This window comes from Gasterosteus aculeatus, chromosome 15 (assembly GCF_964276395.1).
Source record: "Gasterosteus aculeatus chromosome 15, fGasAcu3.hap1.1, whole genome shotgun sequence".
NCBI classification, from domain to species: domain Eukaryota; kingdom Metazoa; phylum Chordata; class Actinopteri; order Perciformes; family Gasterosteidae; genus Gasterosteus; species Gasterosteus aculeatus.
Genome location: NC_135703.1, coordinates 7270044 through 7340105, shown reverse-complemented (window position 1 = coordinate 7340105; position 70062 = coordinate 7270044). Strand labels below are relative to the sequence as shown.

Sequence of the window (70062 nt, the reverse complement as noted above, 5' to 3'; positions counted from 1 at the left end):
TGAAAGAGAAAAAAAAGAAGATAAATCAAAAGAACAATCAACTAAGGGTTATTTTACCCTCTTATTGTTGGACTTCAACAGCAGGAGATGCAAACTTAAAATAATAAAACACACTGCACCGGATTTCACAAAAGACAACAAGGTGCCACCCGTTCAGTCCTCTTTCTATTTGAATACTCCCAAAATGCAGTCTGGCTTTCTCGAGGTAATTTCTGATCAGCTCAGGCTCTGTGCAGAGGAGCACGCCGACATCCCTCCACTCACATGCATTAGCCTCAGTTTGAGCCCGTTTCACTTCGTCTCTCCGGGTGAAAGGAGCAGGAGGGTGTTGAGGGCTGGGAAATATAAACCTGATCAGTGGTTACATCAAGGAGAAAGTGACTGCAGGAAGTATCCCAAACGTGGGCCAATGGCCATGCATCGTCATGGACTCAATGGCAAACGCAACACCAAGCCATGGCACTCACCTATGGCCGGAGCTCTACTACAAACTTCCACCATCTGCTGCAGTTCCAACGACAATGGAAAGGAGCCAAGGCAAAGAGTGATGGACAGGTCATTCGCAGTTTGGACGTGGCGCAGTGAGGGTGAGGCCCTTATGGATTATGAATCCTTTATGAATCTGAGCTCTCACCTTCGAGGCGAAGCCCAGTAGACCATAAATACTGTGTCAAAATACCAAATAGGGCATTGTGTGCTACTGGGGCGCCATAAAAAGCAGTTATTGGAGCCTGATCATTTGGTTTCAAAGCTGACGTCTTTCTCCGTAACGTCAAAGATTCATATTTATGCACAACAATCGAGGTCACGTTGTTGAAAGAGAAATCCTTGGATGTTATATCTATCTCTCTCTTTAACACTCAAACGCTAATTTAATAAGTACAAGGGATTTTCATGAGCAACCGATTCAACTTTACCACATTATGATAAGTTTAAAGCCCTGACTGACAAAAAAAATGTTTTCAAGGCCATTTAATAAAAAATAGAAAAGGGATTGTAAAAGCCAGTTGTATAACAGCTCGTAGTTAATATTCTTGATTTTCTCCATTGTCAAAATATTTTTCAGTAAATCCTTATTTTGATGATGTTGTTAATTGAATCCTATATACTTTCCCACCGAGCAGCATTGTTGCTGAATGCACATTTTCTAGCACCTCTTTTAACATCCACAAATGATGCAGCGATCTAGACATAGATTCAGCAAAGAGGCAAATGCCTTCAGGCGAACAATAAACCGCCATTCTTTCCGCTCCCTCGCGTATTGAACATGACAGTGTGTTTAAACAAAAAGCCTCGTGGGGCAGCATTAGTTTGGTTAGTGTTGCAGCAAGGCACAGGCTCATACAAAGGCTTGAGAGAAGAGCAACTCACGCTTGGAGGGCGGTAGAAGATTTTGGTGTTATCTTCATACTGCTCGTCGAGTCGCTTGTCCTGCGGAGGAAACACACAAAAAGAAAGGACAGGATGATCAGCTTTTAAAAAAGCAATCTAGGTATTTACTGTAAAGATGAGATCTAACGTCAAATGGAACCCCAAAACGGAGCCGTCAAGCAAAACGGTAACTTGTGTAGATAGACTCTTACCACACAGTGAACTAAGATGCTGAGAGGAATCCAGAAGATGAGTGAAAACACCACAACGGAGCCCACGATGTTATCGGCCAGGAACTTCCCTGAAGGACGGGGTAGAACAAAAATGTTAAGGTAAGCAGAGGGACAAGAATACTGCAAACAAGACTGACTTTCAAATACTCAAACGGGTGATGTCGATGCGGCTTACTTATACCAACTTACCAAATGTGTTAATGTCCAGCTTGTCGATAAAATCCCACAGCCTCTCGATCACGTCCTGCACCTGCTTCATGCACTTTCCCTGTTTTAACGAGAGAGTTGACACTACATATCCAAAGAGCCGAATGAGGCGCCATCAAACTCAATGTGCACCTTTCAGAGCTGGACTGTGATAGAGAATCCAACACAAAACCAAAGCAAGGTGGAAACATGGTCGGGTCAGAGTGAAGGGATATAGAAGATGGATGACTCACGCTTCCGTCACAGAAACCCACAGTGCAGGGTTTCCCTTTGCGCAGAAAAATAAAGCTGCCGTTGAGCTGGCCGAATGGAGAGCAGGCGCCGCCTTTTCCCCTGCAGCATACTTTACAGGAGTCCTCCGTCTCTGCAGAGGGACGAGGGGATCAACATGCTTGCAAAATAATCGTATTAGCAAAACATTTATTCAAACAGGTGAGAAATGTCCTGTTTTATTGAGCCGCTGGCACTTTGATAGGATGATAGTCTAGCATGTTCAAAAATGTCCTACAACACCATGTCATAAATATATCATGAAAGACAGCAGTGACAGTGTAAAATGTTATTGAGTCCCTAAAGATGTTAACAACTAGTATGCCAAATGTTACTGTACAATAGAAAATGTAATAGTAAAGCAGTCATGGTTGAGTGAGTGAGTATTAGAGTATGTCATAGAATGATAATGGTATGCAATAAAAATCTGCCCATCATAAAAATGTTATAACATACATGAGTTTAGTATGTCATAACAAGTATAGTGGGCCATAAATAGTATCCCATACATAGTCCCATACAGTTCTTCATAAATAGGCCAATACATAGGTTATTGTATAGTATGCCATAAAGCGTCTGTGGTACACTCTTTTGTAATCCGCTGTTCTGATTAGTGGGATGCAAAGTCAATCCGCCTGAAATGCGGCGTGTTTTTTTCGCCGATCTTGTGAGAAATGAGCCGCTCCTCACCATTGCAGGCACAGGACTGCAGGTTCTGCATGGCCTCACAGAAAGGGTTGCAGTCCCCATTGAGACACCGGCCGTTGTCAACGCACACAGTGTTGTCGTTGGCGTTTTCGGGAGGCGGACAGTGACTGCTGTTGCCTAACATGTGAGGGAGGGAGGCGGAAGAGAAAATGGTATTTCAAAATATTTGTCATTTTGACAAATTTCTCAAAAATGACAGAAAATATTAAAACAGTGTTCCAGTGATCACTGCAGATCCTGCATTAGACCAGCAGGAGGCGCCCACCTGTGCAAGAAGATATGCCTTTACAGGTGGCGCTGATGGGTTCCTGGCACCTTATTCCTGCCTGCTCAAACATGCACTTCTTACAACAAGGGCTGTTTCTGTCACTGTGGAGAGAACAGACGCACGTCAACGGACGTGCATTTCAAACCAACACCAGTCGGATTTGCAGCCATCTTCAAATGCCTTGCGCCTCGTACCTGCACTGTGCGCCACTTTTGAATTTGCAGTCGGCTGAGCAGCAGGGGTCGTCGTTCAGGTGGAGGAGGCCCGGGTCGCAGTCCTCGTCAGTCTCAACTCGGGAGTTCCCACATACCCTACTGTTCCTCTCCTTGAAGCACATCGGAGCCTTGGAACGCAACGTCTTCCCTACGGAGATCTTGCTGCAGTTGGAGAAGCGCTTCCGGAGAAAGTAGAAACAGACGAGGGTTAGATGTCTAAGAATGGAGGCTTCATGCTCAAATGTGAAACATAGAAAGAGCCAAAACACTAGAATCAAAAATGTAAAATATGTAAATATCCTGATTAAAAAAAAGAAATAATTAAAAGCTATTTCCATAAATAAATATTTGCATACAAATAACGTACAAAGTCAACAATGTTGATTCCTAAGTGTAGTTTGAACTCAAACTGTAACTAATGCATACTTTTCTGTACGCACGTTTGGGTTTTAGGCCTCACAGATATCTTAAGAGGGTCTAGTTTCAAGTCGCAACAAATACAAAGCAGATATTTTCACAGTAGCACTTTTCCCTCGTTCCCTATTTGCGAGGGTACCTTGTTGTTGACATGGTCTCCGCTCACAGCGATGGGGTACATGACGAACTTCCCCCCGTGGTCGTCACTGGGAGCGCAGTAAGGGACGTTGTCGGGATCGTGCTCCGCTCCAAAGTTGTGGCCGAGCTCGTGAGTGGTCACCAAGTCTGCCTCCTGACGTGGGCACAGACAAGCTTTTTGTTGTATGCATATCATTTATTGTAGTTTCAAATCAAGAATTAAAAAAACACAACCAGTGATTTGTCGTCTCTAGGCTGATTATTGACAGCGAGGGGAACCAGACCTTTGTTAGGATGGTTTTGCCGTAGTTCTTGGTGCTGGTCAGACCTGTGTTCAGGTAACTGGCCTTCTTCACAGAGTGAGATGGGAAGTACGCTACGAAAAAAAAAGGAAAAGCAACGCAAGGTGTCAGCTTGGCTTTTCAAAAGCTCAGTGGGGTAAAAACCAAGCTATTTGGCCACTCGGCGATGGGTCCTTACGTTTTGGGCAGAGGCCGCCCAGGGCTTGAGGTTTGGAAGGGGCCACGTAGGCGAGCCCCAGTGTGCCCTCATCGAAATCCTGGTAGGTGAACAGGTGTGCCAGACACACGGTGGACGCGTTGTCAGCCAAGTCTGAGCTAAATTGCTGAGGGAGAAGAGAAGTGTCAAAATTTGAATTCGTCAAAGTTAGTTTCCCCCCCCTTTCCTTCTAAAGGACGTCTCACCGAGATTGACCCAGACTTTTAACTCTTTAAGACGAGGACATTAACAATCAGATATGCAACCATCACAAGTCACATCTAAAACATTTATTACTTCTTCCTTTTCCAAGTATTTTGAGCAAGGTTTCTAGTGAGCAGGACATTTATATGTACTTATTCATTATTTTTTACCCAAATGACCTAGATAGATCTGTGACATTCTTAAACTAGCATTTCTTGCTACTTATCCACTTAAGTTAGTTAAGCTTCTGGAGCCGCTTTGTACATTTTACACATTTGTCAATTACATTTAATCTTCCCAAAACGTATCCAGTGGCAGTCCTGTGGTTCTGCCTTGAAAGGGACCCATAGTATTTCCCAAACGACATGTACACCCTTCTCTTGGTCCTGCGTTCCTACCTCCAGAAGCCTCTTCACGTCCCAGACCTCTCTTCCTTTCACGGGGCTGTTCTCCATGTTGTAGTGGACCCACCCTCCAATGCCAACGGGGGGCTTTGTAGGCTCTTTGTTGATGATGATCTGAGACAGGCAAATCAAAAGAAACAATTCAACACACCTATTTATGTACTGGCTCACAATTAATGTGTGAAACACGGTACAGTCCAGATTTTAGGATGTAGACCATACTTAAGATTTATTTTCCCCCCTCACTTTACGTTCACCTGCACCATAGCCTGTCAGGAATGGCCTTGACAGTGGGAACATGTAACTGTCAGTCACACAGCATCTTATAGGGCAGGGGTGGTCAAACTACGGTCCGCGGGCCAGACCCGGCACGTTGGGCGTTTTGATCCGGCCTGCCGAGTATTATGAATTATAACGACCGCTGTCGTTATATTGTCAATTATAACAATTGTCCTGAGAATTGGCAGAACAAAGCTGACATATCATGCACTGGCAAGATAAAGCAAGGGGGACCTACCACACTGTTCCCACTGAAATGCAATGTAAAAATGTAAGTTCACTTTACTTTTTAGTTATTGGCTTTTACTTATAATTTATATTGGTTGACAAGTCAATGTCGCCCCTGAGCCAAAAAGTTTTCCCGCCCCTGTTATAGGGGTTCAAATTCAAGCCATTTTTCTTTCCTAAAATAGGTGTTGGGATTCACAGAGCGTTACAAGTTCTTCTTGACATGTGTGGAGGAGAAAATTGGACAATGACCCAGAGCAGCTAAATGAGTGCATATCTTTTCAGTGAGAAAAACCGGGAGTACACAGTACCTCCATTCATTCGCAGAGCCCGTGGAACAAATTAAATTACCCCACGGGGAAAACACAAAAGCTCTCAGTTCCTGCTCAAAATGCATTTCTAAAACACACTGAGAGACAGTGTTATTCTCAGCTCGTGTCTTGATGTAGATTAAAGCAATCATGCCGCTGGGAACAGGGACGTCTGCCTGCTTAAACACCATCAATTGTTTCATACCTGATGGATCTGGACCCCGTAGCCTTTGAATTCATCGTCCCAGGTTGTGTTCCTATAAATATCATCTACTCGATCGATCAGCTCGATCTGAGCGCAGGAAAAAACAATAAACCAGAAAACAAGAATGGTTTCAATGCGATACACTTTGGATGCACGTTAAATGTTCATACGGTGGATTCTTTCTAGCATGATAAAAGACGGACCAGGTAGTTGAGAGTGACGCTCTCTTGTCCGCGGCCCATGTGTTTGAAGAAACGGTAATCTGCCACCAGCAAGAGGGGGCAGGTATTCTTCTTATGATCATGAGTCTGTCTCTTCTCTCTGCGGTGGTGCCCTGTGAGGAAGAAACAGCAGGAGCAGACGGAGAGAGAGAGAGAGAGAGAGAGAGACAGTATAGATAAAGAAAAATGGTCGCACAAAGAGAAGAAAAGAATACGTTGTAACAATCTTTTTTAAAGCATTACCTTATTTAAACAGACATGGGTGAACTTAAAGAGAGATGCATGAAGAGATAAACAATGACGCCATGCTTCAATATCCAATTGTTAATATCCCTCATTTTCAAATTTAGCAGCAGGTCTTTTTTTTCCTTTTCTGTTTGCCTGCGAACATTAAGTGTGAATGGGGTCTGCAGTTTATACAAGCATAGAAAACTAGGCTGCCCATTTATAAAGCTACAGCCGAAACCTTCACATCCAGCCGCCTCCCCATCCCCCTTTAATGCCCTTCAGCGTTTTCCAGTGGCAATTGAGGGGTCTTAAATTGCTAATAGAGATATTTAGAAATACATTTAGCAGTAAATCCTAAAAGTAAAGAGCTGTTTAATCTGACTGCCACAGAAAAGAAAAGCAGCTCGGAAGACGTCCCATTTGAGCATTACATCATACACGTGGCTTTCTATGTGTGGGTGCGTTCCACAACAAGCAGTGGGAGACCAGTGACGACTCAAGAGTCCGCTCATTGAACAGCAGAGGCCCCATGAATTATAATGCCTCCTCCATGAGAACCTTCACCTCAACTTATATCCCCAGTGAGTGTTTTTGCCAGTGAGAGGTGTTCAAAACATCTCTTGCACAGTATCTCTGCCATAGGATTTGCATTCCCAGCACAACGTAATCAAAGGGCATTTGGATTTTACGTAATCCCCCCTCCCCCCGTGTCAACAGTGTTTACTGAATGTGTGTAGCTTTGGCCTGGTGTAATTGATGCTCTCGTACACCATCCTCTTCCTACACATTTCCAGTACAAATGTGAACACACACACACACACACACACACACACACACACACACACACACACACACACACACACACACACACACACACACACACACACACACACACACACACACACACACACACACACACACACACACACACACACACACACACACACACGAGGCCCTCCACTCCTCGTGAGAAAAACAGACAGCAGAAATCACCCCCTTCCTGGACCTCCTCCTCTTCCTCGTGCCCGTTCCGGGGCAGCAAGTCTGAAGCCTCCGCGTGAAGGTAACCGCACACTTTCGGGGAGAGGATGCGGCTCAGGTTCTTGATGTCGTCGGAGCGGTAAACCAGCAGTCTGCCATCAGCTGGGGAATCTGTAAACCTCCACAGGGGCTAGATGGCCAAAAACAAGAGGAGCAATAAGAGAGGGTCGCGTGGAGAAGAGAGAATGGGGTAAAAAGAGGTTGAAGAATATATCAAAGATACTATCAATGAATGACAGCGAGACCAAACGAACCGCTTCTTACCTCTACGTTGTACTCAGCTTGATCAGTTAGGATGTGAGCAGAAAACTCATCCCCTTCTATATGTGCCTGCACACGGGAATTCTGCTCTCCTGCAAAAACAAATAAGGTGACTTGTATTAAAAGAATGACATATGTTGTGTTTGTCAATATATTCAGAATTATCTTACACAATTGGCATCAGCCCGACAAACAGGTATCAAATCAGATGTGTCTTATTCAAAAACTACAGAAAAGGACAACCTCATTCTAGAACAACACTTACCAACAACATGTCCAGTGAAGTAGTTCTGAAGATTAACATTGTAGTTATCCTCCTTCCCGTGTTGATCAACAAACACAGCTTTGAAGTTGTCAGTGAAAAGGTCCGTGTTGGTGGTCAAGTAAAGCTTGAACTGTCTGAAAAAAGAAAATACGACAAACCACATCTACATTAACTTAAAACATCATCACATAGCTGCTTTTAGTGGCAATTTAGTAACAAAAGAATCGTGGGAAACCATGAATCTTATTGTTCAAATGATCTGTTATGGTCCGATCATTGATTGTTTTGCTGTAATTGTAAGTGTTTTTTTGTTTTGGTTTCAATTGACATAGTTTCTTGCTAAGTTTAAGTGGAAAGGGAGTAACAAAGAGGGAATATCATCTGTCTTGTGGAGTACAAAAGTGCTGCTTATGTTTCAAAACAGACTATTTAGCTGGCAAAGTATCGATGCTCCGCTGGTTTAAGCAGCACAGCCACAGCAACGGTGGAAACGCATTTCCTCTTGATATTTACGACACGCATTTCACAACAACACCGTGTGTGAGTGGATACAAGCTGTGGTAGCTAGACCCACTCTAAATGAATCTGAGAGCAACGTAACATTTGCAAACCATGGTATGACCTCCTTTTTTTTGTCTTCACACAAACATTTAAACGGTTAACTGTTTATATCTAGTGTAGCACATTTACCCTCAAACCAAAAGTGTGATGCGAGTTGGGCTTCATATTGGAAGATCCGCTCCGAAGAGATCTCTCGACAGCCAGTGTGAAAGTAAATATGCAAACACATCCTGCCCTTTCACTCCAAAAGATCAAAAACAGCTGTCCTCGGTTGTGCAGGAGTGTTGCTGCAGCATCACCTGTGCAGGGCTCTGAAGCTCACGAGGCGCTCCAGGTGGGACCGCGCCTGCACGTCCCTCTTGCGCACAGAGTGCAGCTGGAGGCCGGACCAGGGCAGCACCTCGAAATCTGACAGGATGGAGCTCAGAGCATCTGGAATAAACGGAAAAAATCATTGAGGGGAGAGAAACAATGGTCGAACCCAAAGACGCAGAATGAACAGTTAACCGTTGTGTTGAGGTTAATTTGAATCCGCTTTAAAGCGCTCAAATGCAACAGTATAGAGCGGACTATTCGCGTTTTAGCCTGATATTGTTTTATTTAAACGTCAGCAAATGACCAGGCCTCGGTGATTCAACAGGACAAATGGCAGTACTGATAATCACACTAAATAACCAACACGTATGGCTCGAAGTAACGGTAATAATAGTTAACAAAACAGTTAACATTAAGTTCACTAACTTAACGTTAGCAATAACATTTAGCGTCAAGCTAACGCTAGCAGGCGTTAGCTTGCTCAACTCACTCACCGGATTCCGGGTTTTCTTCGTGCTTCTCTTCCGCAACAACTCTCGATTTAATAGCACAATTGACCCAACAAGGAGCCAGAAAGGCGACTATCAGCACAACCCTCATTTTCAGTCTCCTATTCTAGTGCCGTCATTGTCACAATTCATTCGGTCAGTGCGGACGGCTAACAGCTAACAGCTAGCGGTGACAACCGGAAGTGCACGACATCCGCTCACATGGGAGTTTGGAGGGTGTGTGAGACAAGGAAGCTACAGCCCGGATCCCAAAGTCACCCAATACGCCTCGGACCCGGGGGGGGGGGGGGTTCTTCTTCCTTCATTGATGTATTGGCTGACTGCAGACCAACATTTAAGGTGCATTTACCAGAGGAAGAATTTGGAGGACGTTTTGAGCCTGGAAATGACATTCAAACATTGGTACGTGGATGTAATTGAGAGACGGCGGATGGGTTTGATGCTACAGCATCCTGGTACCCACCCATGGGACTAAAGGGTTGTTAACTAACGCCAGGGTCAAGTAAAAGCAGCAATAAACACTAGGTAAATTTGTCCTGATATTGTCTACAGCTATTACAACTACAGTGGTTTCCTCTGTAATGGATTAATAAGATTGTGTAGCATTTTATATATATATGAATATTCACAAACAAAAGCCATTCCAAAGGCATGTATTTTTTTTTTGCCATCGACTAAGGAAAGTCACTAGGGAATTCAGAAAATTTCAAATATCCCCTCAGAATTGTATCAACACGCTGGCACGTCAACAGAAAAATTCAATGAAAATTGTCAAATTGTGTGAATTTACTTACAATATAAGCAACATGTATTTGTAAAATCTCCTGCCAGGCCCAAGATTTCAGTCGAACAAATAAAGAAAAAGGCCCACTAGATTCAGGGAATTCACAAGCTTCCACAGTGCATTATTGCTCAAATAAAATAAAGAAATACTTGGTTTATAAAATGTTTTATTCATGTTAACATAGCTGATACATAGGGATTCAAAACAGTTCCACAAGGCTTTTGGGGACAACAATTGAATGAATAGCAAAACAATAGTGGTCCAAATCTCTAATGACAAAATCACTGGACAGACTAACAAATCACCCATTTGTAGGATGTGTACAAACCTGCATTTAAAAATCACCAAACTTGACACTTGAACTTATGTGTTTACAGCATTAGTTCCAATTCCAGTGTAATATCTCAAGAGACATGCATGACAGAATTGTCTTCTTCCCATTGAAAAGGTCCCTGCATCTGAGCAGACACGCCCCGCCATCCCAAGCCCCTCCAAACAACAGGCATGCTTCAGTGAAAGAGTGGCATCATAATCAGGGCAGAAAGTGAAGGTTTAACAAATTGGCACTACTTGGCTGTATTGTAGTATGTCGCCAGCATGTAAAGTGCACTAGCTTTCCCTGCAATATGAAAATGTTATCCGTTTGAAGTTGGACTTCAGCTGCTGTAACCGTACCACGTTAACTGTGTAGAGACAGACGCTTTTAAAAAAAAAAAGAAAAAAAGAAAAAGAAAAAAAGAAATGTATTGAGTGGGTTTCTACTTGTGGTAATTAAAATGTATTACTGAAAAAATATGCAAATGGTCTCAGGAAGGTGGGATTTGAGTTTCCATTTAACCAATAGTGGGATGCATGTTTACTTTACTGGGCGGTCTGATACCACGTCAAGCTATCAATCACTTTTCTACAGCTGAAACTGCACAAATGGGGAAGTCTAGAAAAAACCTAAACCAAACCAATCCAATGAGGGTTTGGACAGTTGTCCAAATCAACTATGTGAAAATAATATATTTTTTAGTTTTCTTAATATTTATTTTCTTGCATTACTCTTTTCAGCAATGGGTTTCATTGGTAGAATGTTTGAGTGGAGCAATAAAAGGAATGAAGGATGTGTAAAAAGTTTTTTTTTTTATTCCTTTTGTTGTTTTTTGGAGAGGACCCCAACAGAGGACTTGTGTTTCTTTTGTTTTGTTTTAGTTCTCATTCTCCACTTGCTCTCCGCCTTCTCCCCCCTCACCCTCTTCAGCGGTGGTGTCCGATGTCCATAACTGAAGATAGAAACAGAAACAAACATTTGTTAAAAACAGATATTTAAAAATAAATAAATAAAAAAGGCACAGGCACATATTCAAACTCCTTCAACATTCTGAATCTTGTTGAATTATCGTTCAAATTGACTTGTCATTCGACAGTAAATACCTTTTTATTACCGCATTAACCAGGATGAAGGCCTCAAAGGAAAGAGCGTCCAGAGGTTTGTGCCATTTTACCCATTTGTCTCAACCCTTACAAAACGGCACGCCTTTTTGTCATTGCCGTCAAATGAGGCAACTAATTAGTTTGTCTTTTGATCAAAATACGCTTCTAAACTGAAAACTAAACCCCCATTTCTTACACAGTGAAGCTCGTTTTAGTGCATTATGATAAATAAAAGAGCACTCACTGTCAGGTTGTCTCTGAGGAGCTGCATGATAAGAGTGCTGTCTTTATAGGACTCCTCATTTAGCTGGTCGAGCTCTGCAATGGCATCATCGAATGCCTGCATGTTGAGAAAGAGAAAAGAATATTAAAAAGGTTACAACATGGTTCAACGTCAGACATGGAAAGGTGACAGATTTAGGAAAGAAAGTCTGCAAACCGCTTTAGCCAAGTCACAGGCTTTATGTGGAGAGTTAAGGATCTCGTAGTAGAAGACGGAGAAGTTAAGCGCCAGGCCCAAGCGGATGGGATGTGTGGAGTCCATCTCAGTCTTGCTGATGTCAAATGCTTCCTGGTATGCTTGCTGTGATGTTACAATAGTCTCTGGGGACGGAGGAAGGAATCAGACCGGTCAGTATACGCATGTCAAAGTCTACTCAAAGCAAATATGTTTTTTCCTTCATTATTAGCAAAAATGATGGCATTTCAGTAGCAACATGTTTTTTTTCGTAAATGACAGTTTCTCTTCTCCCAGCTTCACACTGGATGAAACATGACTATAAAGCAATAGTTCAACTGTACAGTCCCAACGTTTGCGGGCAGTTGTGTGTCACCCTTTTGCACAGACTTGAATCATTTTAAAAGCGCATGCTAAACGTCTGCCAGCCCACAGAATTCTTTAATTGGATTCAAGCACCCAAGGCGAATAAGAGAATAGCCCTACATTACTTAACTTCCAGCACCAACTTCCTGCATGAATAAAGTGCAACTGGGAACTCACCATCTTTCTTTTCTCCAGTGGCCACTTCAGCGAGGTATCTATAGTAGTCCCCCTTCATCTTTAGGTAGAAGACTTTGCTCTCAGGAGCTTTGGAGTTTGCAATCAAATGATCATCCAGCAGTTTCTGTGAAGACGTGTGTTGAATTAGTTGCACTAAAAAAAATATCGAACGGTTGAATATGGACAATATTAACAAAAGGACCCCCTGAAACAGCTGGCATGCTATATGTAGATATAATTGTAACAAACTAACAAATCAGGGACAAATAAATTTGCAAGTACAAACACCCTGTTAGGTACAAAAACTCAAGAGGTGGGGGCTCATCCACTGTCAGTGTCATATTAACCTCCATTTACCAGAGAGCAGCACTTCAATGACTAATGAGTCCATCTCAGAGTTATTAGGGGCAAAGTACAAAATGCCCAAGCGGTGTCATTTAGAAGGAACATTCACCAACTCAACTACGGCCGCTGCCGGCTCCTTTCCTGTTGGATCACCAATACATGCCACACAATATATAGCAAGGGATATCAAATATTCAAAAATAAATAATTGTGCGTTCCCAGTGAAAAAGCTACAGGGTTTAAACAGACTTCTAGCAAAACAGCCAAAATATAAAACCAAACCACATCCTGCGATTATATTCTAGTCCAAAATCAGTTTCAGGTCAGACGTGGGAAGATTACCGGGGCTAATCATTGCCTGAACAGTGAGTAATACTGAAACTAAGTAACTAAGTAAAAGATAAACCGCTGAAAAATGCGTAACACTTTAACCCCAACAGTCCTCACTGAGAGACAGCACAGCGTTTATAAATGGATAAACATCCATCTTATTAATAAGTAGCATAAAAGATCCCTTTCCAAAACGCTGGGGAGAAAGAAGCTGCCCTCGTCTGGGGCGAACCCGCCCCAGCAGCCTCCGCCCGGTCATTTACTGACAAAGATTGGCAAGAGCCGAAAACACACGCATACTCAAGTACTAAGCATTCCTTTTTCTGCACAATAGACAAGAAGAGGGGCAGCGCTGCTTTCAGTGCTTTCACACAAAGCTCTGATTTCAGTCACCAGCAGAGACAAGAAGGCCCAGTGTCGCTGGACTAAAGCCGGACTGGTTATGTGTGCAAGTGCCTTTGCATGTTTTTAAGAAGATATATTTCCTGGACTAAATCCTTCATAAAGAGATTAAAAAATAGCAACACTATGCTGGGCTTCTAGTCTGTGCCTTTAAAAAAAAAGGATTATTGAAACAAATGTGCATTACGTCTCACCGGATGGGAAAACAAAATGGTGATTGGGCCTAAAGCCCACTGATGACAGCACCTGCCCACGGTGATTTGGTGACATTCCTGGGAAAGGAGACACTAAGGAGCGCCTAACAAAACGTTCTAATCTTCCAATGTGATTGATGACTCAACAAGGACACAAGACACACGTCTCGCCTTCAGGATGCAATAACGGCTCAACAGTGAAACGGCCGTCAAACCCCTCGCTGGCGATCCGAAACCCGATGCACACCGTTTCTAAGCTTCAAATGTCAACGTGCAGCCTGGAGTGTCATGTGTCTGAGCGGCCTGAATTTACGCAGCTGGCACCCAGTCTGGTCTACAAGCCCGACATTTACAGCCTGTGTGGAAACTGGAGACAAAAACATCCACGAGGCCCGCAGCTTCCTCCAAGGCCTGCTTTTAGCTCAGACCGTGTCACAGTCCGCAGTGCAGGAAACGTAGCCAGAGAGAAGACGAGCAGCTCACTGGTCTGTTGCGGTCTCTGCTCTCCTGTGTGTGTGTCACAAACCCGTCAGGTGTCTGCAGACAAGTCAAGGCGTGACGGCTGACACGCCCTCCTCTGCTGACAGACCCTTAGACACCCTTCAATACCAGAGATACTGAGAGCTGAGTCATAGCTGTTCAGGAGGTGCATATTCCTGAGGGAATCATTCGGAAAGCCGGTTGATCTTACAGCTAAGCTTCCCCTTTGGTTCAACGGCGGCGATCTCCTTTAATCCATTATCCTGGCGGGCTTGAAATAATGCAAAGCACCGATCTGTGCTGGTGCATCTGAAGAGGTGAAAGTATTACTCCACCACCCCCACCTTGTGTTCCTGTAAATCTTTTTGGATGCAGAGGGCAATGTCTGAGAATGCATTTGGCTTAACACTTGATCACAGCCTCGTTGGTTTCCAAAAAAGTGCCGGTGTACGCAGAATGATCCGCACTAACTGGGCTTTAGAGAAGCGGGCGAGTCATCTAGGCATGTCAATTCTTGCACTTAGCCAACCGCATTAAGCATCTATCCGCCAGATGGGACGACGTGGACGCCGAACCTCGCACAGCTTTACAGGACACGAAAGGAGACCGCTTATCTCCCCGGTGTGTGTGTGTGTGTCCAGAGTCCCAACCTCCACCCATTCAGACACACCTTGATGGTGTAGTCACTGTGACCTTTTGTCAGGTCTCGCCCTCACGGGCTTCCAGCCCCATTGTTCTAAATTCAGGAACAGAGGGAAGATTAAATAATACTTCCTTGTCCTCTCCGGCCATAACTAAGCCAAAAAAGATGGGAGCACACAGGAAAGGGGGGCGGCACATGCAATTTGTCACACAATATTTGACTAAAATCAATCACGTGTCACTACAGATGTGCCAATATTATAAGATTTTTTTTTTTTTAAAATACTGATTTTTATTGCTAAAAACACTTTCAACCACTTGCATCATGAGCAGGGGTGAAGAAAGAAACGGGATCCTTTTACCAGGACGTTGTCGCAGATCTCTTGGAGCTCCTTCTCCACCGTCTCCCGGTACTCTTTGACCATCTGCTGCTTCTTCTCGCACCCCTCGGCCTTCACCCCGATGCTGGACAACACCCTCCACGCGGAGCGCCGCGCCCCGACCACGTTTTTGTAGGCGACGGACAGCAGGTTCCTCTCCTCGTTCGACAGCCCGTCTCCCTTCTCCGTCACCTCCTTCATGGTCTTCGCCATGTCGTCGTAGCGCTCGGCCTGCTCCGCCAGCTTGGCCCGCTGAATAAGATCCGATTTATCCATAGTTTGTGTTATCGGGGACTTGGTGGATCGGGAAATTCCGGGAGCGAAATCGACGACGAGGACGAGGAGGACTGTGGAGCGGAAGAATGGGCGTAGCAAGAAGGGGATCGACGACGGTGGTTTCCCCCCCTGGTAACGTTAAGAGCTGCGAGGGGGGAGGGAAAAAAAAGAGTAACGTTAGTGGGTCGATTCGAATGAAATACCAGCCGAAAACGTAAGTGTCACCCCCAGCACGACATTAGGGCGATACGTGCATCCGCTGGAAAGTGAAACCATTCAAGTAACAGCGGGGTTTCAAACGCTTCAGGGCGGAAAAAACCTTCAGTCATATTAGAACCCGCTTTCACCACAATGGGCGTACATACTTCTGATAAATTGCAGTTTTAGAAAGCAACAAAAGAAACTCGTTGTAAATGGGTTTCCGACCGGGACCGGGTTTGCGAGCGCCGGGAGCGTGACGTCTGGTCTGCCGTTACGGGCGCAACCTGTTCTGCGGAGCGACCCGCCACAAAGCGGTCTGCGGCAGCTAGCTGCGAGTTAGCAAATCGGCCACTCCTTTCAACAAAAAACAGTGTCACGTTAGCGATACTCATACTAAACGCGATTCAGACTACCGTCTTCGGTTTGGCAATCGACCAGCGACCGTGTAGCTTATTTAACGGAGAGACAAATGTAAAAGTACTCATCGTTCCTGACCTTTGGAGGGTTCAAATTTACTCCAGAAATTGATCAGATTTGAGAGGATGGTCAGAAAGGCAAAGATCAGCTATTGCAGCGAAAATTAAACTGAACTTGCTAAACTAGGGCGGTTCATATGACTTTCAACTGGCCAATCATGAATCGTAATTGCATTTGATTGACAGGCTGATTGGACAGTGGAAACCAGTAGTTGTTTAGCGCGGTGAAATGGGCGGTCCTTCGTGGATAGTTTGACAGACCGGAACACTGCAGCGGCTGAGGCCACGGGTTTCCTCCAATCAGAGCAAGGGATGAAGACGTCACCGCATTGCCATGGTGATGCTCATCCAATCACTCCCTGCTTTCACACGCTGTTGGCACTGTGGGCGGGTGTGGCACTCACTTCACGAGACATCTATCTTTCTTTAAGGGTTATTCAGGCATTATCTGCTAATATTTTATATTTTTCATATTAATCTTGTCAAAAAAAGTCCACGAAACCACTAATGAATGTATTTGTTTCATATTGAATGTAGGAATGTTTGGATTAATTGCCATAGACCACTCATACTGTCCAACAACTGTTAAACAAAACATGAACATGATCTCTGTGATCCCTGTCAATCAAGTCCTCTTCTGGAATGACACCGGTCTGATTTTCAGACAAAAGTACAGTCCATCTTGACTCTTTTTTATATTTTGTAAGCCATTTCTCATGTTCTTTTTCTGTCCACAATATATACATATATTTCAGGCTAAGTCATGTACAATCATGTGATTTGATCAGAAGTCACACAATGGACTTTAAGATGAGATTGTTGTATCAATTACAGTTCCCATGTGTAATGTATAAAGTACCATGTCACCTTGCCATGTGGCTCTGGCTACATTGATAATATACCTCCTCACTGACCTTTGTGCTACTTGATCCCCACCTTTGCTTCACCTCTCAGTCACAAAGGAAGCCAGAGAGAAAAGCTGCCGAGGTCGGGAGAAGAAGGGGCACAATTTCCCCAAAAAGGTGGTTGTGATCTGACTCCTGACAGACAACAATAATGTTAACCGGAGCTTTTCAATGAAAGCCTCGACTGAAAGAGACCAGGGCAGATGGAATTAAATACTAATAAAACAAGCTACATGTATTTTTATTGTGTTAATGGTTAGATCTATTTCTAAATGATCACAGCAGTCTCTGCCCGCCTACAGGCGCATTCATAATTATTGTTAAGGAGACATTTTTTTAAACGCTGTTCTATTTGCTTAATACTTTTTGACTCCTTTCTTCTTCATGGTCGGCTGCAGGCCTGCTCTTGCACTGACTCCCCAATGGTGAAGCCAGCTGTCTAAGGCAGTCTGGTGACTTGCTGGCAGCGCGGAGTCACATGTTATTCAAGGAAATGTTCAAAATGAGTCACAGGGTAATCTGGGTCACTTTTGGCCTTGTAAAAGAATCAACTATCGGTGCACATATTACTTTTTCATATTTGTTATTATTTTGAAAGTTTAGAAAGTGTGAATTCTTTCTTTTTCATATTGTAATGTTTTGTACTTAACTTTTTGTACTCATATTGTACTTAAATGATAAAACATGTTATTAAAAAAGATTTAATTCCAGTGCTGAAAAATATTTTCAATTTTTCCACTAGATCATAGACAATACAAAGCTCAGTGTTGTAAATCTGAATAATATAGTTCTACATGAGAAGAAATGCTGTGCTTGTGTATTCTCGGTTACCATGGATCTGTGACCATAATACTGCACACAATGGTGAGGTGCTACAGCATTTGATGCCAACACGTGGTTCATGAGTTGTGAATTCATGTGTGACTTTGGATTCAAGAAGGGAAATTTGTGTTTATAGTCTTATTATCTTTGCAAAAGTCACCCCATTTATAGTTTCCATAAATATTAAAAAAGCAACTGCATCAAGGGGAGAACAACTATCCAAAACTAGGTATAAATGCACCACCTCCCTGTGGATGTGCCTTCTGAATATAGTGCTTTTTTCCAATTCAATATTCTTAGTGAAAAATGAATTTTGACTGTGAAGAATTTATATAAATTATCATGTACACGACAGACTAAGAACTAAGACATCTATTTCTGTCATTAGACCTGGTGCGATTTGATGAAGAGTATCATGGCCGCAGTAGGCCAGATGGCTATTAATAGTAATGGATAATAGGTTGGTAAATCCCATGGCATCAGCTCCAGTTTTGAGCTGCTCGTGTGAATATCAGCCAGAGCAGCATGGCAGCTTCTATTACTCCAGTTCTCTTTGACTCCTTGGATATGTGGAGCATCCAAAATATGTGTTCAAACCCAATAGTTGACAATATTCTGTTAATCTGTTGGCCATTCTGTTAATACCGCGGTATCTTTCCCATGAGTAATACATGGGTGCTTTGTGCCTTTGTGTGATAGATTGCAAATCAGTGAACAGAAGGCGCATCTATGTAAAGAATTTTACAAAAATGTTTACCTTTATTTGAAATTGAATATTGTCACATTCAGTCTAAAACAGACAAGATTTTATTCTTCACAAGTTCTATAGTTTACAAAAACCTCACCAGACCATAATGTAGATTGATAGTGTAAAGTACCACATGCTGCGATGACGAATTATAACCATTTCCCCCACTTAAAATTGTGTAAATGTTTAAATTAAAAGCAGTCTATGACAATTCTACGCAATGCGTTCTGGGGGGGAAAAGCAAACGGTTTTGCTACTTTTCAGTTGCAGTACTCTAACCGTTGAAAAAATGGGCATGGCCCTAAAGGACAAACAAAGCTGTTGATGGCCACAGATAAAAACTGATTGTGACTTCTTTGCAACTTCTCTCTCTGCCGGTGCTGCCAGCTTTTCAGCAGCAGTCAGCATTTTTTTAAACTGGTGCATGGAGAGTGGCAGTGAAGCGACCAGTGAGGGAGGCTCCAATACCGGTGGCGATGTTCTCCAAAGCTGTAGTCCAGGCACATCGGCCTGACGCGTCACTCTGCAGAGCTCGCCCCTGAAACTACCAAATTATATTCCATGAAAGGCCATCCACTTGAATACTATCATTAAAATTGCATGTCATTTGTGCAGTAACACAACCACTGTTGTGCTCATGCAGACACAGAGCACTTTAATACTTCCTCTCATTTGTCAAACTATTGTGAGTGTGTGTGTGTGTGTGGCTGCTGATGGAGGTAGAGATAGAAGTTGAATAATAGATGAGAGATGAAGCTATTTTCTGAACCATATTGTGTTCGTACCTGTGTTAACAAGCATCTACCCTCCCTTTAATAATCAGTTTCTTTTCAAGAATTTGCTCATTTCATTCTGAAATACAAAAACTGATTAGAAGTTTAGATGATTTCAGGTGTGATTGTGTGTGTGTGTGTGTGTGTGTGTGTGTGTGTGTGTGTGTGTGTGTGTGTGTGTGCGTGTGTGTGTGTTTTTATGAAACATATTTTAACTCTATATTATTTTGTCAACCTCACGTTTTATTTCTCAACTTCTTGACTGCCAAATGCCGAGTGTAGGAGTAGAAGGTGGTCTCCTATCCGCGCCGCGCATGGCAATTAGGCTTCTGTGCTTCATTTTACAACCAATCTCTGTGCTCTAATTAGAGGTAATTAAAACACTTTCTTTCATTCTCTGTCTCCATCACAGACACATACGTGCACAACTGCAAACACACACTCGGATTTCAATAGGTTCTAGGCATTAATTAAATCCAACAGAGAACGTCACTGAATTATCATGTAAGACTTAGAATCAAGTTAATGTGCGTTTCATCCTAGCAGCTGATTTCAGTGCTACTGAGCTTCCTCTCGCTCATCCGTCTTCACACTCAAAACCAGCTTCTGCACATTTGCATCCACTGCTTTTAAACAGAGGGGATGTGCTGTGGCCTATACAGTATATGCAGAAAATGTAGGCTAATGCATAGACTGCTGTGTGTGTGTGTGTGTATTGGATAGCTTGGTATGCAGGCTGGATTCCCTCCCTCAGTCTGACTATACTTTAATGAATAATACATCACCTGTGCTAACTAAAGTGCACATCGCTGTAGAGATTCACAACACCAAAGCTGTAGTGTATATATATATATATATGGCTGTGTGCTTATACGTAAAAGCTTCTCTGTCAACTAGAAGGTGCTTACTGCCCGACCTTCGTCAAAGTCAGCGGAATTATCCTTCCTTCTTTAAAATAGAACACAAAGCCTTTACAGCTAGTCTGCACAGTACTATTGCAATAAAAAAGGTTGCAAATGCAACTTGCATGGTGGCAAATTGAGAAGGGTGAGTAATCATTGGATGCCCAGAGGTTCAGGAGGACCTTCATGTTTTTCAGAAGCGAATGTTTTTCTCGACACATTAAATTTGCACATGTTACATTAGTTCTGGTGGCGTGTTGGGAAAGCGTAACCACAGCAAATGAGAACTCAGAATAAAACACACACATTTGTTGTAAACGACAATGACCTCTGTGGAGTATGACGTTCATGTAGGAGCTTTGGGATGGTGGAGACGGCTGACAGATTTGTCACTGGCTTGTCATCAGGTCTTTTGTACTCCTGACACATGCTATTCTCGCTGATAGACATAACATTTAAAATGAGACACAGCGATAGGAGCGATGAACCACAGCTTTATGTCAACTGCACATGGTTTAAATATTTTTAATAATAATATTTGTTTTGTTTCGAACCAGTTTTTTATTAAACAAATCTTTTATTGATCATTCATTATCATTAAGGACGCACTATTTGCCGGAGGAAGCATGCACGTGTAGCTTGCATGGTTTGGTCATGTGACTCATACTGCTGCTTGTATTGATTGTATTTATCTTTGCCTTTGTGTTGAGCTGACTGCTGAGTTCTCCAATCTGGCTAAACACAGGATTAGGCAGAGGGCCAGTTTGCAACCGAGGCCCGGGGTCACGGACCAAACCAAAAGCTCTGACAGTATGAGGGGGGATCTGGTTCCTTTTGAATTGAGTTCTGTGTATGTTACAAGCTGCCGTCCCCTGCGAGTGTTCATTGGTTTGCTCAGCCTGTGTACATATTTCCCTCAGGTATCTGCTGGGCATTTTAATTGAGCTACTGTATGTTTTATTGAACTCTTTTAGACGCCCTAAAACTCTGATCATTTACTTATCAGCTGTTATTTGTTTTTTAGGACCGTAAACACATTTTAAACTTTAAACCTGTGTTTCTTTGTGCATCGTAATGTAATTTTGGAGGATTTTGGAAGGAGCATTTGTACAAATGACACATATCATATCAAATGGGTGATTCATATGAGTGCACACATAATTCCTGACTCCACCTTGCATACAGATATGTGCAGGCATGATTCATGAAGCTGCTTCTAAGATCACATTTTCAGTATTTGATGCCAATATTGTTGAAAGATACGCATGTGCATTGGAGGAAATGTTTTTTTTCCACAAACTTTTAAAGGTTTAATTGAGGTTCATTAGACAATGTCGTATTTGTCTCCTTCTCCTCTGCTTTCACATTGTAAGGAGTTCGCCCCAGGATCAGTTCCCCCCTCCCGTCGCTCCCTTCACGCCGTCCCGTGTTTCTCTTGACTGACTCAGCCCTTTTCCGCCGAGGATCGGCAGTCGAGCGTGTTCAGGCACACCTGTACACCGTCGCAGGCCGAAAATCCGGCTGCTTGTTCAGAGCTGCGTCCGTTTTTTCACCCCCTTCCACATCCTGTTCTTCTAACAAGCGCGGATGAAGCGCCTTTAATTTATGTGTCCTGTTGGCCCAGCACTCCCACGCAAACATGCATAAACATGCAACATCCTGCAGCACTTGCAGCGTGGAAGCGGTGGCTGGCAAGCATCATCATTCCGCCTCGCTGCGGAGTGGTTTCAGTTGGCTGCGGAGGAGCCTCGAGCGATGGCTCGCGCACACGTTCTGCGCCTCTCAGTCGGGCTGCTCTAAGTGAGCCTGCAAAAAAAAGAAACTACTATCTGAAAGTGGAAAACAAATGAGAAATGCAGGGTGCGTACGGTAAAGGTCATAGAAAAACAAAATGCGTTTGAGCCACTGCTCCAGTGATTTGAAATATTGGCCCTGATCAATGAAGAAAAGAGGTAAACGTTGAATAGAGCTACAATTAGATATCATTTTAAATTAGCTGATGTAGCAGCATTTGTATCACTGTCTCCATTAATCTGGAAGTAAGACATCCAGGGGAGCTTAATCTCCAACGCAGCACACTAGAGTAGTTGCAGATCAGAAGAGAAAAATTAAAAGATGTTCCTTGTGTGCAGCTTTATATAACAAGTAATATTTGGTCTTAACACATGAAAAACTAGCAATATTTACATTAATGCCGTTACCAAGTATAGTCCCATAACACAAAGTTGTTAGAAAAGTAAGAAATATTGATTATTTATATATTTGAGTGAACACTGGCGTTCCATTCATTACAGTGCTCAAAAATTGCATAAAAATCTCAAAAAAGACCAAATAGGGATTGCTGACTTTGGTTGTCCAAATGATCGGCCGCCGTTTGTTGCCTGATTCAACTCCTTTTTTCAGTGAAAAGGGAAGTGGGGTAGATGCGGAAGCTCTAACACAGCACAAAAAAAAAACTTGAAATATCCCTCCCTGAAAGATGAAAGCTGTTGTGATTCAACCTTGTTGTAGCAGTTTGGCGTCGGTGTGGAGGAGGGAAAAGGTGTTACACAACAAGTGGGCTTTGAGTACTCCCACCAATGGTGCTACAGTACCAGAGACTCTGCCAAATGCAACAGTGATCGGCGTAGGCTTAAGTGCTCCTGTCTCTCTTCCATTCGCCATCTGTCTCCATCTCATTGTTTCAACATCATTCCCTCTTTTCCCCCCCAATATATATTTTTGCTCGGTGCTGCTTGCTCGGGTAGCCCCTTTCTCTCTGAACACGTTTGCAATATCACGATTGGAAAAAGCATCCTTTTTTTTCCTGGTACAGTGAAGCATTGTTGCCGTGTGTTTTGCAACGTGCATTAGACGGCCGAATACCATCAGTCATTGAGCGCGTGCATGTCGTTGGGAAGATGAGACAGCGCGGTAGGGCTGGGCTCCATGTGTCTACCTGCAAACATCACCCAGCACAGGAATGCATCCAAGGAATGAGGGTAGAGGAGTCAGTGAATAGAGAGGGAAGTGCACATGATGGGGACATGTGTCTCCTGAGGGGAGTGCTGACAATCTGGTACAATGTCATTAAGGTGGAAGCAGAGCATGTTTTATGAACGCATTTATAATCCCTGGAGTTATCTAGTTACTGCAAATCACCTCTAACACTTTTTTGCAGACTATTTGCGGGATTTCTTTTGCATAACAATTTATTTGAAGCTCAGTTTAACACAAATAAGATACTCTTTGCCAACACATTGATATAATAAAACAAAATAAATTGCAATACATGGATGTGTAGGGGACTCTTAAACCAATCATAAACATGTGCAGCATGCATTGAAAAGCAACAGCAGAATTGTTAAGTATGCGTAATTAGTTGTTAGAATTAGAATTTCACAATGTTAAGAGAATAAATGCTCAAGCGTAGAGTATGGCTATCACACAAGCCTCTCCCTTCCTTCTCTGTGGGGAGATGAACTGAAATGGAAAGTTACAAGTGTTTTCTTTTTTTACTTTTTTTACTGCCACTCCCTGTGGTTAACTCTAAGGTGAGGTGAATGGCATGCTGCTGGATCCAACACAGCCGAGCTCTGTAATGTGTGACCGGGCGTGTCCCTCTGAGGCTAATAAATGTAGCGTTTGGCTTGCGACAAAGAAATTATTAACAGTTTGACCAGGACATGGACCTAATCGTAAAGTGCAGTTATATTCTTCTGTTTTCTTTAGTGTTTCATGAATCAATCATTTTAAGTGACCTTTATACAAAAAGCACACTTTTAGACACAAGTTCCTCCAAAACCTGCATGAATCAGGAGAAAAAAAAATATCATAGAAGTGTAATGTAATGCTGCAGTTGACCATAAAACTACTACACTCTGACCTTGAAGGATTTCCTTAGTAATCTGACTAACTTAGTTCAGGCAAACATTCACATTTCACAGAGATTTTTATGCTGTAAGTATGGACATGTTGCACAATCCTGTTTCAAACTGAGGTAAGGAAAAAAAAACGCCTTGTTACAGTGCAGCACACTGGTAAAAGACCTCAACCAAAGGTTCAACATCTGGGAGCCGCTACACCATCTCCCAGCTCGACCTGATGCAACACTCCACCATCACGGCTGGGACCTCCCGGTCCTGAGGGGCTTTTCCAGTGTGGCGATGTCCGCTCACTGCACAGAGGTCACCAGATCAATTATTCACCAGCATGCCTCACTATGGATCTATATATTGACTAATGGGTTTGGAGCACATTGCAGTGCACCAACTGAAACCCTAACTTTAAACAGAATAGTACATTTACTTGCTGGTTTCCTGGAGGTGCATGAAGATGTGAACGTGCATTCTAGGTCACGTTCGGCGTCTTGTGCAGACCTAGAGTAGACGGAAGGTGAAACTGTGTTTTCATACTGTGTTTTTGCGATATACTGTACATCGCAACATCTTATCTACCGGACTAGAAAGAACCAGACCTTCCCTTAATACAGTGCTTAACAATGGCATGATGAGCATGGAGCTCACATAATGCGTTTGTTAATTATTCAGTGACTAAGTCAGTTCCTTTACAGCCAGACAGCAGCAGAAAGGTCATCGGGCGCAGGGCATCAAGTTCATTTCTATACATTCAAAAGGACCCTGCTATCATTTCAATCGTTAAGATGCAATGAGACAGTTTCTCGCGGATGACCAACCCGCACGCTCTCAATCCCACGTGTCAACTCACACATGTTTGCCCACAGCCCCCCTTGTTCGGCGGTAGATTGCAGCTTGAGGGTCATAATAAACAGAGCAGGCCATGCAGAGTTCCCCCCCCCCCTCCTTCCATCCCCTGGTTGTTCTAACTGACAGTGCACTCTGCCTTTTCTGGGTTGCCTGTGCATGCCCATAGGGCACAGATTGGCACAGAGATAAACTTAGCATCAGCTAGCCGGGTCGGACGGCAGCCCTAATAGAGAGAGAGAGAGAGAGAGAGAGAGAGTGGGGGGGGGGCAATGCAGTTCATGCCAGAATATGTGAGACACAGCTTGTTAAACAGGTCAGCTTTAAAACTTAGAGAAAGAAAGCACAGTTAGTTAAGTTGCCTTATAGCAGGTTACTGAAAATAATATTGACTAAAAAGAAAAATAGGTTACCAGGCATGCTATAAAATCTCTGCTGTTTTAGCACGCTAAATAGCGTGTTAGCCTGGACATATGTGAACGCCACAGCGGCCTCCATCAGACCAAGGCGATTCTGCTCAAGTGTTTGCTGTAAATCCCCTTGAGCTAATGCCATCTCTGCTCACATTACACTTCCATTAGAGGTGAAGAGGCTCTTTGCCCGTGAGCCCCTTTATCTCCGGGTCTGTGCTTTTATTTCCAACATGGTTTTCTTATCATTCTTTGAATTGATCTGCTCTCTCTGTCCTCTCATACCTTCTGCTGTGGTCTTGTCACCACAGCAATGTGAGCGGTCTGCCCACGCGTTCCATCGTCATTAAAAAAACACAATGGCTCAGTTGAATGTAGTTCGAAACGGAGATGATATTCTGAGCATGTAGACACTTAAACTCCAAATGTTAACAATTACAATGCTTGACACTGTATTAGGAACATAAATGGAGCCAGATCTGGCACACACAAGGGATTTCCCCAGAGGAAGTTGTCTTCCGGACGCTGCGCTTCAACAGGATGTGATTTATGAAGAGCGCATGTGCATGCATGTGTTGCATCGGTTTCAACACCTTTTCATCAGTTTAGGTTTTTCTAATCAATGTTTTTTTCTAAAAACATATTGCTACAATATCAGCACCGTGGTGCGTGACAAGCGTACATGTAATTTATTTATTCTCTACTTCAGGCCATTCCGCCTGCTCTGCGTCGATTATGCAACGCAGATGGAGATCTGCATGGTCTTCAGCTTTTACACTCGTGATGAATGATCTTCTCCCACAGCCACAAGATTGTCGGCACACAGGCTTTGTTTCACCGAGGTGCCGATCGGGGTAAAAGGCTCACAAGCACAGACGGCGGGGAGGAGAGAGAGAGAGGGACAGAGAGAGAGAGAGAGGAGCAGAAGAGGAGAGAGGCTTCAATCTGCGTCCAGGCCTCCGGTCACGTTCTGCTCTGATGACGAGCCCTCTGCTCTCTTTTCTATTTATTCCACCTCCTCCTCCTCCTCTCTTCACCCAAGGTGGCCCTGCCCTGTGATGATGCAGCAGAGAGGCTTTGAAAAAAGGGCTAACCCGAGTTCCTCTCCTCTGTCATTTCTTTCTGCCGAACACATTTTGTGTCCTATCCTGAAAATGATTATTGTAAAAAGATAAACTTCATGCAGGAATCAAGTTAATATTTGCTCACCTTGAAAATATCACCCTAAAAAAAGATTTCTTGAAAGTATTTTAGATTATTGTCTTATATCTTTAATATCTTCCCCAAGTCAATAAAGGTACTAAACCGACCAGTTTCTCACAAATGTATTTGTAATGGGAATTATTCATACTTTGAAGAAAATCAGGCGCCAGAAAGAGCTGCAGAATAGACTAACAGAGCTTGTTGTGTGCCAGCTGAGGGTCCCCAGACCCCCCAGAGAGGTTCAATAATGTCCATCTTATACTATTATTAAATTTTTCTATCATCCGCCCCTGGGTCTCTTTTGCCATAGGGGCCCCCGGGGAAAGCAAGTTCTCTCTGACGAGTTGAAACAGCGCGTCATGTTATGGGCCAACACATACGGCTTTAAATGGTCCGCATTGTGCCATGATTCATCTCGACGAACCCGTCTCTCTCAGAGTCTCTTTTCCACTCCCTGACTTTGACTGTTGCCATGGAGACCAAGGGGCAGTGAAAATGAAATAAAACAGATATCTTTGACATGCTCGCAGGCATCCTGAGGGATCTCTTGATCTGCGAGGTCACGTGGAGCTTATAAGAGAAAGAGAGAGTCAAACCCACACGGAGGCAGACAGGATTCAGGGTGGTCGGTGGGGAGGTCGGGGGGGGCAGACAGAGGGAGGATGCCAGGGGAGCGTGTCACCGCTGACTGGCCAGTAAACAGGCCGACGCTGCGTGCTGGCCAGTGTCGTCTTCACATGGCTTCCAGTGTTTTTTGTCTTTTTTGTCTTTAAGCGTGAGTCTGCATGCGACTCCAAAACCGCTGTTTACAGTCCACCGGGACGGGTGTCCCAGGGCGTTGACTGGGCTGATGGGTGGACCGCAGTGTGTGGAAGACACAATGAGACAAACCGAGACAGGAAGGCGGGCGTGGTCCGTGGGGCACAGAGAATACGAATACAATGTTGTTTAGCCTTGTGTGAAAATACATCGTTGAAAGGAGGAGGTCCCTCGGATTGAGACAACCTGTGGCAGATAATGAATGTCATTTCGAAGGTTTTATTTTCTTTCACGTGCCATCCAAAAAAGTGTGACAATAATGAATTAACACATTTCTTGGACCTGTTTACTGAAGTTTACTGAATACAAATTGTAGATTGGAGGAGAGATGGTGGTAAAACTGGATGAAAAAAAAAGGAACAATTTGACTTTTAATACGTTTTTAAATTGCTTGCCTTCAATTTTATCTCTTGGTCTCACAGTCTTTGAAAGTCAGTTGTAATGGAATTTGTGCGAGACAACTAAGCAGACCACAAGAGAAGACGATGAGATGGGAACCTCCAGAAAAAGTAGGCGGATCGTGAGTTATCTGTACTACTCAGTTATAATGGATTCATTTACTATTCTTACTGTTAAAAAGAAAGACACAAGATGACCCGTTGTTTTTGTACACAACTTTTTGTGTGTACAGTACCGTCTGCATCAACACCCTCCACTGCCGTCGTCATGGTGATGAATGCCGCCTCCTCTCCTTCCACTGGGTCCGATGGTCTCCTTTTTTCATACCACAGTGTGATTCTTATGAATACATTTTCGAGAGGGGCCCGGCACACAACGGTTTCCATGGTTACCAGCGGCACGCCAACGTTTTGTAAGTGCGGGGGATCGGGAGGGAGGGCAGGTGCATGGGAACATCTGTGTTCGAGTGTGTTGTGAGGAGGAGGAGGAGGAGGAGGAGGAGGAGGACGAGGACGAGGGATGAGGAGGAGGTGGAGGAAGAGGAAGAAGAGGAGTAGAGGAACAGCAGGGGATGGATGATATTATCGCCGCACTTTCTGCCTAGAAATCCTGTCTCTTGTGCGGAGAGGGGCCACAATGTCCATCCTCCCTCTGTTTTGTTGTGTCCTGCTGCCTTATTAGCCGTCGGTGCATGTCGGGACCTGAAATAGATTATAAATAGATAAATTGATCAGAGCAATGTGATGGATGAAGACGCCTGGGTGTTTAAGCGGCTTCTTTATTTGTCTGTTCAAGGGCATAATAATCTATGACAATAAATTCGGTCTTTTTTTTGTTGTTGCCCTGACTGTGTCATAGAAAAGAACAATACCAAACCCCCTCTCCACACTCATCGGGATGAAAGAAAGGCAAAAGGAGGGGAGAATAAAACGAGGGAGGGAGACGTGTTTCAGAGAAAGAGACAGCAAGAGCAAAACTACAGGGGAATGGAAATGGTAAAATATTCATGAGGGAGAGACACAGAGAGAGAGAGAGAGAGAGAGGGCAGAAAGGAAGGAGACAAAGAGTCGGACGTAGTGTACGTATGTGTGTGAGCGTGAGTATTATTCCTAATGAGAGACATCCCGCCGTAGAGGCTTTGTTAATCAAACGTTGTCTTTTATCTGCGCGTCAGTTGCAGTCCGCTATTAATTTCCATAGACAAGAGCGTCTGTACAGTGTCCCTACAGGAACACATTTGCATGAAAATAGAGGGGTCAGAAAGGGCCGAGAGCACATAAAGCCCTCTTTGAGTTGTGTGAAGTAGTGTGTTGTGTGAGGTAGCACGCGTGTGTGTGAAGTCCAGTTTCCTTCCCTAAAGCAGGAAAGTAGGCTTGTTGGAACAGATATTTGAAACAGATAAACGTTATACAACTTCTTTCTTTGAGTGAGGGGAGTGGGTTTGAAGGCTGCTTGTTGATTTAACATAATTGTTGTTGTATTCTGCCCTCTGCTGGCCCTGAGCGGTCACCAAGCCACTGACTGGGGACGTTCGCTGTTGACGTGTTTCCGCCAACGTGTTCACGCTCGTCTTTTCTCCTTCTAAAAAGCAGAAACCTCTAAAGTGTCAGTTGACTCAGAGGTGCACTTCTTAAGAGTGTGGATTAGTACTTCATCAGGCCGGCCTGAGTTAGAGGACAACATTTACAATTTTGACAGCATGTTCCCATGATCCTGGTGTGTTTCCAATATATAAAAAAATGTGTACATGGAAACCGGTTTCTACATATCACCCAAAATGAGAGGATACGACCTCCACATACATTTATCCTAAGTGCTGCATATTACAGTAGGAACAAGGTGTTAGGTCATGAAAAAACCTGTCTCAAACCCTCATGATAATCTGTGTGTGTGTGTGTGTGTGTGTGTGTGTGTGTGTGTGTGTGTGTGTTAGTCATCAAACGTGTGCGCATGAACAAATCTCCGCAGATTGAAACTCTGACCCGCAGGAAAAGCAGAGGTGGCAGTTAGCCTCACCCAGCTTGTCAACTGTAGAGATTTCTCTGCTCCACCCTGGGATGGACCGAGACACAAGGTGTTGCTGGTTTGACTGGTCTGAGGATCAGCTAACAAAAGAGATTCATGTAAAGAAGTTGTCTTGGCAGCAGTTTCACACTTCCGCCGACCCTATGCAAAGAGTTCACACTTTAAAGGCACACGCCTGAGGAGAAAGTAGAGCAATTTTATGGAGGCATTTTTTTAAGGAAATAACTGTAGGCCTATGGACATATTCATTATTTTAGAGTCAATACTGACGTCTTAATCCACCAATCTGGGTAGTATAAAAGGATTCAAATGTAACTCATTACTAAAACCCCTGAATAAACAGTGAGGACATGGCCTGATCACAGTTCTTTTTTACTCTTTCATTACCTTTTTTATTTCCCAAAAGATGTAAACATCCCCCCAGTCATCCCGGCTTCTCACGCCACTCGGGCTGAGAGGTCTGGCGGCGGTTCAAGTGAAACTCCTGCATGTTTGCGCGCTCACTTTAGCGGTTCTGGCATGAAAAATGTTTGGTGCTATCTCTTGAATCTAACCTCTTTTCTAAGGGTTCCTCGAGGATTCCCCCAAAACCTTCAGGGTCACGAGGAGGCAGGGCCCTGCTCTGTGTTGCATCAGTCGGTGTTTTTCGTCATGTCACAGGTCAAACGGGTGAGGAGGACTAATGGGTTTCACTGCAGCAGCTCCATGAAGACACAGTATGTGCCAAAAAGCACGGTTGGCTGGAAAGCAACAGAAACTGCTGCAGGTTTGCACTTGTCCTCTGAGGTCCTACCATCTGGATATTCAATCTGACTGTGTGTGTGTCTTTGTGTGTGTTATGCGCGTGATGTGATGAATCAAATCAATAGAGCGAGTCAAACGTTCCTGTATCTCTTGTTCTTCACAGCTCTGTTCTTGTTAATCCTTTTAATTATTGGGAGCAGTGTGACTTTTGTCCCTACTTGTGTCAAAGTATTTGTTATTTTCATGTGTGGAAACAGAGTAGAGGAGCTTATGAATGCTAAACTGCATTACAGTTAAAAGCTGTTAAGAGATCAAACTGTTTAAAGACACAAAATCCTGCATACAAAGTCCTTGTGGTCGCGTTGCATCTTCTGTGTTTAGGGGGAAACAGTAAAACAAGGTCGGAGGACGCTTTGACCGGAAACGTCTGGACCAACAGGCCGAAGAAAGGAACCGAATCATCCGTCCAATGATATATGGAGTTCATCCATCAAATGTTTACACATCACATCCAAAATACAGGTTTAGATCATTAATTAAAGAAATATCACACTGAAGCTACATGAAAACATTCCGCCAAATCAAACAGTGACTGTGAATGTTTCCTCAATAATGTGTGTTCTGTTAGGGCTCGACCAGCCAGAGAGTCGCACACCTGACGCCGCTCTGCTCATCGCCACAGCTGCAGCTCGTCAGCTCATCCCACAGGGAGGTTAAGAAGCAGATCTGCCAGTGGCTCGCTGTGAGTTCGTGCTCTGTGTTTCCCCAGAGAGGGTTGATTGTTCTTCCCCTGTGCTCCTCTTGGAAACCCTTCTGGAATTCCCTACGCAGAGTTTTTGTTTTCCCTGTGAGTATCGTGTGAGTTTTCATTTTTTGATTGGACTAAGAGCGCCCACGGACTAGAGAAGTTTTTGGAGTTGCCTTTTTTTGGTTTGTTTCTCGTATTTGGTTATTTTGTGAAATAAACTACGCCGTTTTCCGGCTAAACCTAAGCTGTGTCTGGTGTCGTGCACTTGGGGTCAGAGACAATCCATAACAGTACGAACTCACCCATGATGACCCCAGCCGACACAGACCGTGGCAGTTTAGAAGCTGCCCTGGATAGACAGCTTCAGCTGACGGACAATCATACTCACCAGCTGGAGGCGGCCGCCATTGCCGTGCGTAACCTCCAGGTCCAGGTCCAGCCCCTTCAAGCTTCGGTGGAGAGCCTGACTCAGCATCAGGTGGCGTCGGCGGCCCAGCAAGCCGAGATTCTAATACAGCTACGGGCATTGACGGCGGCTCTCACCACCCAGCCGCCGAACCAGCCTCCGCCGGTGAGGGCAGTGAGCCCGCCCCCGGGGGATCCCCTCCCAAGTAGCCCTGCGGAACCTGCCTCGTTACCCTGGGAACCCTGCCTTTCCAGCCCACACCCGTTCGGGGGTGACTTCGAGACTTGTGCCACCTTCATAATGCAGTGTGAGTTGGTGTTTACTCACCAACCCAGCCGCTACACCTCCGACGCTGCCCGAGTCGCATATGTGACGAACCTGCTTACCGGCCGGGCCGCCCAGTGGGCTGCCGCTTCCTGGTCCATGGGTGCCAGTTTCCGTCACTCCTACAGGGAGTTCGTGGCCGAGCTCCGCAAGATGTTCCACCATCCAGTAAGGGGTAAGGACCCCGGCGCCCGGTTGGCCAGCATCCAACAAGGCAGCGGCTCGGTGGCGGACTACTCAGTGGATTTTAGACTGGCCGCTGCAGAAAGCGGGTGGAACGACCCAGCCCTTCGGGTTGCCTTCCGAAGGGGACTCTGCGAGGCAGTGAAGGACCAGCTAGCTACACGGGAGGAGCCCGCCTCCCTCGACGACCTCGTCAGTCTCGCCATCCGCATCGATGGACGCCTTAATGAGAGAAGGCGGGAGCGAGTTCCCCGGGGACCCCTCCCTATCCCCCACATCTTCAGCACACGGGAGGGGAACCCGGTCGCCCATTCGACTTCCCCCAGTCCCGTCCGGCCTTCCACGTCACAGACAGCGACCGAGGAGGAGCCCATGCAGCTGGGACGCACGCGCATCAGCCCAGCCGAACGGGAGGCCCGATTCAGGGGAGGGCTGTGTCTCTACTGTGGCCAGAAGGGGCATCGCATCAGCGGCTGTCCCACACGGCCAAAAGATTAGGCTCACCAGGACCCCGGGAGATCCTAGTGAGCCGCCTTTCGTGTTCCCGTAGTCCTGCATCACCTAACCGGCGGGTTAGCGTCACCCTGGCTTGGGCAGATCAACGGATTACGGTAGGGGCCCTCCTCGATTCAGGGGCGGATGACTGTTTCCTGGATTTGGGTTTCGCTGTCCAGGCTAACATTCCACTGAGGACACTGGAGAAGCCGTTAGAGGCCTTTGCACTGGACGACCGTCATCTAGCCCGCATCACCCAATGCTCCCACCCAGTCTCCCTCACTGTGGCGGGTAACCATGTAGAGACCCGCCAATTCTACCTCATCCAGTCCCCGTTGGCCCCAGTGATTCTCGGGTACCCCTGGTTCGTGCAGCACGAGCCACACATTGCCTGGTCCTCTGGGACTATTCTGGAGTGGAGCGCCTCCTGTCACGCCCAGTGCCTCCAGGCAGCTCCAAGTCCGTCACCCCGCCCGACTCCCCGTGCCCCCTCCCCGGACCTTTCCGCTGTCCCTCGGGAATATCATGATCTGGGAGAGGTTTTTAGCAAGTCTCGGGCTCAGTCTCTCCCTCCACATAGGCCATACGACTGTGCAATCGACCTCCGCCCAGGGGCCCCCCTTCCCAGCAGTCGGTTGTACAGCCTGTCCATTCCTGAGAAGGCCGCCATGGATGATTACATCTCGGAGTCAGTGGCAGCAGGGCTCATTCGGCCTTCATCCTCACCGGTGGCAGCGGGGTTCTTCTTTGTGAAGAAGGATGAGGGTCTCCGACCCTGCATTGACTATCGCCAACTAAATGACATTACGGTCAAGAACCGGTACCCCCTCCCCCTCATGAGCTCCACCCTCGAGCCCCTGACCCAGGCTGCCATCTTTTCCAAGCTGGATCTCCGGAGCGCCTACCACCTGGTCCGGATCAGAGAGGGGGACGAGTGGAAGACCGCCTTCAAGACACCCCGAGGTCATTACGAATACCGCGTAATGCCATTCGGCCTTACCAACGCCCCGGGGGTTTTTCAGGCGCTCATGAACGACGTGCTCCGCGACATGCTGGATGAGTTCGTGGTTGTGTACCTCGATGACATCCTGGTGTTCTCCAGGACTCTCGAGGAGCATGTCCAGCACGTTCGTCGGGTGCTCAAGCGTCTCCTCCAGAACAGACTCTTTGTCAAGGCTGAGAAGTGCCGTTTCCACTCCGCCTCTGTCGACTACTTGGGTTTCATTGTGGAGAGAGGGCAGACGCGGGCCGACCCCCGCAAGATCCAGGCGGTGGTAGACTGGCCGAGCCCTACGTCGCGAAAGAAGTTGCAGAGCTTTCTGGGATTTGCTAACTTCTACAGAAGGTTCATACGGAACTACAGCGTCGTGGCAGAACCCCTCACCCGGCTGACCTCCTCTTCCCAGCCGTTCATCTGGTCCCCAGCCACCGACGCCGCTTTTCGGTCACTCAAGAGGAGGTTCACTAGCGCCCCAGTGCTGCTCCATCCCGACCCAAAGCAACAGTTCATTGTTGAGGTGGACGCCTCGGACACCGGGCTGGGGGCAGTCCTTTCCCAACGGGCGGTGGGAGATCAGAAGGTGCACCCCTGCGCGTTCTTCTCCCGGCGTTTTCTTCCCGCGGAGATGAACTACGACATCGGTAATCGGGAGTTGCTGGCAGTAGTAGCTGCTCTGGGGGAGTGGCGCCATTGGCTGGAGGGGGCAGAGCAGCCATTTACCATTTGGACAGACCACAAGAACCTGACATTCATCCGGGCGGCCAGGCGTCTCAATGGGCGACAGGCTCGTTGGGCCGGTTTCCTCAGTCGGTTCAATTTCTCCCTGACCTATCGTCCCGGTTCCCGCAACATCAAAGCGGATGCCCTGTCCCGACTACATCAGGGGGGGGGACTGGCCACCGAGGAGTCGGCACCCATCGTCCCCGAGACCCGGGTGATCGGCATGGTGGCCTGGGGCATCGAGACTGTCGTGAGGGGGGCGCTGCGCTCCCACCCTGCACCGAGTGGCGTACCCCCACGTAGGCTTTTCGTCCCGGAATCTGTCAGGCCCCGGGTACTTCAGTGGGGCCACGCCAGCCAGTTTGCCTGTCATCCCGGGGTCCACCGCACCTTCACCTTCCTAGCTCGACGTTTCTGGTGGCCCACAATGAGGAACGAGGTGAGGGACTTTGTGTTGGCCTGCCCCGTTTGTGCCCGCAGCAAGGCCTCTCACCAGGCACCTGCCGGGCTGCTGCAACCCCTCCCTGTTCCTAGCCGTCCCTGGTCCCACGTGGCCTTGGACTTTGTGTCTGGATTACCGGCCTCCCAGGGTAGGACGGTGATATTAACAATAGTAGATCGGTTCAGTAAGGGGGTGCACCTGGTGGCCCTCCCCAAACTCCCTTCGGCGTCAGAGACGGCGGACCTCCTGATGAGCCATGTGTTCCGGCTCCATGGCCTCCCCCAGGATGTGCTCTCGGACAGAGGACCTCAGTTCATATCCCAGGTATGGCGGGCATTCTTCAAGGGGTTGGGCGCCTCTGTCAGTCTCTCTTCTGGTTATCACCCACAGACTAACGGGCAGACGGAGAGGATGAACCAGTGTGTGGAGACGGCACTCCGCTGTGTGGCTGCCAGGAACCCGTCCTCCTGGAGTCGGTTCCTCCCATGGGTTGAGTACTCGATTAACTCCCTTGTCAGCTCTGCCACAGGTCTCTCCCCTTTCGAGGTGTCGCTGGGGTACCAGCCACCGCTGTTTTCGGCACAACAACCTGAGGTGGCAGTTCCGTCGGTACAGACTCATCTGGACAGATGTCGTCGCATCTGGGGAGTCGCCAGAGCCGCTCTACTCCAAGCGGCTGAACGTAGTAGCCGGGGGGCCAACCGTCGCCGGAACCCAGCGCCAACATACCACCCCGGGCAGAGAGTTTGGCTGTCCGCCAAGGATCTTCCCCTGCAGTCAACCGCCAGGAAGCTGGACCCCCGTTTCGTGGGCCCCTTTGAGGTCACGAAGGTGCTCAGTCCTGCCGCAGTGAAGCTGAAACTACCGGCTTCTATGCGGATCCATCCTGTGTTCCACGTATCAAGGATTAAGCCCGTCGCCTGCAGTCCTCTGATGCCTCCTGCCCCGGACCCACCTCCACCCACAATCGTGGATGGGCACCCTCAGTGGAGGGTTCGCCGACTGTTGGACGTTCGGCGTCGGGGGCGAGGGTACCAGTTCCTGGTGGACTGGAAGGGCTATGGCCCGGAGGACCGTAGCTGGGTATCTCGCCGGCTCATCATGGACCCGGGGCTTCTGACCGCCTTTTATCGAGCCCATCCCGAGAAGCCTGGCAAGTCGCCGGGTGGCTCCCTTGGAGGGGGGGGTAGTGTTAGGGCTCGACCAGCCAGAGAGTCGCACACCTGACGCCGCTCTGCTCATCGCCACAGCTGCAGCTCGTCAGCTCATCCCACAGGGAGGTTAAGAAGCAGATCTGCCAGTGGCTCGCTGTGAGTTCGTGCTCTGTGTTTCCCCAGAGAGGGTTGATTGTTCTTCCCCTGTGCTCCTCTTGGAAACCCTTCCGGAATTCCCTACGCAGAGTTTTTGTTTTCCCTGTGAGTATCGTGTGAGTTTTCATTTTTTGATTGGACTAAGAGCGCCCACGGACTAGAGAAGTTTTTGGAGTTGCCTTTTTTTGGTTTGTTTCTCGTATTTGGTTATTTTGTGAAATAAACTACGCCGTTTTCCGGCTAAACCTAAGCTGTGTCTGGTGTCGTGCACTTGGGGTCAGAGACAATCCATAACATGTTCAATATTTTCAAGATTCTGTTTCTGTTTCCTGTTTCCTGAAAGCACGCATGAATCCAGCCTTTTCTTTCTCGGAAAAGAGAGGCACGTTCTTTGGGTGTCATATAATCTATCCACGGCAGTGACAAAGTACATTCACTGAAGTACTGAGCTAAATAACTACTTTGAGTTACTTGTCTTTCATCAGAATATTTTAACAAGTCTGCTTCCATATCTCTAAATTTCAATGTTTCAAATAAATTGGAATGAGTTCAAGCTTGACTTCCCCCCTCTGACTAAATCTTCACGGCGGCTGACTTGTTCGCAGCACAAAGCACGGACGTGGACGAGGCAGACTGAGAGACTTAGAAGTGGAAGAGCTTGTTTGACGATCTCCCACGCTTTCTTCAACAACAACCTCCTTCAGTCAAAAGTCACCTCACCGGTCCCGTCCCCAAACCTCCACCTCTCCACGAGGCGCCCATGTGACTTGGAAATAAGGCGCACATTGTTGGCCGCCTGGTCTGAAGTCGCGAAGGTTGAGCAATTATCAGCAAGTGGAAAAAAAGGCAGGGTGAGCATTTTGTTTGATTGTGCCAACACAAACCACCACTTTTGTCTAAAGCCTGATTAAGGGAGATTAAGGGGGATTAAGGGAGATTTCAACTGATGAAATCTCATCTGATTAGCACAGGTTATCCTACACAATCGCAATGGCAGAACGGTTTTGTATCTCAAAATATTTAGACCGCACGCCTGAAGCAAAGTGGTTAATAATTAAGTTCAAAGTTTTCTTCCATCGTGGTGAAACTAAAATAAAAGAGGTAAGATTTCTGGGGGACGGAAGTGCGTAAGTGACAGTGATCACGCAGGAATGTTGTGTTTGCGGTTTTCCTACATTCCTTAACACCTCACTCACACTTATAGCTAACTGTAGATGCAACAACAGTTGGTACTTTGTACTTTTTATGGGATTAAGCATGTATCAAAACAGAGACTTAGCCCAAGACTAGAGGGAAGAGAAATGACGCACACAAACGCCCCACACATTTTGCGTGTAATGAGTGTATGTTCTGCCTGCATGGAAATGTGTGAGCCTGTAGAGCCGCTGACAACCAGCGCTCAGGTGGATCTGTGGCCTGTGTGTCTGAACAACTCACAGGCCACAGATCTACATCACAGCTCCAATTTGACAATGTATGTATAATAACTTGCTTGAGTGTAGGTCTTATATGGCTTCACAGAACATCTACTTTCAAGCCAACATGCAAACATTGTGATCGATCGTTCAGTGACCATTTGATTTCCTGTCACTTGACCAACCAATCAACCAGCTGATCATGTCAGCTGCACAAATCAGGTTGGATCGCTATGTTATTTCCATAACAACAACGTAATAATAATCATTCTCTTTAATCAGACTAAATGATCAGTGACATCCACAGCTCAGGGCAAAAACATAGAGAAAAACACACACAAACACTGCATCGAGGATTCCTAGATCCCATAACACCTGGACAAAGTACTGACTTGTTTGCTGTTCTGTTTGTGCGTGTTGTGTGTGTGCATTAGCTCAAGTGGAGTCTAGCTGCAGCATGCGGGTCTGCCGTGCCCTCTGCGCTTGTTTTCACTGTCATCATTGGGAACGACGTGATAGCATCAAACCCCGGCCTCAGCGAATTCACTGAAAAACATCACAACATCGTCTCTATGGAGACAATCAGAGGAGACTGTAATTGAAAAAGCAAAAAAAAAAAACACAGCAGCAGCAATCGCCATACGACAAAGTCTGTGAAATGATGTCCGGGGGTCTGACTCATCCGTCATCCAGGCAGAGCTGAGAAGACGTGAAACAACAATGCCAACAACGTCATTTCACACCTCAACGTTTACACTGCCAGTTACGAACATCCAACAGCAGGACAATGATCTTCAAACGCATCACAACGCCGTCTCATTATTCAAGCTGCTCGTAAGTTTAACCGACAAGCTTCACCGTGACCTCCCGGACATTCAAACCGACGCCAGCAGTCTAGTGGGACTCAAACCGACCCGTCATACAGTTACGAGCCCCTTCGGCTCAGACGAGTGCTCACACGGTGGAAAAGTGGCACGGATTTGCATCTTATTTCCATCCCCGTGTGATGCCTGCAGAGAGGTGGGATGGCATTAAAAAACAACTGTCTTCTAGGAGGGGGGGGGGGGGGGGGATGTGGAAAAGAGGGACGAGAGAGAGGTCGGGTGAGGTGGTGGGAGGGGGAGGATGTACGCTAAGCAAATTGACACGGATGTCCTTAAGCATATTGGACATCCCGCTGCACGTTTGTGTGTCTCTCTCCAAACAGTCCTGAGATCAGCTCCTTGCCTCGGGCTGTTGCACACCGACTACTGTGAGCCTGGCCCAGGTGTGCATGGCTTGACTTCTTTTGGGAGGGCAAACTTACATTAAAGTGGGAAGAAACGTGTTGTTTCCTTAGTCGGTACGTGTTTGGGGTTCGGCTAAAGCCTTGCAGCAGCACTCTCGGCCTCATATCGTGAAGTCCCGCTATAAAGCAGGTGAAGAGAGAATTAAAGGATTGCAGATGGGATGAAGTTAAACCATCCATGAATTGAGAAAAACTCTTCTGCAGATGAGTGACATCTAAAGAAGGAACAACGGTTTTCCGGCCCCTCAGGAAGGGAAATGTATAATACTCTATATGCAGTACATGGTAGTGCTACATATGAGGTACTACTTTACTCTTTCGTAAAACGTTTGTTTCATTAGATTTAACTGAAAGCAATAGTTACAAATTAAGAAAAAAAAGATATGATACATTTATTAAAAACAATGTGATGTCAAGTAAATTCATTTCTTTTGACCTTTGAGCTCGAGATGTTTTTTTTTGTTTATTGTCATGTGTTCCAGGACCAGACAAGTGAAATGAGAAATATTTCACAACAAAGAAAATCTTTGAGACGTTTAGGTTGAGAGCCACTGGATGTAACCCCCTAACAGTAACTAAAGTATGCGGTTAAACTAGCATCTATAGGAACAGCCTTTGGTGTAGTATACTCAGTATCAAGGCCCATTCTGCAGCACGAGAAATGTTTTGAGTCCAGTACTTTTATGTCTCTCTGTGCCAGTTTTTTAAGGGAGTATTTGGTACAAATACGTATTTTTCGCCCCAAGAATAACTGTATAGTTCTTTTCTCAGGTTTAATCCCACTGTTTAGTTCAACTCTTTTTTCCTCCTCATGCCTTGGTCTCCCAGGTCTTTGTCAAGTCAGCATCAAGTCAGATCACCGTCAGCAGCTCAGGTACATATTCCCAGCCCCAGAAACACACACCCACATGCACCCACGCGCGCACACACACACACACACACACACACACACACATACATCCTCGGATCCCTCCCTCAAAGTACTGTCCCATGTCCTCAGTGCAAACACAAACAAGCTCCAGGAGAAAGCAGAAGCAGGTGTTTTTCCACTGGGATGAGTAAACAGTAAACCAGGATCCAGGAGCGTGTGTGTGTGTGTGTGTGTGTGTGTCCGTTACACAGAGAGAGAGTGAGAGAGACATAGACTGAGTGAGTGTAGGGGGCAAGGGGGCTTAACAGTTAGTTTCTGTGCTTTGTGTTTGTGGAGAGAAGCCCTGAATATTGCTGATAGCATCTTTTAAGCGCTCTAATTTTCTGAGAAAATTGTTTGTTTTCACTCGGGTTGTTTCCTTTCATCTCCTCTTCTGGGGATCTTGTGGTTGTTTTGTAAATGTATGTTGTTGTTTTTTAAATCTTTTTTAAATCATAAATATCACAGCTGGTTGGATCATGTATATCCACATACAGCAGCTTCACATGTGTCATAGATTTAAACTTTTTAATATTTGGAAACTAATTTCTTCTATTACCAAAACTATTATGAAGAGCCATTGACAATAAGCTGCTACTGTTTCGCTTTATAGTTTCAGGGTTCTGTCAGAGACGTTAATCATTTGAATATGGTAATGTGTAAATCCATCTGGACTACTTTAATCAAGTGGACCCTTGTTTTGGGCGCATCTTTATTCATAGTTTAATTTGCTCTTCTTGATGATTCTGTAGGTTTCGGAACTAATTTGTCTTTTTTCTTACCTGCGGCTCTGCAAGCTGATGCTGATCTGTCCTCCAGGGAAATTTAAACAACTATGTATTGTCGTTACAGGAAACTGAGGAAAGGGATTTATTACATTTAATAACCGCGTAACAATTATTACATGATTTCATTAATAATATAACATGAGTAATCCTGCAACATATTTTGAAACAAAACCAGGTGGAGAAAACAACCTCAATGCAAAGGTTAATTTAATGCGAAATACTTTGTTCTTTGGCTTTTGACCATATCACATGATCCATGTCAGGAGAGGTAGTCAGCTCCGTTTTCATTGAACTGTAGATGATCAAGTTTATTGCAATTAATTGATCTAAGGTGATTAGAAAGTCCCAGCATCACCACCAATAACCTCTGTAACAGTGCACAAAAATATATGAATTTCCTGAAGTAGAAATTTCCCTTTTCAGACTTCATGTTATATTCAAATAAACCTCAGAACACAAATACGTTCTGGATTCTGCTTATCTTTTACATTTTTTCTTCCCAACAAAACCGGTTTCAAATTTCATTTGAGCACTTTAAATGTTGAACATATTTTAACAATCGTATGTCATTAGTAGTATATAGCCTCTACTTTTGCGCGTGCATGTGACCTTTGACCTCAGTCACATGCCAGAGGGCGTGCAAGAGGGAACTTTTGGGGGGTAGGAGGGGTGGGGGGGGGTGGGCATGTGACCGCCGCCATTTTGACCGGAAAAATGCGTCATTGAACTTTTGGGGGGTAGGAGGGGTGTGGGGTGGGCATGTGACCGCCGCCATTTTGAAGTCATGCCCCGGAAATGCGTCATTTTACGAATGGATACGTAAACCATTTTTGACGATGATGTGCTTGGTTTTGATTGGAAATTTGCCATATCAGTGGGTGTTTTATGCGATGGGCGTTAGTTTTGACCGGAAACACGGGACTGTAGGAGGGGTTTCATCATATATATAGATGTGTTATTTGGCGCCTCGATCGAACTTTCCTTTTGGAATGGTTCACGCTCCAGGATTCTTAGTGAAACAGCAGAGGCCTATCCCAGTGTGGTCCCAGTGGCGTCTTCTTCTTCTTCTATTCAAAGGTATGAGAGGCCCCGCCACAAACCAGTGAGACATTGGTTCTTCTGTGCAGATTCACCAATATCAGCTTAATGCATGAACTAGGGGGCTATCTTCTTAGCCAATAGAACACAATTTGTAACCTAACAGAGGAAAGCCCTCAGCAAAACATACATCTTAAGGTTTAACGAGGAGCACATATGCCGACTTAGTGTAGCATTATGTGACACAGTACACAAGCCGGGGGCCAACCCCCAAACGTCTTCTTTTGCTTCTCTTCAATTGTATGAGAGGTCCCACCACAAACCAGTGAGACACTGGTGCTTCTGTTCAGATTCAAAAATAACAGCTTAATGCATGAACTAGGGGGCTATCTTCTTCTTAGCCAACAGGACACACATTGTAACCTAACAGAGGAAAAACCCCTCAGCAAAACATACAGTTTTAACGAGGAACAAGCGTGTCGACTTAGGGTCGCATAATGTACGCAGCACCCAAACGGTGCTAAACCCTAAATAGCTTGAGAGCCCCACAGGGATGGAGAAAAACAGAGTCCTTATGTGGTAAACAGTGAGCAGTTTGTTTAGTTTTAAGCAACATATGAACCCTCACCCCCACTGAGACCCTGGCGTGTGAAAAAACAGGGTCCTTAGTTGGTAATGATGTTGCATTCGGGGGGTATGGGTCTCCTATATAGATACAGCCACGGTTCCCTTCTTGACACCCTGGCAGACTGGTGCATCCTCACATTTAAGACATTTCCAGTGAGAGCCAGATGTACTACAAGGGGGGAGCAATGGACCAGATATGTGGTAAGTACTTATTTCATTGTCAAATATATATATATATATATATATATATATATATATATATATATATATATATATACATACACACACACATACACACACACACATACATTGGTATAAATTAAAAAAATTAAAAATAGAAAGCTTTAAAGATTGTACTATGTCGAGTGATTCATATTTGTTTTTATATATTTATATATATTTTTTTAATAGGTATTTATACCTTTTAGAAATAGATGACAGCGCGCATCCTATACATGGGAGTCTTGAAAAACTGGAAAAGGAGATTGCTGCACTCAGTTGTCTACCAACAACGACTACGTGCCCCAACCAGGGAGCTGGCACAGGTAGGGAAAATGACAGTATGATATAAGCTTTCTATATATTTATTATTTGACGAATCATTCAAATGATTTTATAATTCTATGCTCCCCCAGTGAAAAAAAAAAAAGTACATACGGGTGTCCAGTCTGAGAGACCTTCTACAAGGTATGTGACATCATCCATATATATATATATATATATATATATATATATATATATATATATATATATAGACATTTGTTTTATAACATGTTTTGACCATGTATGCTTGTACAGCAGGGTGCAGATTGACCGGTCTACACCAACAAAGGACACATGGTACTATCCAGAATGTTTGACTGACGAGGAAATGCTGCAGGCGGTCTGTGACTATGAAGAAGAGAGTACTACAATAGGAGCAACATCGGCAGAGTGTGTAACCCCATTTCAACAAAACAGAGCAGGTATACCCACAGAACCCACGGTGGTGATTGTGCACCCGAGGGACACAGCTAACCCCTTATATGTAGAGTTGATAAATGAAATCAGTGAACTGCGGCGTTCCAACACCGCATTAAAAGAGATAGTAACCGATCTATGTAAGAAACAAGAGGAGGCTAGACAAACACAGGACGCCAACGGCTGTTCCATAAAACAATACCTGATAGCTCAGAATGCATCCAGTGAAGCTATCATAGCTCTACTTACAAATAAATTTTATCCAAGGTGATCTACTAGGCATGGTGTCTATAAGGGGTGGTGTCTAAATAAACAATACAGACGTGTAGTATGCCTCCCCCCAGAAAAGTTTTGAAGAGGGGCACGGGTGATATACATCGATCAGGGGATAACCATAATAATAATGATGATGGGTATAGGGTCCTGTTACAGAATACAGAGAAACAGCTTAAAAGCCTACGTGCACTGGTGGAGAGATCGCGCGTTGATGCTGCTGCTGCTGCTGCTGCTGCATACCCTGCCGAAGCTTTTCATGATGTTGACAGAATTCATTATACGGAACAACATTCATCGTATCTAGATAGCGGCTATGCAGACTTGGTCAGTGTCCTAGACCCAGGGTTTAATACCACAGGCGCAAATAGCCACGTGTTGGATCATGCAGACGGCCCACTTGTGTACACAGACAATGATGCAGGGGCTGGGGGGTGTGTGTTGGCAGAAATATGTGACGACCGGCTGAATCAGATGGGGGCAAATGGAGATGTGGAGCATGAACAGGGTGTTGGGGGGCCTGCTGAGGGTCATGAGGGAGGGTCATGGGAGCAGGCCCGAACAGAAGGGGGGCATGATGATACACTAACAGGAGGAGGGGAGATAATGAGGGGGGGTGAGACCTCCTCAGGCATAGAGGGAAGGACAGTCACCATGAGAGAGATGCCTTCATTCAATGCATTTGAGCTTAGACAAGGGGTTGATTTCAGAAACGTGGATCTTACTGACCTCGAGCAAATCCCCTACATGGTCAGAGAAATAGTGGCGGGTGTAATTGATAGAGCTGTAGAGGCCTCTCCGGCTGGTAGTGTGCTGAACGTTTTGTTACGGGGACCTTCATTGGCTAGTGACATACAAGCTGTTCTACGCGTAAACGAGTCGTACAACTCTGACTTGTTTATGGAGCAAATTGCACAAGTGATACAGAGCAATGATGAGACTATAACGGATGATGAATTGGAATTAGTGATCACCGTAGCTAAAAACAGAAACGGTGGGGGTTATCTAAAATTAGCAAATGTCCCATATGATGTGATATTATCAAAGAAGGGTCGGTTTCTGCACACCCCTGACAATACTGATAATAACCTGTGCTTTTCGCTCTGTTTAGCACATTTTAATCATCCAGACATGTCCCTGCAAGATAAAGTGAGATTTGCAACTCAACTACATAGATCGTTGGGTTTTGGACCAATGCACAAGGTCTCATTCTCCGATGTAGATGCTTTCGAAAGACATCTGGGTGTGAAAATCATAATCTTCCACCATGCAGCAGCAGGTCGTAAACGACTTCAGTGTTTCCAAACCCACGATGCGCCTCATCCCCGGACAGTCTGGTTATATCTACACAATGACCATTATCACCTGATTGAAAACCAGCAAGGCTTTTTTGGGGCAAAACAAGTATGTCAGTATTGCTACCAAGCCTATGAACATCGATTATACCACAGCTGTGAACAGCTGTGTAATGTGTGTTTTACATTAGAGTGTCGTACACAGCTGGGTAAAACACAGAAATGCGGTGATTGTAAACGCATATGTAAGTCGAAATATTGTTTTGATCAGCACAAGCGGCCAGAAAGCGTCCATGCCCTCATCCCCTGTGATGCTATGAAATACTGTGAGGCATGTGGAAAAACATACAAAGCAGGACAAAAAGCGCACAAATGCGCGCCAAAAGTCTGCGTCCACTGTGGTGAGCAACAGTTGGAGAGCAATGATAAACATGAGTGTTTTATTCAGCCTCTTGAAAAGAAAGAGCCGCAAACAACCTACATATTATTTGACTTTGAGACAAGGTTTCATAACGGAAAACACGAGGCAAATTATGTATGTGCTATGGATTTAGAGGGAAAAAAGTTTTGTTTCAGTACTTTGAATTGTGTGGACACCTTTGTGAAGTATTACAGAAGACCTAGATACAAAGGCTACACGTTTATCGCCCACAACGCATCCGGCTTTGACAACTATATTCTGTTGGAATATTTTGTCAAACAAAAGATCACTCCGCAAGTCACCATGAGAGGGAGTCGGGTGATACTGATGTATGACAGGTCATACCGGCAGAGATGGATTGACTCATTCAGTTTCCTTCCCATGCGATTGTCAAAAACCCCCGCTGCCCTAGGGTTCAGTGATGTCGAGAAAGGCTATTTTCCCCACAAGTTCAACACCCGGGAGCATGAGTATTATGTCGGTAAATATCCTGATCCGTCCTACTACGGCTTTGACGATATGAGTGATAGCGATAAAGCGAGATTCATGGAATGGTATAATACCGTTTCAGGAGGAACATTTGACTTCCAAAAAGAAATCGGACGCTACTGTGTTAACGATGTAGAAGTGTTGCGAAAAGCCTGCAGCATCTATCGTGAGACATTCATAGAGTGCACGGAACTTGACCCCTTCTCATTTACCACCCTAGCATCGAGCTGCATGGGGGTGTTCAAAACCCTGTTTCTCCCAAAGGACACAGTTGCTCTAACGTTTGAGGGGGCATACACTGCTCAGAATAAGACATATTCTGATGTATCGATGCAATGGCTTGAATATGTGGCCCTCACAGAGAATATTGAGATTAAACATGCTCTCAATCACGGTGAACAGCTTTTTGAGCCGTTCTATGTGGATGGCTATAACTCTGTAACAAACACTTGCTATGAATTTGCGGGATGTTTTTTCCACGGATGTGTCAAATGCCACGTCCAGAGCGACATGAACCCTGTTACAAAAATCACCTACGGTAGACAATACAGGGTGTTCATGGACAAAATATATTCTCTACAAAAACAACACGGGCTGCGAGTTGTAGTGATGTGGGAGTGTGAGTGGTCGTCGTTAAAACGGATGAGCGGGGCTGTACAGGCTTTTATGGTTACTTACAAAAAGCGTGAGCGTCTAGAGCCTAGAAAGGCCCTCTTTGGGGGACGTACAAACGCTATGAAGCTGTACCACAAGATCGGTGCTGATGAAAAAATCAGGTACTACGACTTCACCAGTCTTTATCCGACGGTTCAGGCTAAAAAGCAGTATCCAGTTGGACATCCTCAGGTTATCCTGAAGGATTTTGAGTCTATTGACAAGTATTTTGGACTCATAAAGTGCACAGTGCTACCGCCCAGAGGGCTGTTTCACCCGGTCCTACCATACAGATGTCATGACAAACTCATGTTCCCATTGTGTGGCAAATGTGCTGAGGATTTGAATCAGAGTGGCGAGTGCACTCACGGAGACAGAGACAGACTGCTGGAGGGGGTCTGGGTGTCAATTGAACTGCAGAAGGCTGTGGAAAAGGGATACAGGCTTGTGTCCATTGATGAAGTTTGGCATTTCCCCAACAAAACAGACACATTGTTCAGCGGGTATGTGAAGACATTCATGAAGTGTAAACAGGAAGCGTCAGGCTACCCTGGCCATGTTAAAACCCCCGACGACAAGGAGAAATATGTCAAAGACTATTTTGAAAAGGAAGGCATTCAATTAAACCCTGACAAAATCAGGGTCAACAAAGCCATGAGAAGCTGCAACAAACTCCTCCTAAACTCTTTGTGGGGCCGTTTTAGTATGCGCAATAATATGCCTGCATGCGAGCTGATCACAGATCCGGCTCGGTTCACACAATTGATGTTTAGTGACCACTTTGATGTGCGACAATTCTGTTTTATCTCAGATGACGTGGCTTTGGTACAGTGGCGACATGCAGACGCCCGCGGTTCCCGTATAAAAGACGTAAACGTCTTTATAGGAGCCCTGACAACTGCCCATGCCAGATTGATGCTCTACGACTTGTTAGACAAACTGCAGGAGAGGGTCTTGTACTGTGACACAGACAGCATTGTCTTTACATCGAGAGGGAGCGACTGGGTGCCGCCCCTGGGGGCATATCTTGGTGACCTGACTGATGAGTTAAACAGCGGAGACATATGCGGGCTGCCTAGTGAAGACTACATCACAGAGTTTGTATCAGGAGGACCCAAATGCTATGCCTATAACACGGTACAGGGTAAAACAGCTGTCAAATGTAAAGGCGTCACATTAAACGCTAGAAACGCATCCGTCGTCACCCCCCAGTCACTGATTGGCCTCGTACAGGCTTATGTAACCAATCACAACACACACACTTTGACCACAGTGTCTGAAACTATCAGGCGTGATAAAAAGAAGTTCCATCTTAAAAACGAGACAGTTTTTAAGCAAGTCAGAGTGGTGTACAATAAGCGGAGGGTGTTGTCTGACTATACGACCCTTCCTTATGGATACTAACAGCGATCAGGGATTTGATGCACGACTACAACACCCCTTTAGTTTGGTAGTGAGTGGGCCTTCAAACTGTGGAAAGACTTTTTTTGTCAAGGATATTATTGCAAATGCTGAGAGGGTTATTTCACATCGTATTGACAATGTCGTCTACATTTATTCATGCTGGCAGCCTTTATATGATCAACTGCTTAAAACCAGAGACATTAACTTTGTAGAGGGCTTACCAGAGTCTCTGTGCGATGATGTTTTACTACCTCCTGCCAAAAACAATCTACTCATTATAGACGATTTAATGAATGATGCCGGGAATAATATAGAAGTTCAAAATGTTTTTACCAAATATGTACATCATAGAAATCTCAGCTGTATATATTTAGTACAAAATTTATTTATTCAGGGTAAATCTAGTCGCACTATTAGTTTAAACACCAACTATCTCATTCTGTTTAAAAACCCTAGGGATAAATATCAAATCACACTACTGGCCAGACAGATGTTTCCGGGTAATACTAAATATTTTTTAGAGGCCTTTAACGATGCGACCCAACAATCATATGGCTATCTTCTCATAGATTATAAAGCGTTGACCCCCGAACATTTAAGACTCAGAACGGCTTTGCTATCGGACCAACAGGTTGTGTATATCCCCAAAAAAACAAACAGGCGTTAATAACGCTAAAATGTCATCACGCATGCAGAGGAATTTGTCATTGTTGGAGTTGATATATAAATCTACGCCTCGTGTGCGACGTGTCATTGTTAATAACGCCAGCACGGATTTTATCGACTCTCTGTGTGAGATCGCACTCAATGTATTGAGAGGTAACATTCCTTTGACCGACAAACAATTCGCCCTCTTAAAGAAGAAGAAGAAGATTATCCGGCTGGTGGCGGATAAAAAAGTTAAACGGACCAAGAAGAAAAAGACCCTCAACCAGTCGGGGGGCTTTTTATTACCGTTATTAGGGGCTGCTATTCCGTTTATAATTAGTCTTGTCAATAGGAGGGGCTAAAAATGGAGCACACCCAAAAAATGTTTCTGGTCCCCCAGCATCAGCTTGGCCTGGTAAAGCAGCAGCCTCATTATAAGCAGCAGGATCAACGAGAGTCTATAAGACAGGCGGTGCAAAATGAGCTTGATAGAGCTATGATTGACGTGTTGAATCAACCTGATACAGACATGTACGAAAAAGCCAAAAAATATTCCGTTATTTTACAAAGATACTTGGCTGTGGTGAGACAGGGAGAGCGTGAGAAGGGGGCGTTGCCTTTACCACTACCCTCCGGTGAAAGTGACACGGGCTCAAATCCTGTCGTTTCAGCAGATGACGTACCAGGAAAAGATGTGATTTTAGGCAATGTGATCAGGCACATACCTAAAAAAAGTAAAAAACATGCCGAATATATTTTGGATGCTTTGAACCACGCAAAAAACGACATATCCTGGACAGACCGAGGGGAGATCGTTGTCAACAATCAAACGATCAAAGGCACCCATCTGTATGATCTGGTGAAAAGTGTCACGTCCTCGTATAATGTTTTAGACGAATCTAGACCTATCGGTTGGAAGATATTTTTAAAAACGCTAGCTGATTTAAATATCCCCCTATCCGCTATCCCCAACACGCAGGTTAGGAGGTCTATTGCTGAATATAAGGGTGGTGATGCAGTTTATGACGGGGGTTTTAATGTTTCGGGGTCATTCAAAACAAAAACTAGGACCAGCCGATCTATAGACAGCACCCCCTTTAAGACACCTAAATCCCTAAAGACCAAATTTTTTAGGAGTGATGATTCGTGGGAAGATTTTTAAGATTTGTTTGGCTATTACTGTGTGACACATGTCTTTTTTATTTTTAAGCTTGTACTGGATGCATATTATTTTTATTTTATTTTGTATTATTATTATTTTGTTTTTAACTTTACACAAGTGTTTGTAATGCTTTTGTATTATCTGTTAGTCTGTTCTTTGTGGATGGAAAATAAAATTGGTGTTCACTGCTGAAAGTTGTCTTTATATATTTTATTCATAAAACGTCACAGGATAGTTTATCATTAGATCACACATTGTACACACGTAAAAGCATCCTCACAACACCCTGAGGGTTGGATTTTGTTAACAAAACGACAGACCATCGCATCATTATTGACTAGATTAGGTCCGTACAAAGTTAAAACTCGTGAATAAGACCAGCCTTTTTGTATATAACATAGAAAAAACACACAATGTTGGCCACAGGTTGTAGTAAAATTATTTTGAACCTGTTTCCTAGAATAAGACATAGTCGTACAGTTATAATTGAGAAAATTAACTATTTCTTTTGGAAACTGTTCATAATCAGGAGGGTTTCCAAAACTGTCAAAGAAAAAGCCATGCTTGTATTTTGTGATATAAATCGCCAACCAATGCTCTCCGGGGCTGCTGGACGGGTGCGTATTTACAATAGTCATCACCGGATACTTGCGCAAAGCCTTCATAGGCAGCTGGTCACACGCTAACACGCCCATAAAATCGACCCCCCTAACAACCCGTTTTCGAACAATACTCGTCAACTCTATGGTGTTCATGGTGTTTAAAAGTTATCCACCAAGACTTGTCGTTGGTTTGATATCTCGATAACGGAGTCAAAAACAGAATAACATATGATATTTATGGTACGAGGAAGGGCCGTTCTGAAGCGGACCTCCAGGCGCACATTCCCCGTCTTGATTAGTGACACGTTCCCCGACTGCCCGTCGTCAGGCTCCAGATTAAAACAGAACAGCGAGTAACCGTGACCAAAGTCACTCCGTGTTACAGCCAGCGATCTGTCTTTTAAATGTCGACCTGTTGTTTGAATCAGGTGGTAATATTCTCTCACGTACTGGCCGCTCTGGAAGAGTGGCTGTAGCGGTCTCGCTGGATATGCGTGGCCATCAGCGTAAATGCTTAAAAACTCGGTGTCATAGTGTTGGAAATTAAAGGGATTCCGTGTATAACTACCCGTGTATCCTTCGTTGTCAACAAACCCTAAAACAATAAACTTAGGGATCTGTCCCATGAATAGATTCTCCTGGTTGCAGACTCGGGTCCCCGCCGGAATGGAGAATGTTTTCAGCGCTACTCTGTCGATGGCATACTTGGCGTTTGTGTGTTGAAGAGCCCTGCTGTGCGCCAGTCGGACCGTCGGAGCTACGGAGACCTTTTTTACAAATACACTAGCGGCGACTATCTTGACCTTGTATTGAGCCGCTGCAGCCGTCATCAGCGAGAATTCGTCTTTTGACCGTATACATTTCAAGGAAATATCAACGCCGTTAAGCAACAGCTTCTCTTGAAAAAACAAATCGGCATGTATTGGTACAATTAACTCCACTATACGGCTTTCAACGGTGTGTCCTCCTCGCGCGGCCAGCCCCTCGTTGTCCCCTTTAATAGACGTCTCGTCCATATGCTGCGCGGTGTCTTTACTAAACAGAGCTGTACTAAACTGCGTCTCCAGGGTGTCTTTCCCGTAATTAAGCAAACATTCGATTATGCCTCGGTATGGGTAGGTGTTTGAAGATTGTGAAATGAGCCTGTCCCCTAGCATGATATCAACCTGGGAGAATAAGGTACATCCGGGGTAATTTATGAAGCCGACATCAGCATCGGCTGCTAAATTGGACCCATCCGCATTAGTTATCTTTACACGCATATACAGAAAGGTATCGTTCAGATCCAGGTAATCTTCACCGCTGGCCGAAATATGAAACTCCAAAGGGCCTCTGTCTGTAATGGATGAGACTGGCGGGATCTCGATGAAGGAATATTTCTCTATGGACGTTTGTGTATAAGGAACAGTAAAGAGATCCAGTTCAGACTTTACACACTCCGCCGACTGATTATGGATGAGCGCCATAGTTTCTACCTCTAAAATATGTCTTTAGCCAAAATCCGGGCGCGTTTTATCTGAGAACCTCTTCGGGCTGTGCCAGATTTCTTTTTGACTCCCGCCTTGTTCCTACCATCCCTTTTACATTTTTTGGTCCCTGGCCCCGCACCGCCCCTGCCTGTGGGGGGTCTTTTCAAAGCCCTGCGGGTGTGTATTAGCATGCCGTGACCCTGCTGCTGCTCTGGTTGTTGTTGAGCCCCAGAGAACGGTCCTTTGGCTATATTTGATACAACGTCTCCGATGATGTTAGTAGCGGCTGTTTTCAAATGTGGTTTAGCCAGGCTGAACCCCCGTTTTAAAAGAGGAAGGGCCATCCTGAGCAGCCCCCGAAATATACCCCCCAAACCATTGCCATATTGTGTCTGAGATCCTATAAATCCCGGTAGTTCTCCGCCGGCTTGGTTCATATAATATGCCATATATCGGCCGTCGTCGTGTGTGTAGTGGCTATTCCTCATCTTCCACTTGTTTTCTTCTTTTCAGAAACGCTGTTTTATAGGTCTGAAATGTAGCTTCGCTATGACCTTTCCGTATAAAAAGGGTATGTATCCGTTCTGATCGTTTTTTATGGATATCTCAATATCATCAATAACGTTTTTGGAGAGAGATGTGTATTGCGGCCTGTCGTAAGTCAGAGTGGGTATGCGTCGTTGTTCGGCAGCCACATTTATACATCTTAGAAGAGGTACATGGCTGTCCCCCACTAATTGATAGTCGACAATATCGCTATATATGTAAAATGTGTAACAACCTGCATGTATATCGGCGGGATAGGGGGTGATGTGGGATCTGTCAGTAGTCGGTAGGGGAAAAGCCTCCCCATCTTTAAACCCCAATATTGTCGCGAGCCGTCCTACAAAGGTTATAGTTGAATCCTCTGTTGACCCCAGAAAGTATACGCGGTTTTTAACACTACTATAATGCATAGATACCCCCTCCAGCTGCGTGTTAGTGCTGATTCGAGCATTAAACGCTTTAACAATAGCCTGTATAGACTCATAAACCCCAATGTCCATAGTAAAGGCCGATTTAACCCTATTTTTACCATTGTACACTTTTACAACCGCATCTGTTTTCGGAAAACTGTACCACACTCTCGGATACTGGAATTCTACCAACCCCACCTCATGTGGTTCGCTCAGAACAATGGCCTTGGCTAATTTTGTCCTGTAGTTCCATATCTGATTTTTAGGATAAACCTGAGCAGACGCGTTACTAGGTAGTGTAACATAAAAACCATTCTGGGTCATCGTGCCGTGTCCTATGGTGGCCGGTTTAAGAGTGAACTCTCAAGATGCATGCATGTGTCTTTTATCAAGCATCCGTTATGTCTTTTTCTGAGACCCAGGAGTTAAACTTCTCGGGCCATCCCAACCATTTCACAAAGACCTGCTTCTTGCCTCTGGAGATTTTTCTATCCATAATTTTTTCTATTTTAAACATCTTGTTTTTACCTATAATTACTTTTTGTAACTCCGGTTCGTAAAACGTACCTTTCAACAATTCCCCTGCACAATCAGTTAGTTTATAAACCGGAGGATCTCGGGCTATACACCTTGATATTGTAAAATGCTCATCGGTGAATGTTTGTTTATAACCCTTCCTAAATCCCCCGCGGAGTTTTGATATTCTCACGGTGTCGCCCTTGTTAAATTTAAAGCATACTGGCTTCTGAGGGTACAACTTGTACAGTTGGATGAAGACCGCCTTCTCATTGTCTTTATTGACTGCTGATGGCTGCATCTTTATGGACCTGTGGTGTGAGTTATTATAGGCCTCGACAAGCTCCTGTACTACATCCACATATCTTCGTGAATTAACGGATGTTAAATATCTCCACATGCGGGTTTTAAAAGTCCTGTTAAAGCGCTCCACCACGCTGGCCTTGGTCTCGTTCGATGTTGAAAAATGCGTAATTTTATACTGTGACATTAACCGCTGAAAGTGTTTGTTATAAAACTCTGTACCTTCATCTGTTTGAAGTTTCACAGGTATGCGTCCGTCACTCAGAATGTCTTTAAAGGCTTTTGTGACTGTGAGGCCCGATTTGTTAGAAAGACATCTAACCCACGCATATTTGGAAAATACATCGATACACGTCAGTAAATACCGCACAGTATCATTTTCCTCAGCATATTCACCCATATCAACTAGATCAGCCTGAAACTGTTTGTCAATGCCGCGGACCAAAACCCTATTCCTCGGGAAATGTACGGCTGCCTTGGCGTGTAATGTGTACACGTCTTGCGCTAGTAGGTATTCGTTAACACTAGATAGTGACGGCGTCACCCCGGTACATTCTCCAACCGCATTGCGAAGTTTAGACACACTGCCTAACCCTCCCGGATGGGCTGGGTCTAGATAAATCTTCTGTAGAGTCCCTTCCATGATAATACCAAAGTATAAATGCCCGACAGTTCATTCGTTACAACATATTTTATTTCTCTTGTACAACATGTGACAAGCAGATTGATAGTATAGTAGTATTTCGCCCCACTGCAAAAGCAAAAATACATTTTCAGTTATAAAAACACTCAAGAACTTCATTCATTTTCGATTTCATTTTGTTTTTGTTTTTAGCATGTTAGATTGTTTTTACGCATCAATGTCTGTCGCATCATCATCATCATCATCATCATCATCATCATCATCGGGTACCTCCCATGCTTCATACGGGTTTGATACTTCTCCCCACAACCTGCCAAGCTTTTTCAGTTGGTTCATTTTGAGTTCATCTTCCCCGATCAGTGTATCATACATTTTCTGGATACTTTCAGCCGCATTGCCTCCAGATTTCAGCTCGTCAAGAAGTACTTCCGCACCCCCCTGGATGCGGTCTGCATCGACCTGAAGGTCATTCATATCCATAAACAGGAGGATGGCGGATATGAAGTTGTCATTCCAGAGCCTTTTCATCAGCGGATCAAAGTGTAGTTCGTAGAACCAGTCACATGGATATAAACACGGATGGTTTTTCTGACTGGGATTATTTGTTTGACAGCCGTAGCAGATCTCTATATTATATTTAACCCAGACCTTGTTCAACAGATGTAGCACCCCGATTCTAAGGTATTCTAGGAACCGTGCAGTATCCTTAAACACCTCGTGAGGTTCACAGAGCTTCTTTTCTTCTTCTTTTTCTTGTGTGGCCGTCGGTCCGGGAGGCGGAGTCTGAGGCGGGGTGTGAACCATCAGAGCTGGAGGTGAAGGAGAAGTGGGCGGGGTCCATCCCCCCTGGGTCCCTGAGATTTCAGAGACTAAACAAAAAATGTTTTTCTTTTTTTTATGATTCTGCATGAATTAACATCAGTGACAGAAATATATATATACATATATATATATATATATACACACAACATTAGCATAACCCACCTGTCATTCTTTTAGATGATTGAGGGGTGAATTATTTTCGGTCTACACATGGTAGTAGATATACCAGGTTGCACACCGCTCGGTGTATTGTCGTAAACAAGACGTTTTCTAACAGCCCCGTAAGCCTTACTGACGCTGTCTCTCTGGATAGATTTGTCAATCTGACTAAACACTTTTTGCAGAGCGGGCCAGTCACACCACTGAACAAAGAACACGAGGGGGAACCATATATTAAACTCTTCAATGGTAAGAGGGTACGGATGCTCTCTCCATCCTCGGCGGCCTCTTTGAGCTACCACATACTCTCTGTCTTCACAAACGTTTAAAAAAATGAAATCGTCAGGGCGTCTGTTGTACCGATCTGCCATGAGATGGTGTATTTTAGGCCCTGTTGTACTATACCACTGAACAGAGTATAGAGATTCTAGAAAACCTGATTGTTCAAGATCTATGCAGACAATTGATCGAAACTGCTGCCAATCTTTTACAGACATACACCCATGTCGACCCCCCACAGCAGCCTCATCATCAACTGTTTCACCAACACCCCCTCCTAGCTTGTCTTGGGCCTTGATTCTAGAAATCATAGTGACCGTGCCATCATAGTATTTAACATTATACACGTACCCATAAACACCCTCCAGCTCTAGCTCTACAGCCGGCTCTCTAGAAAGACATCCCTCACGCTTTTTCCGGCTCTGGGAAGCATCTACATCTGTATAGCATGGGCTATTTTCTGTAGACATACCTATGTCAGTCTCTGCGGCCTGCTCCATGCAATATGCAGCCTGCATTTTGCAAAGAATCCGTGTGCACAGCAATAGTAGCGGAACCAGCAACAGCAGCAACAGCAGCAGCAACAGCGGATGAGGCCAAAATGAGTGCGTTGGTGGTGGAGGTGAATAACACATCTATATATATGATGAAACCCCTCCTACAGTCCCGTGTTTCCGGTCAAAACTAACGCCCATTGCATAAAACACCCACTGATATGGCAAATTTCCAATCAAAACCAAGCACATCATCGTCAAAAATGGTTTACGTATCCATTCGTAAAATGACGCATTTCCGGGGCATGACTTCAAAATGGCGGCGGTCACATGCCCACCCCACACCCCTCCTACCCCCCAAAAGTTCAATGACGCATTTTTCCGGTCAAAATGGCGGCGGTCACATGCCCACCCCCCCACCCCTCCTACCCCCCAAAAGTTCCCTCTTGCACGCCCTCTGGCATGTGACTGAGGTCAAAGGTCACATGCACGCGCAAAAGTAGAGGCTATATACTACTGTCATTGTGAACTGAGTAAATTGTTAGCCTCATAACTTGCATGCATGATTATTAATGCATTCATTAATACATGCAGTGATTTTTAAAAGATTACATTTAGCAAAAGAGAGGCCAGGGATGTTGTTGCTTGAAATACTCGTTTTTTTCGCCCGTCAGTGTTTCGTCCGTTTCACCTTTTTAAAATTGAACCCTTCAATTGCCTCATCATTTAAATAAAAATAATCAATTATTTGAAGACATCTCTTTCCCAATTATTAACCACAGCATGATAAAATCCCAGTTGTTGATGCTGCTCCTCCTCTGGCTCACCCTGGGGCCCTCTCCTCAGGTAGGCTGCCAGGTCCGCCAATCGCAGCCTTGGAGTTGGTAATTTACAGTTAGGCCCCGCCCCCTTGCACCTGTAATCCAATCCGCGCGTCCGTCACAGGTAAAACCGGCCTTAATTTCTCAGCATTGCCCCAAAAAAGCGAGAAAAGCCGACAAAACCCGTTCTCTTGAAGGGGACACCTTGTTTGTTGCCGCAGCCCTCATCCAGCGTGAGCGGTGGAGTTTTTCCACGGCAAAGAAGACGGATCGGATTTTCAGTACCAACTAGAAAGTCCAGTTCGACCGACCAAAATGTCACAGGAGCATGACAAGTAAGTGTCCTGACTCTGCACTTACAGCATGCACAATCAGCACCAGACATTATAATCTTCACTTACTTCTTAATATTGTGGGGATTTATACACTGTTATTCTGAGTTCGTGGCACTGACGGATTAATTTTTTTTAAACACGGTGGTCCAGCTGCTGTCCGATATTTTAAAAATAAGCTCCGATATTTAAGGTATTATTTCTATTTTTTAAGGGTGAGTTTACTCCAAGACTTAATCTGCAAAACCGTAAAGCGATTATAACTCATAATTTCCCATGGTGTGACTCCGCGGATTTCACCTGTCATGTTCAAGCCTGCACAGGTGTATCTCCACCTGTCGTGCGAGCAGAGGCGCCTGTTAGAATAGAAACCGTCCCGCGTTACGGGTGGGCGGTTTGATGTTTGATTTGGCTTTAAGCAGCTCTAACAGTTATGAGGATGGTCTCGATGATGTTTGTTGGAGAATAACACACATAAACCTCCGCAACGAGCCGTCGGCTGAGGAAACCGACTCATGTGTTCATGACGGAGTTTTGATCGACGACTCCACTAAAACCTGTTTATTGGTTCGATAGTTTTCATGTTGGTGAAGACACTTTTGTCTATATTTTGTATGGTTTTTTTGAGGGCGATAAGGAGGGACGTTTTGAGGGTAGTGAAATTGTACACCTGCTAGGCGTTGGCTCCACTTTACTAGCAGAGTCTAAGCAAGCACAGGGCCATATGAGGTTAGTGGATTTTACTCTCCGAGAATCAAAGGTTTTAGGTGACAAATATTTGATGCTAAATTGTCCCGTTCTCTAAATGTTTGAGTTATTTTTTGCTTTTGGGAAAAAAAAGAAAAAAAGAGAAAACAAGTGAAATCTAACTACATTTTTGTCTAAAAAAAAAAAACTCTTTAAACTTTTTTAAAAAAAGAAATTATAGTCCTAGAATATATGTCCAGTTTTATTGCTGGTAAAAAATATTTCTTATTGGGTTGCCTTTCATGAATGGCACAATTAGATATTTACTAATCATCAGCTTTGACCATTGACGGGAAAAAAGCTGTATTTGTTGTAGATACTCGACATGGAAACTGAGCCAGTCTGTTTACACTTGGTTATAATCACTTTCTAATGGCAGTTCCATTTAGCGGTAAGATGATTGAAGGCGTCCTATAAATGTATAGTTTCACAGAGAAGCTAATGATCAAAAGTCAACTAATAACTTTGTTACTTTGTTGGTTTAACACGTCTGAGTAAATATAAGCTGAGCGAACATTGAAATTCACTCCGAGTGTAGTGTTGTCTATCAGTGCTTGAAATTGTGTATTCATTAAATGTTCACATTTAAGACGTTCAGTTCAGAGTTCAAAGAGCTTAAATGAACACATTACGACCATTAGCAGCAGATGAGACACATCAAAACACAAGCTGGCATACGTTCTTATCTCTGTCCAGTTTACAAAGCAATGCCTCTTAAGTTCCCGAAAGACTGAGAAGGAAAAGGAGAAGCTGCCGAGGACTTCATGGGAAAGTCATGATTGTCTTACGAAAGCAGTACGATGGCGCTGGAATGTGACCGGGTCAGGTGCCTCATTTGCGGTCAGCTTGTCATTTAATGAGAAGTTCCCGAGTTGTCGCACCGGACGAGCCTGTCGATCATCTTTTTGCTTGTTGCACAATCATTGACAAGCTTGAACAACAGGTCCTACATTTAAACAACATCTGCATGAGTGATCTCTGGCTGCTACGACCTGTTTGCTCTGAACAAGGTTCAAATTGAAGTTGTACGAAGCCAGTGAATAAAATTAATCTTTGGGATTAATTGCTTCATTTTAAGTCTACATCTGCTTAATTAAGCATGCATGAGCACTTTTTACGTACATTACATGGTTAAATAATGTGATGGAAACTTTTAAATGCATTGGAAGGAACTTGAAAATGGTAATAATTCCTTTGTATAGGCCACTAATGAAACTTTTTCTTTTCACAGTAAGCGAGCAGTCCTGGTTCTCCAGAACGAGCCGGGTTATGCCGGCCAGCGCCGGTCCTTCACCACAGAGGACGAGGCCTGGAAATCCTTTTTGGAGAACCCACTGACGGCTGCCACCAAGGCCATGATGAGCATAAACGGAGACGAAGACAGCGCTGCAGCTCTAGGCCTGCTGTACGACTACTATAAGGTAACCGTAGCAGTGGATCTGGAGGCAATCAGTGTGCAAAAAATCTTGCAATCGGGAGTTGGTTACCAAATCTTTGCAGGCTCTGCCTGTGTGAAATCTTTCCATACCAGCATCCGACCAATGAGCAGCATCTGTGAGGCTTATGTCATGTAACTGATCTAGGACAGCAGGGTCACCCAGCTCGTTGGAAGTGATGTGGTCAGACGCTGAGCGGCTGTGTTTACCCTCCCTTACAGGTGCCCCGGGATAAGAGAACAATAACCCAAAGCAAGCCAGAGGCCCTGGTCTGTGATGTGGATCCCAACAAAAGGTAAGCAACAACACGATAAGCAGAGGGAAACCACGCATGAAGGTGGAACACAGGGATTCAAGCCCTTTCACATTCTAAGAATTGTGGAGGAGCACTTTGTTTCTCACAATTTTTCAGTCTAATTCAAAAGATTTGCGCTCCATTCAAAGTGAAAACAGAGGGTTACGATCATTTTATTCACTTATGATCTCTCTGACATCAAGACTTTTTTTCGGGAGAGAGACTCAAGGGTAAAAAACAGTCACACGGTGACACAAAAAGGACAACCGTGTAACACATAAAGATTTACATTTTCAAAGCATAACAAAAGAATAAAATAATTAGGCCTGAGAGCTTTAAATAGCCTGTTGTATCCGAATGTTGTGTAACCAAACACTTTATTTGTCCCTATTTGCAAAACAAAACAAAGAACATGTAAATAAGCCGGTGAGATAACAACTATGTGTGAGTTATGATACATTTAAAATATGAATAGAGGTACTGAAATGGTAGATTTGCTCAAATCATTGTATACAAAATCTTTTTTAATGTTAGTTTTGGTTAACGAGTTTCACAATCAGCATGTTGATCTTATTTGATGCAGACACCAGATCCAGCTGGGACACCCCATTCCACTTCAGGAAGGCGGTTTGGAAAACAGGATCCAGGTCCTCAAGGGGCCCTTCAATATCCTTCAGCTGGCCCAGGACAAGAGGGCCCAGTTCGCCTCCCCAGGTCCGTTCATATTCAAGAGCGCAAGCGGAAACGAGCAGCTTGAAATAAAAAGAAAAAAATCTGACATTTTGCTGTTTTTCGTCTATTCAGACACGACCGTCACCGTTTCCATTGCCGCCGTGCCAAACTACACAACCGTCAAGACGGAGGGGCCCGCTCACGGCTTCTCCGTGACCGTCCCAAACAACTGCGCCGAAACCGCCGGCCACGTGGGCGTTTATGACCGCCAGCTCGCCCACAACGTGGTGCAGTTCAGCCCGGGCACCCACACCCGCACGCCCCCCGACTCCACCTTCTCCGAGAGTTACAAGGATGGTTCCCAGGAGGTGTGTGTTTCGATCCCCCTCTTTCTAAACCCCTGCAAACGCCCCCCCGCCCCTCCACTTCTCCTCCACTGCGCTCTCAGATCTCTCCCATCGCACAATAGGATATTCACCTGATCCCGCGGAGCCAGCAGTGGGCTCAGCCTTCCCTGGTTTTATTTGAACATGCCAAAATAGCGGCCAGTGTGTTATTATGCCATTGTCTCACAAGCACAATAAAGTGCTATACGCTTCTCCTACAATAGCCAAAGCCCTTTCTCTCTCTGTTTTACCTGGAGGCAAATTACCTCAGAATGCAGTAACCCAACTAAACGCCTGTGGAGGAAAATCTGAAGAAGGGGTTAGCAATGTGAGGGAAAGGCCATTTGAACCAAAAGAATCAATGATGAAGTGGAAGACGTGGAAGATCTTTGCAAAAATCCATGAGGGGCACATCATTTAAACAACTGATTGAAGGCCATTTAAATGTTTCATCATCATCTGTTTTTTTCATGTGCAGGTGTATTCCTTCCCCGGGGATATCCAGTTGCGTATGGCCATGTCGCCTGAGGACTACACGCCGTTTAACACCGTGCTGGGGTAAGATGCACTGCCGCCTGCCCCACCGCACGACTTCCACCGCCATTCAGCTTTCTAACAAACCACCGCAGGACGGCCTCATTCCTGGCTGTCACAAGGGAGACACCAGACTAGCCTCCTTCAGAAAGACGACACACGGGCGATGTCTGGCCCTGCACACTTAAAGCTGCAGTTGATGAATGAAGTGTTTTAGCATTACGCGTTTTTACAACCGCTGTCGTTGCGATGTCATCCAGTTTCACAGAAATGAGCCTACATATTTTGAAGTGTTTACTTCATCAAGCTGCTTCTCTCTTTTACCACATTTTAGGAATAACTTTGAATACACCCTTGAGGCGTCCAAGTCCCTGCGTCAGAAGTCAGGTGACGGGACGATGACGTACCTCAACAAGGGCCAGTTTTACCCGATCACTCTCAGGGAGGCTGACCACAAAGCAATGCAGCAACCCATTACCAAAGTCAGGGTAAGGGTCCGAAATAAAACAAGACAACAATGTAGGATTAACCACTTTAATCAATTGCTAGACTGTCATTTCAACCGGTGACGTTGTAACCTTGTGTGTGTGTGTGTGTGTGCGTTGCCAGAGTGTAGTCATGGTGGTGTTTGGAGAGGAGAAGTGCAGAGATGATCAGCTGAAGCACTGGAAGTACTGGCACTCCAGACAGCACACTGCCAAACAGAGGTGTCTGGACATTGGTAAGAACCGCTTTGATTCAAGCTGTCAGTTTTGTACTATTTGGTGCAGCATTAAAGTGTCGAATTAGCGGCAAAGCGGTATCGCTTTTAGGAAAAGTTACTCACACATAAATAAAGATACAGTTCCCTACCGTTTAATCAAATTGACTGAACTGTTGTTTTATTGTGACAGCTGACTACAAGGAGAGCTTCAACACCATCGGTAACATCGAGGAGATTTCCTACAACGCCATTTCTTTCACCTGGGACACCAATGAAGAGGCCAAAGTAAGAGAATAAAAGGGACACTCATGCGTGGTCAACCGATTGACACCATATTCAAATCACAAGGGTGCCTCTGTAATTCAAGTAAGAACCAGAACATTGTTTAGTCCTCAGGGTTTTCACTTCCCGACAATACTCTTAACACAAGCCTTGAACCTTTCACATGAAAACACAACAGGCAAAAGAAGACTACTCCTCCTTTTCTTGTGTGTGTTTTGCTAGAATCCAGGTCCCACGAATTAACACCCCTTTGGTGGTGATCATCTCCTGTTCATTGTGGTTAAAGAAAATGAGGGCCTAAATGGAAGAGTGAGGATGCTGTCTCGTCCCCCCCCCCTCCTCTTGTATGTTCAGTTTTGTTGCATGGAGACACAAGGGAGTGTGTGGTGTGCGTCTTCTCGACTCGTCCAACCTGCCTGTCCACCCTATTGTGATGCTGTGTGTCAAGGTATTTCTGCACACCAGACAGGTGAAACAAAGAGTGCAGGAATGAGGAAACTCAGCAGGGGGGGAGGCAACGGCTGGATCACAAAGTCGACAAATAAAATCCTGCTTAACGGGTAAGGGAGAGGACTGAAAATAAGAGCTCCTCTCCTTCTCTTCCACCTCCATCTCTCATTCGTTGTTGACCCTCACGTCGGACCTGCCACCGATCAGGACGACTGAACAGACGAAGCGGCACCGCGGCGCCTCGCTCTCTGTGGGTCACAACTTAAATAGTCACGCGCAAAACCCCCCCCCAAAAAAACATGTTTTGCACACAGACACACACACGCACGCACCAGGATGTGGGTCTAACTGTCTCACGACCCGAGGCCTGTGTCCATAGGATGTTCATCCTTGTGTGTGCTCTTCTAAGCACCACCCAGCCGTGTTGTTTGAGCGTCTCATCAATTAGATGAGATGTTGGATGACTGATGAAAAAGTGTGTGTCTGTGTGTGTGTGTGTCTGTGTGTATTTACCTATCTTTCCCATTTGTCAGTGTGAGCAGGTGTGTGGCTTTCCCTCAGGGGTGATTGCTCCGCAGCATATGTGTATTGTGGCCTATTTGCAAAAGGCAGCCCCTCCCTTATGTTTACCGGCTCCGGGGCGGATCACTGATGTTATCGAAAGTGATGAGAATTGTTTCTTAAGGTTTTTAATAAAATATAAAGCAAACCCCATCTGAAACCACACGGAGGCACATCGAACTCATCGGCCCAAATATTAACATTCATGGTTATAGAAAATATTCCCATTTAAAAGGTTGACATCAGCCCTTTTTTCTCAGCTTGTCTAGATGATATATTAAATGCTCAGTGTTTATTAATCCAGAGACTTCTACTATGTTTGCGCAATGTACAAATACATCAACTAAGAAAACGTCTTCTTTCGGCTTCTCAATAGTACCTATATTGTCTGTGATATCTGCTGGGCAGCCCTTGGTTTCTCTCTGTTAGGTGCCGTTAGGTCAGAATGTTATGGTTATATATTTTGTTGACACAATGGTAACCTGTTGTCAATACAAGCAGCAGGAGGACAAGGGAGCATCTCCACGAGAGGAAGAAATATGAGCCTGTTATTACTGTAATTGACCAATGGAGGGCAACACAGGACACTGAATGTGGTCTGAGGACCGAGATCCAGAAAGGCCTTCATTGTTTCACTGAGATGCAACGTGAATGACAACCGTCGTGGTTTAGAAGCAGATAATGAATGAATGCTAATTGGTGTTTACTTTAATCGTTTTAGTTTGTTTCGCCAACTTGGACCTTTTCCCTGAGCTCTAAACGCAGCTGTTCCTCCCACCACAGATCTTCATCTCCGTCAACTGCCTGAGCACCGACTTCTCCTCCCAGAAGGGCGTGAAGGGTCTACCTCTGAACCTGCAGATTGACACGTACAGCTACAACAACCGCAGCAACAAGCCCATCCACCGCGCCTACAGCCACATCAAAGTCTTCTGTGACAAGGGGGCCGAGAGGAAGATCCGAGACGAGGAGAGGAAGCAGACCCGCCGAAAAGGGAAGTCCGCCGAGCTCAACCCTGGCCTGGCTTGTGAGTCCCTCAGGAGTACTTCACCTTGTTTGGCACGCATCCGAAACTTTTAAATCATGTGTTTTAGATTCTTATCCCAACTGGTCCCTGAGTGTGGCCGCGTTAGTGTTACACTTCATAACAGACGTCTGGTTCCCCCCAGATAGCCTGTTTTAAAGCTGCAATAATGAACATATTTATGTGGTCAATGGGATATTTTTGGCCGTTAAATATAAATATACATACATAACATAAATGTTTTAACCAAATTAACCAAACACTATGTCAATGTTTTCCAGCTTTATTGTGCTAATCCCAGGTAAAGACATTTAATGGACCCCTAATAAACTGCCCCCCCCCGTTGGGTCTTTTCCTCACAGTTGCGGATGCCAAAGTTCCCCTCCTCCAAAAACGCAACGACGTGACCTTCTTCAAGACGATGAGCGACCACGAGACCCAGCCGGTCCTTTTCATACCTGACATCCACTTCTCTACCTTCCAGCGGCAGGTGAGAGGCGACTGCACAGACGCACAACGACGGGTTAACAAGTCCCGCCCGTCGTTTATCACCGTGAACATTTTGCATCACAAAACCCTTATGCAACATCGGTAGCATCTACGATGGTCCATAAACAGTTTTATTTGTGCCTCCGCCCACTCATCAGCCAGCTGGGTCGAGGTGACATGCGTGCTTACTAGTTGGCAGGAACACTGAGTTCTGCTCTGGAGCTCTGAGTCCCACGTAGCAGCGGCTGTGTTTCAGACCTGCTTACTCACAGGATGAATAATTCACCGGTGACTCAAAAGGAAACACTCGGTTTCAGAAGATACTACCGGAACTGCTAAGTGCATGTGTTTGTATGCTGAGAGGGAGAAAAAAAAAGAGGTCAATTTAGATACCGAGAATGAATTCCAATGATGTGTAAATGCAGTTTTACCGGCACGGTTCGTCAGGTTTTTATCTTCCTCTTACTGGACTTTGAGCTCTGCTTCTTCAAGTCAGGTCACGCTTTCAGAGTTTGTGTGTGTGGGTGTCTGCGTGTAGGCCTGTACACATCATTTCAGGCCCGTTTCACGATCTCTTTGGCACGTTAGATGAGTTGCTTTAATTGTAGGAAATTACTTTACAGGAAAAATAAATTTGACTTTATGCCATTTGAGTGCCCCCTTCTGGAAACACCACGAGCTGTTCCAACTAAGTGTACATTGCACAAGCTAGGCCGAGAGAGGGACGCAGAGTTATTTTTGGTGTTACTGATGATATTGAACCTGACTGAACTGTCAGTTTCCGATAACCTCTGGGTTTACAGGGTTCCCTCTCAGAATAGACTTATGTTTGCAGACTGCAATCGATCCAGTTACAGAGAAAAAATACAGTTTTCTAAGAATGATTTTTACTGACTTTCACATTATTTAAGATAATGAATTGGTTGAAGGGGTTTCATGCACTCTATAATTTCATGTGTAATTCAACACAGCAAACACACATACAACGTGTTGCTGCACTGTATCTTTGTGTGATAAAGTAGTACATGTCTAAGCATGCATTTCAGGATGTATTTGAATTGTATTGGGTACCCAACCCTCATGTATGTATAGATGATTTTACTCTCATCTTCCATGAGGTCATTTCTTTGTTTCTGTTCCCTATGCAGCCATTCCCGACAGAAGACGTTGAGGAAAGGTGAGTTCACTGAGGCATTGATTTTAAATTAGCTTTTAAAGTCGTTTTGAAATGAGACACCTTTTGGCTCCTTCACAGTTCGATCAACGCAGGGATACATTGGTTGTTGCTAGGAAATGACTGTTGGCATTGTGTGCATATGTGGGGAATTTCAGTAGTAATTTATCTGTGTGTTCACTGCAGCTCGGGCATGAAGAGACTACCCTTCAGTGATGAAGAGTTTGGTTCACCCCCAAACAAGATGGCGAGAGGAGGGGAACCCAAGAAAGGTACTACATGTGTGTTTACGTGTTTGTGTTAGATGCTGATCAGGAGACGTGTGTGTGTGTGTGTTGGCCGTGGTCGGCACCACTCAATCCCACACTCTCACTTTTTCCCTCACACACTCTCACTCTCTCTGTCTCTCTCTCCCTCTGAGCCACGTGATTATTTCAGGTCTTTCAAAACACATACACGTGTCCAAAGTCTTTACTGACCTAACAAAATACCACTGATAACTACGTGCACTCACTCATGCAAACAGGTCTATGCCCTTTACCCTATAAACTATTCATAGGCAAGCAGCAAGCTTGATGCTAATGTTAATGAATGTTTTAAGATGTGATATATCTATTATATCATTATATCAATGCGATATATATATATATATGTATATACATATATATATAAGATGTGATAGGAAGGTTATGAGCTTCAACTTGATCATTTAAAATATTATTTTACACAGATTCCACATAAATACACCTGCATAAACATATCAATAGCTTCAAAAGATGATGAAGACTTTTAAGATTCAAGTTTATTGTGCAGGATTTGAATCTGGAATTCATATAGAGCGAACCACAGGGAGCTTTTTCCAGTGATCATCTAATGCTCCTCTGAAATACTGCGCACTTTGCTTTTTAGAGACCTGATGAGGTCACTCTAATGCATAAAACACAATTTGTTGCCTAAAGTGGCCCTTAAATCATACTAAATTGAGGTAAATATTTAGGTGAGGTTTTTTATAATCTTTCTGCAACAGCAAATTGTCATTTGCGCAGTGTTTTGACAGCGATCATGTTGGCGTTTGAGTGAAAGAGAGAAGTTGCAACGTGCTAAACAGCTTCCATGGAAATGCGTCCGGCTCAAAGAAAGTTAACCCCAGCAGCTCCGTGAACTGTGGCGTACATGTGCTCAAGCATTATGAAACACAGCCATATAGTCACTAACCTGCTTCACGTCTTTCCTATTCTGTTTTGCTCTGTCCTGGAGCTCAAACTAGTGAAAGAATTCCTTTCTACATAGTTAGATTTCTAAATATTTGTTGTGTTTGGAGACCACAACAGGTTGGAAAACAATATGAGAAAATCTATTTGGAGTTGATCTATTTCGAGAAGACGGAGGATTGTGAATGAGAGGTTGGACCGTCCGTGTATGAGGAGTGTGCTTTCTAGGTCTGCTAAGTCTGGGCCCAGTGCCACTTATTTGTGCCTGGACGAGAGCCTGTAAGTGCAAGTCTGGCAGGGGAGAATTTAGTTTATAGAGTACATCTTCAAAGTCACTAATGGCTTCAAACACATGTGGTCAAGTGCTTTTTTGCTTCAAAATGGAGACAGGGATGGAGCGAAGCCACAAATCCTCAAACCCACACGAACGAACCAAACCAGCTTCTCAGTCTGACGAAAAGGCATAATTCACGCCTGACAGTGAGGTTTAGTCGCGGGCCAGGTTTGGGGTTTGTTTTTTCTATCCCATGAAGACACATGCTTTGCTCTGATAATTTCCTGTCTATTTTTTCTCTTTTTCACCACACAGTCCTGCTGTACGTGCGCAAGGAGGCGGAGGAGGTGTTTGATGCCCTCATGCTTAAGAATCCCACACTGAAAGGCCTGGTGGAAGCTGTAAGTTGACTTCAGATCATTGTACAGGCCTACAAAACAACGAACGGTTAAAGAAGCTCTAACTTTAGAATACAAGGATAGGAAAAAGAGAGAGAGAGAGTTAAAGGCACGCGGGTGGGAGGTGCAATAATAGCAGTAATGCGGGAAACCGGTGGGAAAAAAGGTTGTGGAAAAGAGGGTGGGGGCATCCTGTGCAGAAGAGGAGAATATGGGACAAGGCTGTGACAAGAAATCAGAAAGAGAAGCATGAAAAGAGGCAAAAGAAGAAGAGAGAGAGAAGCGTGAGGCCACTTTGTTCAGGACTTATGGAGAAGCATCAGTGGAATTGGTGAGCAATAACAGGTGAATCAGGTGTCAGTCGAGGATTAGAATTCATTTTATTTTTCTTTCAATAATCTAACGTTGATTCGTATATTTTTTCTACCAGATTTCAGAAAAGTATGAATTACCTTTGGATAAGGTTGGAAAAGTCTACAAGAAGTGCAAGAAAGGGTGAGTTTGATTCATTAACACTGCACTACATTATCTGTTAAACTTTAAAATAAAAACTTTTTTTTTTAATAGACATTTTTTAAAACGTGCATATAGTCGTTTAATTACGTACATTCATCCCCTTTTTTGGGGGGGGGGGGTGATTAAGGTGATTTGAACTGGTCCCTAACCCCCATGACTCATAATAGGATTCTAGTGCACATGGACGACAACATCATCAAACACTACTCCAACGAAGACACCTTCCAGATCACCATGGAGGAGATGGGCGGCATGTACAAACTCACCCTCACTGAGATCTGATTGGACGGGAGCGGGTGACGTCACCTGGACCAGTGAAAAGGAGGACAGACAATGTAGCCGTCAGGAGTAGTGGTTTACACATCCAGCTATGCAGTGATTATGGACTTTGTATAAATCCCTGTTGTCATTGCGCTGTGTTAACTTCAGAAGAGTCAAATGTCCCACAAGAGGCATTGTAAAAAGCCATCGCTTCTAAAAGATTGCAATTCTGATTGGATATGCAAGTCATACATTTTGACTCATTTTAAAACGATATGCATGCAAATCCACAAGTGGAGGTTTTTATTGTTATGACCTCTTTATTTTGTATTTGGGAACCTGCGTCTCAGAAAGTACCTACTTTTGTAAATTTGTGTACGGAGCATTCGTGGTGCTGCTATACCTCATGCTATGCAAGCAGCAGTGTTTCTTATGAGGGTGAACGTCTTTTGATTCCTAAAGCCATAGCACTGATGATTACAATCTGTAAAGTTGGGGAATCTGTGCCCGAAATGAAGAGGGCAAATTGTTGATGGAGCCCCAGTGGTTCAGTGTATTAATACTAAACAACATGGCAGTATTTAGCGTGCAAACCTCTTCAACCGTCGTACAATTGGGTTGAAATAATGTAAATATTTGTTGTATCCATTAGCATAGAATACACTTTTTGTGAATGAAATGACTTAAAAAATGTTTTTGGTAGATCAATATAAAAATATTATTACTATTTTTAAGTATTAAATAGTTACTAAATATGTATATGCGGTAGCTGTGTTTTAGCATTGTTATTTATGTATGTTTATATATGTTATAGATATACATATATGGATACTAAAACACAGCTACCGTTCCCCTGTAGAGTACTTTATGGATTGTGGATGAAATAAGGTTAATAAATGTCCAGTTCGGTGCGGCTGTTCCAGAAGGGCAAAATGAAATTTAGGTTCGGACACGTTTGGAAAAATTACATCTCCTCTATTACCGTAACTATGGCATAGAATACATATAATTGAAATATTGCTGTATATACCCACAGAAAAAATCTATCTGATCCCTCCTTTTGTATTTCAGTACTTATTGTGTCTATATTTATTAACAGATGGATTTGGGTCATTGTTTTCTTTTTAATTTTAGTAAATACATAAAAAAAATGTGTATTATTACTATTAATATAATCTTTTTATATGAAGTTATTCTAACCTTACATGTCGAGGGAAAAAAAGTTATTTGTGTGTATTTTTTTGTAAAGGAATTGATGCACAAAGTGCCCAATAAAAGCTCTCCAGCAGCTTCTGTTTTGGTTATCTGAGCCCTTTCTTTTCTTGTAATCGCACACGCTGTTTGACCTTTTTTTATTCATTTTCAAAACACAGCCTTTGTGAAATTCACAGTGTTTACAACATACCTATTCCAATATGAAGCGGAAAACAGAAACGGATCTAAAGAGATTCAGAAAAAAGCGTCATCTCTCCACAATTAACGCACATGCACACTGACAGACACAATGGGGATTG

General features: G+C 44.6%; 3 protein-coding genes and 2 long non-coding RNA genes across 13 annotated transcripts in view; 2 read left to right on the top strand and 3 right to left on the bottom strand.

The window, feature by feature from the left end:
* The window catches only part of adam17a (ADAM metallopeptidase domain 17a), an 11617-nt gene extending 2032 nt beyond the window's left edge, over positions 1 to 9585 (bottom strand). The window contains exons 1-19 of one of the 3 annotated variants that reach the window (XM_040200291.2): positions 9343 to 9585; positions 8833 to 8965; positions 7973 to 8106; positions 7711 to 7799; positions 7399 to 7576; positions 6160 to 6290; positions 5957 to 6043; positions 4928 to 5047; positions 4308 to 4452; positions 4112 to 4203; positions 3829 to 3981; positions 3252 to 3451; positions 3055 to 3158; positions 2772 to 2906; positions 2045 to 2175; positions 1794 to 1872; positions 1584 to 1672; positions 1372 to 1431; positions 468 to 504 (exon numbers count right to left, since the gene is read on the bottom strand). In XM_040200291.2, coding sequence (XP_040056225.1) covers positions 468 to 504; positions 1372 to 1431; positions 1584 to 1672; positions 1794 to 1872; positions 2045 to 2175; positions 2772 to 2906; positions 3055 to 3158; positions 3252 to 3451; positions 3829 to 3981; positions 4112 to 4203; positions 4308 to 4452; positions 4928 to 5047; positions 5957 to 6043; positions 6160 to 6290; positions 7399 to 7576; positions 7711 to 7799; positions 7973 to 8106; positions 8833 to 8965; positions 9343 to 9448 — 2203 coding nt within the window. In that variant the 5' untranslated portion in view covers positions 9449 to 9585. Of the gene's footprint in view, positions 1 to 264; positions 336 to 467; positions 505 to 1371; positions 1432 to 1583; positions 1673 to 1793; positions 1873 to 2044; positions 2176 to 2771; positions 2907 to 3054; positions 3159 to 3251; positions 3452 to 3828; positions 3982 to 4111; positions 4204 to 4307; positions 4453 to 4927; positions 5048 to 5956; positions 6044 to 6159; positions 6291 to 7398; positions 7577 to 7710; positions 7800 to 7972; positions 8107 to 8832; positions 8966 to 9342 lie in introns of all 3 variants that reach the window. The other 2 variants (XM_040200295.2, XM_040200293.2) reach the window with 2 other exon arrangements.
* Positions 9586 to 10290: 705 nt separating this feature from the next.
* Positions 10291 to 16550, bottom strand: LOC120833298 (14-3-3 protein beta/alpha-B). Of its 2 annotated transcripts, none has more exons than XM_040200299.2 (6): positions 16306 to 16550; positions 15316 to 15754; positions 12561 to 12684; positions 12000 to 12163; positions 11805 to 11900; positions 10291 to 11409 (listed from the first exon to the last, which is right to left on the bottom strand). In XM_040200299.2, exons 2-6 carry the CDS (start codon positions 15607 to 15609, stop codon positions 11335 to 11337), a joined length of 753 nt encoding a protein of 250 aa, XP_040056233.1. In that variant the 5' UTR covers positions 15610 to 15754; positions 16306 to 16550; the 3' UTR covers positions 10291 to 11334. The 2 variants fall into 2 exon arrangements, with proteins under 2 accessions (XP_040056233.1, XP_040056234.1); XM_040200300.2 differs by having other exon boundaries at positions 15975 to 16328.
* A 24924-nt stretch (positions 16551 to 41474) lies between these two features.
* LOC144388439 (uncharacterized) lies at positions 41475 to 46177 on the top strand. Of its 2 annotated transcripts, none has more exons than XR_013452826.1 (4): positions 41475 to 42634; positions 42862 to 42978; positions 43069 to 43120; positions 43232 to 46177. It is a non-coding gene; the product is annotated as an uncharacterized LOC144388439 (long non-coding RNA). The 2 variants fall into 2 exon arrangements; XR_013452827.1 differs by having other exon boundaries at positions 42845 to 42978.
* Positions 46178 to 54261: 8084 nt separating this feature from the next.
* Positions 54262 to 56179, bottom strand: LOC144388438 (uncharacterized). Its single transcript, XR_013452825.1, has 2 exons — positions 55213 to 56179; positions 54262 to 55097 (listed from the first exon to the last, which is right to left on the bottom strand). It is a non-coding gene; the product is annotated as an uncharacterized LOC144388438 (long non-coding RNA).
* Positions 56180 to 56929: 750 nt separating this feature from the next.
* On the top strand, positions 56930 to 69841 carry grhl1 (grainyhead-like transcription factor 1). Of its 5 annotated transcripts, none has more exons than XM_040198772.2 (16): positions 56930 to 57138; positions 59114 to 59303; positions 59540 to 59613; positions 60197 to 60327; positions 60418 to 60653; positions 61150 to 61229; positions 61540 to 61693; positions 61815 to 61926; positions 62099 to 62193; positions 63985 to 64228; positions 64588 to 64715; positions 65863 to 65891; positions 66075 to 66160; positions 67689 to 67774; positions 68202 to 68266; positions 68455 to 69841. In XM_040198772.2, exons 1-16 carry the CDS (start codon positions 57119 to 57121, stop codon positions 68567 to 68569), a joined length of 1845 nt encoding a protein of 614 aa, XP_040054706.1. In that variant the 5' UTR covers positions 56930 to 57118; the 3' UTR covers positions 68570 to 69841. The 5 variants fall into 5 exon arrangements, 4 of the variants coding, with proteins under 4 accessions (XP_040054706.1, XP_040054707.1, XP_040054708.1 ...); XM_040198773.2 differs by having other exon boundaries at positions 57132 to 57328; XR_013452824.1 differs by lacking the exon at positions 56930 to 57138 and adding an exon at positions 57150 to 57350 and having other exon boundaries at positions 67689 to 68116.
* The last annotated feature ends 221 nt before the right edge of the window (positions 69842 to 70062 follow it).

Coding starts and splice junctions, on each gene's coding strand:
- LOC120833298 (XM_040200299.2), bottom strand. CDS start 15,609: ATGGATAAATCGGATCTTATTCAGCGGGCCAAGCTGGCGGAGCAGGCC. Junction 11,901..11,999: donor CCTGTGACTTGGCTAAAGCG/GTTTGCAGACTT, acceptor CTCAACATGCAG/GCATTCGATGATGCCATTGC. Junction 11,410..11,804: donor TCCTCAGAGACAACCTGACA/GTGAGTGCTCTT, acceptor TTCTATCTTCAG/TTATGGACATCGGACACCAC.
- grhl1 (XM_040198772.2), top strand. CDS start 57,119: ATGTCACAGGAGCATGACAA. Junction 60,328..60,417: donor GGCCCAGTTCGCCTCCCCAG/GTCCGTTCATAT, acceptor TCGTCTATTCAG/ACACGACCGTCACCGTTTCC. Junction 65,892..66,074: donor ACAGAAGACGTTGAGGAAAG/GTGAGTTCACTG, acceptor TGTTCACTGCAG/CTCGGGCATGAAGAGACTAC.